This window comes from Macrotis lagotis, chromosome 2 (genome assembly GCF_037893015.1).
Source record: "Macrotis lagotis isolate mMagLag1 chromosome 2, bilby.v1.9.chrom.fasta, whole genome shotgun sequence".
Taxonomy (NCBI): Eukaryota; Metazoa; Chordata; class Mammalia; order Peramelemorphia; family Peramelidae; genus Macrotis; species Macrotis lagotis.
This window is the reverse complement of record NC_133659.1, coordinates 249,747,913-249,808,860: the sequence shown is the minus strand read 5'-3', so window position 1 is coordinate 249,808,860 and position 60,948 is coordinate 249,747,913. Positions and strand designations below refer to the sequence as shown.

The 60,948-nt window shown below is 37.6% G+C and overlaps 2 protein-coding genes across 3 annotated transcripts in view; one reads left to right on the top strand and one right to left on the bottom strand.

The window, feature by feature from the left end:
* Positions 1-449: 449 nt before the first annotated feature.
* KLHL42 (kelch like family member 42) lies at positions 450-40,903 on the bottom strand. Its single transcript, XM_074225699.1, has 3 exons — positions 39,894-40,903; positions 21,085-21,278; positions 450-11,995 (listed from the first exon to the last, which is right to left on the bottom strand). Exons 1-3 carry the CDS (start codon positions 40,730-40,732, stop codon positions 11,544-11,546), a joined length of 1,485 nt encoding a protein of 494 aa, XP_074081800.1. The 5' UTR covers positions 40,733-40,903; the 3' UTR covers positions 450-11,543.
* Positions 40,904-50,833: 9,930 nt separating this feature from the next.
* The window catches only part of MANSC4 (MANSC domain containing 4), an 11,950-nt gene continuing 1,835 nt past the window's right edge, over positions 50,834-60,948 (top strand). The window contains exons 1-4 of one of the 2 annotated variants that reach the window (XM_074225697.1): positions 50,834-51,296; positions 51,732-52,291; positions 55,067-55,201; positions 60,589-60,948. The exon at positions 60,589-60,948 is cut by the window's right edge and continues 1,832 nt beyond it. In XM_074225697.1, the coding sequence (XP_074081798.1) occupies positions 52,060-52,291; positions 55,067-55,201; positions 60,589-60,948 (727 nt within the window). In that variant the 5' untranslated portion in view covers positions 50,834-51,296; positions 51,732-52,059. The remainder of the gene's footprint in view (positions 51,297-51,731; positions 52,292-55,066; positions 55,202-60,588) is intronic. The other variant, XM_074225698.1, reaches the window with a different exon arrangement.

Sequence of the window (60,948 nt, the reverse complement as noted above, 5' to 3'; positions counted from 1 at the left end):
ATAAAGGTCACTTCCCAATAAATAAATGGTCAGAGAACATGAATAATTTTCAAAGGGAAAAATCCAAGCTACCAACAACCATGAAAAATGCTCTATGTCACTAAATAATTAGAGAAATTCAAATAAAAGAATTTTGATGTTCCATGTCATATACATCAGATGGTCAAATATGACAAAAGAGGAAAGCAGCAATTATTGGAGGGGGGAGTACCAATAAGTGTAACAGGTCCTCTTTGAATTGGGTTCAGCCAATTCTGAAATGCATAGTTCCCCTAAAAGTTGGAACTATCACCTAAAAATTATTAAAATGTTTATATCTTTAACTCAGCTATACCACTACTGGGACTATATTCCAAAAGAAATAAAAGAAAGAAGGAAAGGGCTTATATGTATAAAAATATTCAGAGCAACACTTTTAACAAAAGCCCAAAAATCTGAAACTGAGGGTGTCCTTTTATTGGGGAATGGCTAAACAAACTACAGTATGTGAATATAATGGAACAGAAATAATGCAGGGGGAAGTTTCAGAGGAAACTAAAAAGACTGCTATGAACAAAGCAAACTGAGCAGAACCAGGCAATCAATTTATGCAATAATATTATTATAGAGAAAATCAAATTTAAAAGACCTTGGAACTTTGAGCAATACAACAATAAATTGCAAGTTCAGAAGAATTAGGATAAAAATACCATTCATTTTCCACAAGAGAGTAAACAAGTCGATGACATTTATTAAGTATCAAAGTGAAAAAGACAAAAATAGTTCCTGTTCTTCCCAAGGAGCACACACAAATATGCACAAAGGAGATAAATACAGGATAAATTAGAGACAACCTCAGAGTGAAAGTGTTAATGTGAAGAAGGATCAAGAAAAGCTTCTTGCAGCAGGTAAATTTCAAATTTTTATAAATAAATGTATTTTTTAAGTTCATTTTTTTTTTAGATTTTTGCAAGGCAATGGGGTTAAATGACTTACCCAAGGTCACACAGCTGGGTAATTAGTAAATGCCTGAGGCCACATTTGAACTCAAGTCCTCCTGACTTCCACTGCTGGTGCTCTATTCACTGTGCCCCCTACTGCCCCTAAAGTTCATTTTTAAAAAAATGCTGGTTTCCAAATTCTCTACCTCCCTTCAATCCCTCCCTATTGGCAGCTATGTGGCATAGTATATAAGGCCTGTGAAAATGAAGTAGGGTGATGAAGTCTTGAGGCAAGTGATGAACTTAAAATGCAGAGACACACATACAATTTGGAACATGGTTAATGTGAGAATTTGTTCTGTATGACAATGAATGTATGTATTAAGGGCTTAATTTTTTGTTTGTTTTTAATGCTGAATAGAATTGAAGTTACTAAGAGGGATGGTTTAACAAAATAAAAAAATAAATGTTTTAGAGAGACAAATAGTGAGAGAGTGAGAGATAGGTAGAGAGTTTGTTTCCTTGCAAAATGTGAGAAATAAACTTTTTTACACAGGTATAATCAGACTCAGGTTTCCACTTACTTCCCTAATGACTTATACGAAGTATAAATTTTTAAAAACCAGTCGGATACAGAAAGAAGTGAACAGAACCAGTAGAAGAATTTATACAATTTAACAAACAACATTATTGTAAAGACACACAATTAAAGATCAACAAAATGAACAACCACAATTTTAGAAACATGCTGTTCACCTACTGAAAGATGGACTATATGAAGGTGAGATATGTTCATGGACAATATCAGAATTTGTTTTGCTTTACTATGCATATTTGTTACAAAAGTTTTGGGGTTTTTTGCATCTTCCATTTGGGGTGAGAATAAGTGAAGAGAAAATAGATTTCTGTTCATTGAAAAAAACAAAAATTTTTTTAAAAATGTTTTAATGCAATGAGAAAAAAATACCAGCTTGATCTTTGCATCCCATTCTTTAATAGAAGAACCAATCTGAGACTACTTTATCTAATCTTTTAATTGTAAAGATATCAATTATTCTGTCCACTTTTTCCAATGCTGCTTTTGCAATAATCCTTTATTTACCATGGCCAGTGAACTCATCAAGGACCAATAGGTATTCTCTGTATCCTTACTTATTTTGGGTAAAAACTCCCTATTAGCCATTTTTATAAAGTTTCTTTGGAAGAAAAAAAAAGAACCATAATTATTAGTTATGCAATGTGATGTTTTGTATTTCCTTTTCTTTTCTATCATTGTCCCATTTACTGTGAACAATAGTCCTTACCTTTTTTCTCATCTTTTTAGTACAAATTAAAAGGCCTTTTTGTTATTCTTAGCATTCTTCTTCATCAGCCCCAGCACTTTCTAAGCTTCAATACTCCTAAAACCATTTTTTCCCAAGGTTCTAACCAAATATTTCTTTTCATCCTTGTCCATTACATCTCCTGATTTCCATCTTCTGATATACATGCTCCTGTTGATTTCTTCCATTTCTTTAAGGATAAAATAATCATTAAGGCAAGCTAAAAAATTGTTAGCCAATCCACCAGAGAAAAACCTCCGACTGACATATACATAACTGAAGTCCCCCATAACTACTACATAATGGCACTAGGCCAGGAGTGTGATGTTTCCCAAACTCCTTCTTCGGTACATAAGGTGAACAAAAACAGCAACTTTGCCCTCAGATATATTGGTTTTTTTCCTCATAGAATTTATAGATTCGTTTTGTTGATATTATATAACCATTTAGTATGAAGTCTTAATGAGAGTCAGGAACATGATAAAAAAAACTGACTAAATTGGTTTATGAGATAAAATTAACTGATAGCCATATTTAAGTTTTTTTTAAAATATTTTACATGCATTATTTCATTTGATCCTTACAACCAACCTGTGGGTAAAAGGACATTACTATCCCCATTTTACAGATGAGAAAATTGAGAATCAAAGAGCTTATGTGACTATTATACCCAGCATCACATAGAAAGTGTATGAAGTGGGACAGCTAGGTGGCACAGTGAGTAGAGCACTGGCCCTGGAGTCAGGAGGACCTGAGTTCAAATTCGACCTCAGACATTTAATAATTACCTAGCTGTGTGACCTTGGGTAAATCACTTAACCCATTGCCGTAATTTTAAAAAAATGTATGAAGTGGATTCAAAACCAAGGACTTTCTGATTCCAACTCTATCCATATACCATACTACCTCAGGAAATACTATTACATATTACTGAGGAAATGCTATTTCAATGGGTACAATACTTAAGGGCAGCTTCTTCAATTCAACAATAATTTATTAAGTGCTTACTATGTGAAAATCACCTTCTAGACCCTATTAACACAAAAACAAAAATTAAAACTGTCCTTATCCTCAAAGGTCTGACATTATAGTGGCAGTAAACAAGGTATTAATAAATAAGTAAATATAACACTTGATAATTTGGGATCTTGAAGTTGAAGGGATCTTGAAGTTGAAGGGATCTTGAAGGAGGTGGCATTTGAGTCGAACCCTGAAGGAGGCCGAAATTTCAAGAACGGAAGATGAACAATTCTAAGTTATTAAGGACAGCATGAAAGTGTGAACTGAAATGTCCTCTATTGGGAACAGTAAATATTCAGTCAACTAGCTTTTATTAAGTACCTCCTATGTTTGACCATTAAGTAAACAATTTTGGAAAGAGAGACTAAATACAGATTTTGAAGGACTTTATATCCAAGCAGAGTAGTTTATAAGTGAGCCTAGAGAGGCAACAAAGAACCTCTGAAGTTTCTTTTACAATGGTATGATATGGCTTGACTTCTGCCTTAGGAGAATCATTTTGGCAACTGTGTAAATGATAAACTGGAGAGAACAGCTGGAGGAAGGGAATACAAATATACAAGCTTCCTGCAATTGTCCAAAGGAGAGAAGATCAGAGTCTATGCTAAATTAGTAACTATTGGAATGGAAAGATGCTATGCTACAGCAAGAGAGATTCCAAGAATCATTAGAGTTACTTCCCTAATTATCTGATTGGATACCTGGCATCTGGTTTCAGAATCGTTATCTAAGGAATGCTGCAAACTACAGGTGTTCAGGAGGAAAGAAACCTGTATTTCACTTAAAAGTCATAAATCACAGGTGTGACTACTCATGCAGAAAAGCACAATTCATCTACCCTGCTCCCCCAGCCACATGGAAAGCGTTAAACTTCACCACATTATTCAGGCAGGCCAAGTCAGAATAGGCCCCATTTAATGTAACAGAGCCCATTTAAATGAGCAACCCTGTATAGTAGGTTTATAAAGTTTCTAAAACAAGCTTCAGTACCCTCCCACCCCCATCCTTTCAGCGAACACTTTTCTTGGCTCCCAAAATAATTGCCTTTTAGAGTGTTAGGTAAAACAAGACAGGCAAACACACTGCCCCGTCTACCAGACAGATTTAAAAGGAAAAATACCTCTGACCACAAACCACCTGAGCTACAGTGCTTCTCTCTAGCCTCTAGTCCTTCCAACTAGCAGAACTTGGACCTGTGGAGGAGACTGGACACTAAGAGGTACCCACAGACATGTTGTTTGCAGACTCACAGACTGAGAACTGGAAGGGACCTCAGAGGCCCACACCTGAACAGAAATCCCTTATACAACATAGCTCCCAAATCATCATTCTGGCTCCTCTTTATTTCCCCCAAGTTATGATCCTGCCTTCCTTTCACAGTGCTCTATCAAGAACCCAAAAAGACTTAGAACATTTACTTTGGGGTATGTGGATAGCTTAAGAAAAGTGTATTCCCTTCCCCCAGTAAGCAGTAAAAATTTTTTACTCTGTACTTTGTTAAATAAGTTGACCCAGGACAAGGTTTTAACTCATCAGGCATCGACTTTAAATATTATTAGCAAGGGAAGCCCCAGAGTTCCAAAGTTATGATCTATGGATCCTTCCTCATTGACAGCTTCTCCTACATGTCACCCTTTCATCCAAAAGTTTTCCAAAAGAGTTTACCAGTATTCATTGTTCAAGTATCCCTACCTGTTGGGAACTGTTATGTATGGGAGCATTGTAAATTATCATCACCTGGTGCCTTTGAGCATCAGAACCTTGTTTTGCTAAGTGCCACGGGAGTGAAATGGATTAGGGTCTGGGGAGGATATTCTGGAGATCTTGATGGAGTACTTGTCTCCTTTGTCATCCTTGTCTCCTGCCCTTCCAATGTTTGCCTGGGGAGATTGAGGGAGTCCAGAAGTGAGACTCCCAACTACCAATGTAACTTCTTGTTGAAACTAAATAAGAGAGGGAGGAGAGAGCATGCATCTCTAAAAGCAAGTTATGGTTTAAATAATTGAAAGTAGCCTTGTAGAAACTCAGGTTATTGTTTCAACCCTTGGAACTCTACTCTCTTTACTGCTTAAGTCAAAGTTGGATCCTTTGTCTCTGAGGACTGAAAAAAGTCCACACAAGTACTTGAAAAATTCCATGCATGCAAGCCAGGGAAATGCCTCTAGATTTAAAAAAATATATTTCTATACTATTCTAAAAAAAATCACTGACAGACATGAACATTTCCATATTCAATGGAAGAAAAGGATGATTCTATGTAATCCACTTCCCACCACAGTGCCTGGTGAGTAGTAAATGTACTTGTTCCTACATTTAAAAAACAACCTTGTTGATTGGCTACAGTGGAGTATAGAAGACTTTTCCTTACACAAGGAAAACAGATAACTGGTTCCCCCCATAATCACCTACCCACTTCACCACATTCCCACCTTACTTCCCCCCCTTTCTATCTAGGCCTGCTAGGCAAATCGGCAAATCAGCAGTCCTTGTTATTCTGGAGTTTTTAAAATTTTAATGTTAAAATTAACATAATAGTATCACCATCCCTCTGCTTATCTGAGCTTCCTTCTGTTTTCTTGTACATATTTTACACATTTCATTGATGACTGCTTTGTAACATATTTTGAAATCTGGCACTCCTAGGCCCCTTCTTGTTGAGTCCCTTTCCTGGACTCTTACTGTTGAGTCCCACTTCTGGACTCCCTCAATCTTCCCCAGGCAAGCCTGGGGGGGGGGGGGGCTGGAAAAAGACAAGTACTCCATCAAGATCTCCAAGTGCTCCATTTATTCAACAGAATAAAAGTGCTTAAATATCCTTCCCAGACCCTAATCCACCCCCACTCCCCTGGCACTTAGCAAAACAAGGTTCTGACAAAGGCACCAAGTGATGATAATTTACAGTATTCTCACACACAACAGTTCCTAACACCTGACTTTTTTTCATTCTCTCCTTTGAAATTCTTGATATTTTGTTCTTTCAGATAAATTATCCTATAATTTTATCTAGTTTGACACTAAAATTTATAAATTAATTTAGGAAGTATTGTCTTTTTTATTATACTACCAAGCTTTAACCAAGAGTAATCATCTATCTTCCTTTTGTACAGGAAAAGACCACTACACATGCTGTGATCCCTTCACAGGGAAAATCCTTCTTTAATTGGATTATAAAGGGAATTGCTTCTTTGGCTAACCAAACAGTTTAATTAAACAAACTCAAGAGAACTCTAAATGGAAAAATTTTAATAGTTTTTCAGTTAAGCAGTGGGCCAATTTAAGAGTCAAAGATATATCATGTTCAAGCATACAAGCTAGAGTCCTAAGAAGGAATCACTTGTGGAAAAAAGGAACTGAAGTTTGTCTCTCAGACTGCGAAGGGGATTCTCTGATAAGTTATAATGATTCAAGTTCTTTTCCAAAATGAATATATAAATATATCACTTCTAAAAAATTAAATTTTGTGAATAATACTATGTTTCACACATACTAGAACTTTTTGTATAAAGGAACTATGCAGCAAAACCTTTTACATATTGAAAAAAATCTTTTGTAAACAATTCCCCTCATCTTCCCATGACTAATTTGTTTTGTGAATTTATAATGACAAGGGGTTTTTAATTTTTAAGTTTTGTTTTTATATTACCTAGCAAGTGAACCAACTGTTAAAGAAAAGATTTGGGAAAAAGGAAAAAATTTAACAAAACTAGTCAACAAAACAGCCAAGTCAACATTATATGAAATGTGACTCCCACCTCAGCAAAGAACACAGGAAGAGTTATTGTTACATCTCTTCTTTGGAACCAAAAATGGTCAATATAATCACACAAAATTCAGTTTTGAATTTTTGTTTCAATTTACATTGTTTATAGTTATTCTGTATTAGTTCCCTGATTGTATTTCAATTTGCACTATTTCATATTAGTTTTCCCATGCTTCTCCAGTCTTCATTTGTCACTTTTCCAATAAAATAATATTTTAATCGCATTTATTTATTTATTTAGTACCATGCTTAATAAACATGTATTGTCAATAAATGAACATTTATGGATTCTATTTGACTTAGCCATTACACTAATTAATAGGTATTTTCCTTATTTCCAACACTTTTCTATTTCTGACCTCTTTAAGCTATATATCAAGCAGTGGTATCTCTAGGTCAAAGAAAATGTAAGTTTTAGTAACTTACTCAGCATAACTTTCCAAAACTGCTTAACCAATTCAATACTCTACCAACAGTACATACTTGTCTTTCCACAAAGCTCAACACTGACTATTGTTATCTTCTATCATTTTTGCCAATTTTCTGGGTATGAAGTGAAACTTCAAAACTCTTAATTTGCATTTTCTTTTTAATTAGTGATTTGGTTGTTATAGTTTACAAATCTTCTGAAAATCATTCATTCACATCCTTTGTCCAATTATTCATAGGGAATAGTTTTTAGTCTTATGTATGTTTGTTCTCTATGTATCTTGTTTCTCAGATCCTTTTCAAGAGATGTCTGTTGTAAGGATTTTTCCCACTCATCCATTTCCCATCTTATTCTTATCATATTGATTCTGTTCACACAAAACCTTTTTCATTTCATGCACCAGAATAAGCTATTATTGTATTTTGTGAAGGCCTCTAGCTCTCTTCCCATTAAGATTTTTTTCCTAGACACTCCTGTGAAAGCTTTATGATCTAGTCTCTTCTAATTTACTTATTGGTGTCTTTTAATATACAGCTCATGTAACCATTTTGAACCTATTGAGGTATATCTTATAAACACTGGTTTAAAACTAATTTTTGTCATTTCTTCCAACTTTCAGCAGTTATCAATTCTTCCCCAATTTATATTCTCTGGTTTATCAAAAAATGAGTTGAGCTCAAATGTTTCTAATTCCCTTCTTAGTGCAGCTGTTCTATTGACCTACTTTTCTATTTTTTAACCAGTATCAGTTGTTTTTTTTAATTATTATTATTATTATTATTATTATTATTATTATTATTACTGCTACTTTATAGTGCAACTTTTGATTTGGTAGTGCTATTTCCCCTTCATTTTTACTTTTTTAAAAAATTTCCCTTGAATTCTAGACTTCATTCCTCAAAATGTTTATTTTCTTTATTCCTATCAAGTATCCTCTTGGTATTTTGATGGCTATAGCACTACATCTATAAAATGATTTAGACAGTTTGATCAAATACATTATATTGCCGTGGTCTAGCCAGGAACACTAAATATCTCTCCACTTACTTAAGTCATACTTTATTTCTTTAAAGATTAACTGTATCTGTACTTTGGTAGATAGACTGATTCTCAAATATTTTACAGATATAATTGAATTTTCTTAAAATAAGTCACAGCTGTTTTATCTGTGAAGGCAAGGGATAGTGGTTATCTATACAATCACTGTACTATTAATTTATTGCTTCCCTTACAAAGTGTCAAAGGACAATCTTACTCAAGGTCTTTAGTCAATCAAAATCCAGTTTACATAAAAAAAAACCACGCATATGTAGTCTAATTTTTGAGAATGTTGAGCTATCCTTGGCTGAAGTTTAAAATTATAATTGAATTCTCACAGAAAAAATAAATGTCTAGGAATCTGATTAAACTAAGTTATGTTCCATCTGAGATAACCAAGGCAAGAATTTAGCACCTTTCCTATTTCTGCAAACACCACTAGAGACTATTATTTTTATTCAACTGCTTCCTCTCTACTTTTCAAGGGTATATTTGTTTTACAGCTGTCCTCACTTTAGCCAACAAGAATAAAGAATCAATTAAGAGAAAAGGGTCAAATCATCAAGCTGCCTGAATTACACATCAGATTGCTAGGGGTTTTTTTTTAACTTTAAAATAAGATCAACCACACTAAAAAAAAGGATAAGATTTCAAGGCAAGTATTTTTTTTTAATTTGGAGTTTTCCCCCCCTTCTCTCATGTTTTTAAATATAAGGGCAAAGTTCAAACACATAAACCCTAATTTTATAAATTCACTTTTATTTTAAAATAAAAATCAACTTAGGATACAATTTTTCTGATAGGCAAGATTTTACAATTGTGAATGAAACCAAAAAAAAAAATACATTACTTTAAATAGAATTCATAGTTGTAAAAAAATAAACAAACAACAAAAAAGACCCAAAGAATAGAATGAAGAATTTTAGAAGCAGGCTGTTTATAGACTGGCTGTTTGAGGGACTATATGAATTTTTGTTGTGTTTTTTCAGTCAAGTCCTACTCTCTGCAACCCATTTGTGTTTTCTTTGCAAAGACACTGGAGTGGTTTGCCATTTCCTTCTCCAACTATATGAAAAAATCTTTCACTTAATGTGCTTGATGGCTGGGACAATTTCTTTTTTGCCTTTGTTTTCTGAAGTTAGCAAAGCCCCTGGTACAAATGAAGCAATCAATAATTTCTTATTGAATGGAATTATTTAAATAGGATGGTTAAAATGTCAAAATTGTTGTTATTCCTAGATATTAATATTTCAGAAACCGTAAGAAGAATTTAAATGTTATGTCATTTATGTTATTCATTGACTTTGGTCCTTAAGCAAAAAACATGCAGCTAGTCATTGTTTGTTAGCCCCATTCCTTAAAATATATTAGATGATAGAGATCATGTTTGGATAAAAAATACTTTCAGGAAATGTTCCACTGAAGTTTAAAATGGTGGTCTCTTTTTTTTTCCAAGTAATTACTTCAAATAAGCCTCCACTAAAGTATTACTCTGGGTTCTTAGAAATTATGTCAGAGAGGTTCAAAGTCTAGTAGTGGTAATGCCCCCAAAGTGTCTTCACATATGTAAATATGTGAAAAGTACCATCTTTATTTTCCTGATTATCACAAAGTCATATCATTGACTTCACTGTTTCAAAATTGGAACATACCCCCTTTCCATTTCCAAAAAAACAAATCCTACTAAGGTACGGTGATTTAATAATGATGTAAGCTAATTATTCCACTTTAAATACCTGAACTTTCATCTGTTAATAGTGATATTCTCTGAACGGCAAACTTGGTGATGGTAGACCAGCAATAGAAAACTATTATTGACCAAGAAGAATGATGCTCCCATGTTATCCTTTTTTTTTTTAGGTTTTTTTTTGCAAGGCAAATGGGGTTAAGTGGCTTGCCCAAGGCCACACAGCTAGGTAATTAGTAAGTGTCTGAGACCGGATTTGAACCCAGGTACTCCTGACTCCAAGGCCAGTGCTTTATCCACTATGCCACTATGCCACTACGCCACCCCCCCATGTTATCCTTTAATGAAGTCTGAATCTAAAGCTCTTCTTGGCATGTAATTGTGACTGATAGGGATGTTAGTCTCCCTTCAGGGGTCTCTGGTAATGCTGGAAAACCCTTTACTGGGGTAAATGACTCAAAAAAACTACCATTACAAGTATGTAATGTCTTTCAGTATGGATATGTTCAGGTTTATACCTAATTATACCCAATCTTGAATCAACTCTCTTTCCTCCTTCCTCTTAATAAAATTCACTTAAATGAAAGTTCTAGAATGAGGTCCTAGACCAGGGAATATCCAGTCCTCTATCGGACACTGCCATGGCAACCACAGGCAGGTACAAAGAAAGTCTCTGCCCTCAAGAAGTTCACTATCTAATTAGGATACTCTTTCACTTTTTGTATTATAACCCCACAGAATAAATGCTTAAAAAATGCTTGTTAAAGATTACCTAAGGGACAGCTAGGTGGTGCAGTGCATTGAGCACCAACTCTGGATTTGAGAGGACCTGAGTTCAAATGTGACCTCAGACACTTACTTAGCTTTGTGACCTTGGGCAAGTCGCTAAACCCCATTACCTTACAAAAACAAAAACCAAAAGACAGAACTCAAGAAATCTCCAATTCAATCAAAGGATTAACATCACTCAAAGGATTAACACAGCTTTGAATATCAGGTGTAGGTAGATATGGTGCATTGTCTAGCATTGTCTAGCATTCCATTTAAGTTCAGAGTTACTCACAGTTTGCCTTTTATGCTATTTAGAAGTTGGTGATAAATTTTTTGGCCAAAGCAACTAATGAAAACTTATTTACTAAGGTATGGATTATCAGTGTTGGTGGAGAGAATATCTGATACCATTAAAGTCACAAATCTTGCAAAGTAGTAAAATAAGTTCAAGGAGTGAGTTATTTATAAATGCTAAATATGTAACCTAATGTAGCTGGCATTATCTCCTTGGGCAAAGACCAAGTTTCTTTGTAAGGGGATCTAACTTTTTCTAATTAGGTTCTTTCAATATTCTAAAAGTCTAAATTAAATGCAGTCATATTTCTGTTTCACTGGGCAAATACAAAGAACAAATCAATAAGTTCTGTCCAAAAGTTGGAAAATGCCTAAATGGCTCCCAGCTCTCTGAAAAGATATTATACTTGAGATAAACCTTATGTTCCGAGCTAGTTGCTAGAGTAATGTCTCTGCTCATAATGTAGATTCCATCATTATGAAGTGTGCAAGTCAAGTTAAGACCTGATTTGGAGGAGTTCTCCTTGAGATAGAGCCATTCACGAGTAATTGTATTGTAAGATAGCACAGTTAACAGGTCCTCACTTTGACTGGTTCTTTTGTTGGGTCTAAGTTCATGTAAATAACCTCCCACCAAGTAGATGGTCTCTTCTACAGACAGCATCTGTTGTTTTCGAATGTGGACATCACATACTTCAAAAACAGTCCAAGCATCAGATGAGGGACAGTACTGCAAAATGTTCATGTTCCTGTCTAAAAATAAAAGAAAAAGTCAAATTGTAAATATTATAAATATTGCTTACCACACACATTCATTCCCATTTCTCTACGAAGCATTTTAAGTAACAGGGCAAACCTATTAAGTTTATTATTGAGTTTAAATATCTCCAGCTAGGGGCAGCTAGGTGGCACAGTGGATAAAGCACCAGCCTTGGAGTCAGGAGTACCTGGGTTCAAATCTAGTTTCAGACACTTAATAATTACCTAGCCGTGTGGCCTTGGGCAAGCCACTTAACCCCATTTGCCTTGCAAAAAAAAAAAAAACTAAAAAAAAAAACCTAAATATCTCCAGCTAAAAAGTATAAGGAAATGCTATTCCCCTCTCAGAACTAGACAAATCTTTAAGATAAAGGAAACTATAAAGTGGAAGAAGAATTGTTAAGAAAATTATACTGGGGCGGCTAGGTGGCACAGTGGATAGAGCCCAGGCAAAGCCAGCCTCAGACACTTAATAATTAGCTGTGTGGCTTTTGGAAATCCATTTAACCCCATTTGCCTTGCAAAAACCTAAAAAAGAAATTAAAAAAAAAAGAAAATTATATTTGACTAATATTTTATGGTAACTAATGAATAGAAACATTTTAAAATAATATATTTCTCAGAAACCCATAGTACCTTTACAAAAACTGATCATAATGTGGGCATAAAGGAATCAAAAGCAAAAGTAAAGAAGCATAAATAAAATATATTCTTTAGAAATAATGTAAATAATAATTAATAAAAGATACAGATCTAAATGAAGACTAAGGATGTTGATGTTTGTCCTATGGTCTGGAAAAAGACCTTGACATCAGGGGAAATGATGCTAGACAAGTACATGAACTGGATTTGAGTGGGAGAGGGCAGGGCAGTACTAAGTCACCAGTCTCAATTTCTAGTAGCCAGACATGAATCCTGACAACTGGAGATGGCCCTTTATGAAAGGAAATCAGGGTTAAGTGACTTGTCCAAGACCACACAGATAAATGTTAAGAGTCTGAGGCTGGATTCGAACTCTGATCCTCCTAGCACCAAGGCTTTATCTACTATATCTCCAAGTTGCTCCTGGGAGACTGAGGAATGACATCCTGAATAAAGAATAGGTGACAAAGAATAATAGTATAGTAAAGATTATGTTAATTATATGTATAATAAAGATTGTTAATTATATTTTCAAAACTAAATCAATCCTCAGAAGAAAATTTGTTTCTCCAAAAACTTAAATTTATAAAACTGAAGAAAGCATTAATTAATTCAGCATCTAATTTTAAAGACTAGAAAAATTAATTAGCAACCCAAAGATATTCACAAAGGAAAGAATGCTAAAAATCATAAAAATAGAGAAATTTGAAAAGTATTACAGAACCAACCAACAATTATATGATTAATTATAAAATAAATGAATTATTAATTAAATTAATTATGAAATAAAAAGGAGAAGAATAATAAATAAAATTATCAGAAAACTTTATATACAATTATACACAGCAAAACTCGGAATTCAAAGGTAATTGTTAAATATATAATATATATGCACATATATAGATAAAAATACCCAAAGTAACAAAACAAGAAATAGAAATCTTAACCCAAACTCAGCAAAAGAAATAAAGCAAGCCATTTATGAACTACCAAAGGCCAAAAACTCTGAATGAGATGGGTTTAAAAGTGGTTCAACATTAATTTGTAGGCATAATTCATGTTACAATCCATTAAAAATAACAAACATGATTATTTTAATAAATGCAAGAAAAGTTTTTGACAAAATATAATACTCATGTTAAAAGCTCTAACAAGCATAAACATAGAAGAGCCTTCTTCAATACAATCAAAAGCATATATATATTATGCCAATAGCTAATATTATTTGTAATGCAGAAACATTAAGTGCTTCCCTGGTAGAAACAGTGGCAAAGGACCACTCTATTCATCACTAGTATTGTACATAAATATAGAAATATTAAAGATCTAAACATTGCATAAAATTATTCCTACTTGCAGATAAAATGATATTGAGGGCACATTTTGAAAATAGCAATCAGGAAGAAACTAGGTTCAATAAAGCAGCTAAATATTAAATAATTCCATAAAGTTGACATTCTACAAACAAGAACTAGGAACAAACTAAGAAGCAGAACCTAACTGGGCCCATTAATGTTTCCTGGCACAGCAGATAGAGTGCTGGGACTGGAATCAGGAAAACTCATCTTCCTGCGTTCAAATTTGGTCTCAGACACTTAATAGAGAAGCGTGTCTCTAGGCAAGTCACTTTACCCTATTTGCTTCAGTTTTGAGCTGAAGAAAGAAATGGTAAATCACTCCAGTTTCTCTGCCAAGAAAACTCCAAATGGGGTCACAAAGATTTGGACACCACTAAAATAACTCAATAATAACACTGTTAAATGATTCTATTGTGTTGCTCAAAGATCTCTAAGAACAATTTCTCCTATTTTTGTTCAAGGTACAGACCCACATACTATCAATTTTAATTAGCTAATTGCAGCTTACTTAGCCTAGAATACAACATCAAAATCTCCTTAATGTTAGAAATCCCTCAACTCTGTAGCTTCATCATTTATTCTACTCCCTAAGGAACCTCAGGATCTTATTAGTATGGGAAGGGTATTCCCGCAATGGAGCCTCTGTGTTGCTCAATGTCAAGCTAAAAGGGGTTAAGGAACCCAGAAGTGGAGAACACCCTGAGGACAATAACATTGATATCCTAGAACCAGCAAAGACAGTTGGAGTCCAACCACTTACTTTCCAGCCACCTGGCTCTCCTTATTTATGAGAGTATTGACCTGCCTCAGATTGAAAATTAGTTTAAATAAACAATCTGGAACTTGATTGTCTGTACTTGTCAGAATGATCTGACTTTACAGCTATTGTTTGGTCTAGATATCCGAAAAACTGCCATGCCAAAGACAAATGTTACCATGAATTCCAGTTTTTCTCTTCATTATGAATACAATCAACACAAACATTCCAATATTTTATATATATAAAGAGGATTTTATTTGAAACAATGAGCTTCTGTCACATACTATTATTGCATTCTGTTTATAAAAACTATTTTAAAAGTAACAAAATTGCCATTTTGTTCCTGTGTTTTTTCCCCCTGTGCATTCTTTTCTTCTTTACTGACCCTCTTTTCTTTTTCTTCTTAATTCCAACTAAGTCACCAATCCCCATTGTCTTAAATAAGATGAGTCAAGCAAAAGAGATCAAAGCATTGGGAATACATGAAAATGGATGTCTCATTCTGCATCTCCAATCTATCACCTCTCTGTAAAGAGGCCTTCTGAAATCATGGTTGGTCACTGTATGGTTCAGAGTTCTGAACCTCAAAGATATATTTACATCATCTTGATCCTCCTCTAAACTGTTCTCCTAGTTCTTATTGTATTCTACATCAGTTCATATGTCTTTCTGACTTGCTTTTTTTCTTTTTTTAGAGGCAATCAGGTTAAGTGACTTGTACAAGGTCACACAACTGATAAATGTCTGAGGCCAAATTTGAACTTAGGTCTTCTAAACTCCAGGGTCAGTGCTCTATCCACTGTGCCCCCTAGCTGCCCCCACAACCCGCCCTTAATTTTTCATTTTTTTTTGTTTTTTATTTATTTGATTGAAAAGAGGAGAGCAAGCAAATGTAAAGAAGCATAAATAAAATATTAGATACAATAAAAATTGCAATTGATAAAGGAAATATTCTCCCACTGGTGAGTTTCACCAAGAATCTCCAATTTGAAAAAAAGGCCTAACCTTCTTCACTGCCTCACTATCCAGACTTGCTTCAGTTGTTTTCTCCACTTCATTCCTTTGATTTCTTTCTCAAAGTGGTGAGGTCCAGCTAGACCATCCATGACTCACTTTCCTGACTTGGCACCAACTTTTTAGTTCCTTCTTATGCACTATCTTCTTCTTTAGAATATAAGCTCCTTGAAGATGGGAAGTCTCACTCTTTTTGCTTATATTTGTATCCCCAGGCTTATTTAATCAGAGAAAGGAGTCATGGTTCTTAGGATGCAAATCTCTAAACAATGGCTATCTAAACAATGGCTGGTAGCAGGACCAGTAGTCTTGGATAGGGGTTAAGGGGAGGAGAGAGTACTATTTCCAGGGTTCTTGGGCTCAAGGCTGTCTACAATGGAATTTGAGGAGAAGCAGTGATGAAAGTGATAATGCTGTCAATAATTTTAGGTGAACCCCTTCTATCCTAGATTCTCTTCTCTCTTTTTTCTATAATGTCCCTGGGTGACTTCATCAATTTTCATGGTTTTAATGATCATCTCTATACAAATTACTCCCAAATTTATATGTATTCCTAGAATCTCTATAATGCCATATTCCATTTACCCTCCCTATTTCAATCATGGGCATCACCATTTTTCCAGTCATACAGACTCAGGGTATTCCTAAAATCTTCCCTATCTTTCAACTCATAATTAATCAGTTGCCTAGTCTTGTCAATTCTACAACCATAACATATCCTGCATCAGTCCCTTTCTCACTACTCACATAAATGACACTGGCTCCCTACTTTCCCTAAGAGTAAATGCAAATTGTGTTTTGGCACTAAAATCCCTTCATAACCTGGCTCCAACTTAATTTCCAGCTTTGTTATACTAATTAGTCCCCTTCATGCATTCATAGTCCAGCCAAACTGGTCTCTTCACTGATTGCACTGGATATCTCTCAAGTCTGGTGCATTTCTATCTCTTAGAATCATTTGCTTCCTTCAAAACTCAGATCAAGAATATTTACTGATGCACCTATACTAGTAATTAGTACCTTCTACACCCATCACAAAAATTAATTTGGATTTGGATTTATTTTGTATATTTTTATCTGTGTCTATATTATAAGCCCTGATCAAAAGTAAGGTTTCCGAGGCAGAAATTGTTTCTTCTTTCCTTTGTGGCCCTACCTCCTAGTATGTTGGCCTGGTAAATGACAGACATTTCACATATGCTTGTTGATTTAGTAGCCAACAATAAGTGTGAAATTATACTAAGGCAGCAATGCCCTTGCCCAGAAGACACATCTGTTAATATAGTAATGCCTCCAACTATTAGCAGAAAATGGTCCTTCCATATATTTGTCCCTCCTTAACTCTCTCAGAGCCCCCATCCAAGGAAAGCACATGCTAAAGTTATACGGGGAGAAATAAAAAGGAGATCAAGTCATAATAAGTACTTTGGTGATGTCAGGAGTTAGATAAAAGCCAATGGAGAAACTTCCCAGTTGTTCCAGGTTAAAAAAAAATTAAATTATAGTTCTTTCTGATCTCTTTATAAAATTAGTCACTAAATAATATAGTATAAGTTAGCTCTTTTGGGAGCTTTGAGAGGTATATTTACTGCTAATGTGCCCAAAAGATCTCCTTAATTAATAAGGTTGTTTCTCAGATGCAGGATTTCAAAGGAAGATTATACCTCTCAAATCTAGAATTTAGGGTAATCCGTGGTCCATTGAAAAGAACTGATCCAGCAAAAGGTGGAGTCTCCAAAAAGGTTTTATGAAAATTTATCATATATTGTAAAGAGACTTAATTTTTATTTACTGAAAAGTCTCATCTGGCTTAAGGTAGTAGGACATGATTTTCCAGATCTTGATTTTTTTCTCTTATATGAAGAACTATTTTAATAATTAATAATTCTTGGTTAAATGCATATAATTACAGAACTGCTAGGAAGAGCAACCAAGCAAAGGGGATTTCTGAAGGAGTATAAGAGAATACCCAACCCTGTCATCTTTATAAACTTGTATTTAAACCCCTACATATTTCTTCACAGCACCAAACCAGTCCACAATGGGTGTTCTAGCTTGGAATTTTCAAAACTGAAATCATAGTGGGTGGCCCAGGGGAAGCTAAAGGTACATTGGCAGAAGCAGTGTGAAGCTAGAAACACACTAGCAAGTGTTTTCCAGGTCAAATTTAAAGGACATTTGCTCAGCCAAAGCGGTGGGAAAAAAAAAAAGAAAGAAAAGAAATTTCTCAGTGGATCCCTTGCCTAATTTTAGTGTTGGCCTGTCATTTTATATTTTTATGGACATATTTAGCAAAAGGAAAGAAGAATATTTGACATCACTTTAGGAAAATGTAGATTAAGTGTCAATGTTTGCATTCTTCCAATTCACATATGATGCATTGCTGGCTGGTACCCAGCCTGAAAGGAATTAGAATTCTTGGAAACTCACTTACACAGATGATTCTGAGTATTCCCCTTCCCATGAAAACACATCTGCAGGAATCCTTTGGGAGTTATGGACTGTTTTTAGAATACAGAGATGACTACTGCAACCTTACCCCCTAACTAAGCTGGAGGTAAAATGAGTGAGTGCTGGGCATCGTATTTTAGAATTAAATCTAAAAGAAAAATTGAGAATCCTCTTCTCTATAGTACAAAGACACATTCGTTCTAATGCATCACACCAGAATAGCTTCATGAAAGGACAGGACCACACTGTTGATAAACTAGAAAAGAAACAATTTTACTGCTAATATACAGTCTTTGACACCCACCTCCCTAGAGTACACAAATACACACACACACACACACAGACACACACACACACAGACCACTATCCTCCCCAAGACACACAAAACATTTGCATAGTCACACAACTAAACCATTTTAAGCTTTTCCAGGAATCCTTACTTCAAAGGATTACTTCTCCATAACCAAGAAATGTCAATCCAACTCAGAAAGAAGCTCACAAAACAGTCCATTTTTTTCCCTCTTAAAAAAAGGCACCACAAAAAAAAACCCACTTTACTTTTTGAGGCAAGCAGTACAATGTCTCCCATCTATTTGGTGAAAACCCAAATACACAGAACAGGGTTTCACACACAGAAGGCTCTAATTGTGCTTGCTGACTACCCCTTGGGAGAACTGCGTGCTAACTAAAAGTCATTTCACTTCAGTGTTAGCACACACAACCAAATATACCATTAATATACCATTTGTCTTTTATCTACTCTCAATGAAATATTTAAGATGTTTTGTTCTTTCTTTTTGATTGTATCAAATGTAACCCAACCCTGTCCAGTTGTACATTTTCAATGAGTTTTAACAAAAAGAAATACTCCCTTTGTTAGAGAAGCAAGCAATTTCATGTTTTCCTTTTATCTCTATCTGGAGACCACCAATTTTATGTTTGTACCTAAGTTCCTAAGGAAGATATCCCCCAAGGCTCTACCCTGGACCCTCTTTTCTTCTTATTCTTTCTCTTCATCTATTTCCTTCTCTATTCATCTGCCTCCATGGGCTTAATTATCACCTAATGCTGATATTCCCAGGTCTCTCTCTCCTGAGCTCTAATACTATGTCAATAGTTGCTCATTGGTCATTTTGAAGTAGATAATCCAGAGACATTTCATATTTAATATATCTAAAACAAATCTTACCCCCAAATCTACTCTTCTTTGGAACTGTCCAATTTCTCTCAAGGATATCACCATTCTTTCAGTCACCCAGGTTCTCAACTCATAATTGTCTTTAACTCTTCATTCTTCCACAGCTCACATATTCAATCAGCTGCCAAGTCCTGTTCAATTCTATCTCTACAATATTTCCCAAGTCCATTCCCTTCTTTCTATTTACCCTAATTAAAGTCTTTGTGACCTCTTACCTGCATTACTGTAACAGCCTCCTAACTGGTTTCCCTAACTCTTCTTCTAATCCACTTTCCATAAAAGTTACCAAAATGATTTCCTAAAGCACAAGAATAGATATGTTAGAACAGCTAGGTAGCACAGTAGATAAGACTACCAGTCCTGACTAGAAGGACCTGAGTTCAAAACCGCCTCAGACATGTGACATTTACTAGCTGTGTGACCCTAGGGGAGTCACTTTACTCCAACTGCTTAGCCAAAAAAAAAAAAAGATACATCAGTCTCCTTTTCAAGAAACTCCACTATTTCCCCATTTCTACTAGGATCAAAAATAATTCCTCTGTTTAGCATTTAAAGTCCTTCACAACTTGACTCTAACCTAATTCAGCTTAAGGGCCTTTCCCAATTCTGCACAGCTGTTAGTTGTCTGTTTCTCAAATTACCTTGAATGTATTTTGTTTATATAATAAATATACATTATAACCACCAGGAGAATATGTTTCTTGGGCCTTCTTCAGGGCTGTATCCTTTTTGATCTTTGTCATTCCAGCACCTAGTATAATGTCTACAACAGAATAACTAAGTAATTAAGTGACAACAGAATATTTCCTTTTCAATCTCATTTTACAAATGAAGAAACTGAGGCAAACAAGGTGAAGTGAGCTGTCCAGGTTCATACAGGTGGTGTCTGAGGATGGATCTGAACTCATGTTTTCCTCTATTCACTGAACCACCTAGCTGCCTGTTAGGGACTGGTGTGTGTGTGTGTGTGTGTGTGTGTGTGTGTGTGTGTGTGTGTGTACTATAAATTATCATCACCTGATGTCCTCAAGCACCAGAGCCTTATTTTACTGGTTGATTGTAGAATGCCACAGGAGTGGGAGTGGATCAGAGACTAGGGAGGATATTTAAGCACTTGTATTTGGTTCAATAAATGGAGATCTGGGAGATCTTGGTGTACAAGGAAAACTTGTCTCTCTTGTCTCCTGCTCCCTTAACGTTCACCTGGAGAAAGGATAAGCGAGTGAAGAAAGGGACTCGACAGCTGCCCAGTTATATTATTCTATCATGTGTACATTGGACCAAAGGCCACATTTTACATAATTATAACTTGGACTGGTGCAACTTCAAACACAGGATTTATTATTTACACTAATAGAAACCTATCTGATTGTATTAAGTTTCCAGAGGCAGACCCAGCTAGTTCTATAGAATTGTTGACCTTATTTATGAAGGTCCCATCACCACCTTGCCCTACAGACAAACAGTATTTCAGTCTTTTCATTCTCATGATCTAAAACTGTGACTAGCACACAGTAGGTCCATAATGAATACTTTTTGACTGATTGCTTCTACTTTGGCAAGTACATCTGCACTCAAATTGCTGGCATCCTTTGCCCCACTCTAAGCCGCAGGTTCTTAGACATAACTTTTTTTAAACCACCTGGCTCATTTGACTTACCTCTGGTAGTGTATCCTCCAATGACATAGATATTTCCCTTACACTCACAGGCAGAGAATTCAGCCAAAGGATTTGGTAATGGAGCCACAAAACTCCACCAGTCCTGCTCAGGACTGTAACATTCAACATTAGAAACAGACTGCCCACCAATGGCATACAGTTTTCCACTCACAGCCAGAAGCTTGAAGTTGGACCTGAAAGAGAGAGATCAAAACCTGTGACACAGAAAAACATATGGATAACTAAGACAGAGTCTGGAATTCCCCTTGGGATTTGGGATTTTTTAAGAAAATGATTTTTTTTCTGTGATGAATTGAGAACAATACTAATCCAAAAGAGAAGGGAAACTGGATGTTTTCTTTAAGTTTCTTTCCTGTCCTAAATTTCTATATGAAAATAATGTTTCTAAAAACATTTAATGAAAAATAGTTTAATGAAGGCATCAATTCAACAAGTATTTATCAGTGACATTTTTATATCTCCAGCACCATGCTAGAATTACAGGGCCATAATTCCATAGATTTAGAAATGGAAGTAACCTTGAAGATCATCTATTCTATCACTGACATTTTATGAAGAATAATAATAGCCAACATTTATATGTATACATAAAGAGGAGAGAGTAAGGAAAAGAGAGAAAGAGAGTAAAAGAGATTTACAAAGTGCTCATTTGATCTTGTAAGAACCTGTATGATGGGAACTATTATACCCATTTTACAGATGAGGATACTGAGGCAGATAGAGGTTAGTAACTTGCCCAGGGTCATTACACAGCTAATAAGTATTCAAGGCAGTATGTGACCACCAGTCTCCCTGACTTCAAATCCCACACTAGATGTCACCTACATTACACCAAGTAATTGCCTTTCTCAAAGATACACATCATAGATAAAGAGACAAAATCTAAACAAGAGTCTTCTGATTCTAAATTCAGCATTCTTCCTGATCCATTGAAGGCATATTCTCATCAACACTTCGAACATCCTAAGCTAAGTTCTCCCCATTCACACTCATGAGTGTGTTCGACAAGAGAGAATTTCCAGGGTGGCTAGGTGGCGCAGTGGATAAAGCACCGGCCCTGGAGTCAGGAGTACCTGGGTTCAAATCCAGTCTCAGACACTTAACAATTACCTAGCTGTGTGGCCTTGAACAAGCCACTTAACCCCATTTGCCTTGTAAAAACCTTAAAAAAAAAAGAGAGAGAGAGAATTTCCAAGGTGGGGCTAGGTGGCACAGTGGATAAAGCACCGGCCCTGGAGTCAGGAGTACCTGGGTTCAAATCCGGTCTCAGACACTTAACAATTACCTAGCTGTGTGGCCTTGGGCAAGCCACTTAACCCCATTTGCCCCTGAAAAAAAAAACACCTAAAAAAAAGAGAGAAAGAATTTCCTTCCTATCTACTTCAAAATGAATCTCTTCATTCAGACCAGTTTAAATACAGATCCATATATAAATATATTTATAAATATAATGTATATGTATCATATATGTAAATGTTTGTACATACATATACATATCCATAACAGATTAACCAAGCATGTGGGTAAAACTGGTACTGTTGAAAATTATAAAGACTTAGGGGGGGCAGAGCCAAGATGGCGACAAGAAGGGATCAAGTCTTAGGAGCTCTCTGATAAAACTCATAAGCTAAGGACTCTAACTAAACTTTCCAGAGACAGAACCCACAAAGGGACCCAGTGAGGCAGTTCTACTCAAGGTAACCTGGAAAAAGAGCAGAAAGTCTCTGCTCCCCAGGGTTGGAGGGGCATCCCACCAGAGTGAAAGAACTTCAGCCTCCCAGAGGCAGCCCCAGGGCACTGGGAGCCCTGGCTCACAGCAGCGGGGGAGTCTCCTGAGCTGCACCCCAGGGAGCACCAGGCACAAAGTGGGGGAACAGCGGGGACCTCTGCCAGAGCGAGCATGTGGAGCCCAGCCCTCAGGGCACACAGAGAGCAGCTTGGTCTTTCAGCAGCCCAGAACTGGAAATAGAAGCAGAAGTAAGCAGGAGCCCCCAGGGCATGAGCCCATTGAGCTGAGTGAAGAGAGAGAGACTGCTGAGCTCTGTCCTCTGCCCCTGGAACAGGACTCTGGGGCTCTGACCACATTCAGATCCTGATCCCAGTCTAGGCCCCACCATGGAACAACAGGGCCCCCCCACCTCGGCCCTGTGGCAGAGGGGGGGCGCTTATGGTCGTTCACAGACCAGGAGGGAGGACAGAGCCTCACACACTGAGACCCTTGTGGGAGTGTCCTAAAAGCTCAGGAAGGACCCCAAAACCAGGCCCAGGCTGGGAAAATGAGCAAGCAGAGAAATAAGAGGAAGATCATTGAGAAATATTTTGCATATGAGCCCAAGAAAGATCAAAACACTCAGTCTGAAGATGAGGAAGCACAAGCTCCTGCATCTAAAGACTCCAAGAAAAAACAGAAATTGGGCTCAGGCTATGACAGAGCTCAAAAAAGACTTTGAAAATCAAATGAGGGAGTTGGAAGAAAAACTGGGAAAAGAAAGGAGAGAGATGCAGGAAAAACATGAAAATGAAGTCAGCAGCCTAGTCAAGGAAATCCAAAAAAATGCTGAAGAAAATAGCCTGCTAAAAACCAGCTTAGGTCAAATGGATAAAACAGTTCAAAAAGTTATTGAGGAGAAGAATGCTTTAAAAAGCAAAACTGGCCAGATGGAAAAAGAGATAAGAAAACTCTCTGAGGAGAACAAATCCTTCAGACAAAGAATAGAATTTAGGGAGATGGTTGAATTTAACAGAAATCAGGAATCAATACTTCAAAACCAAAAAAATGAAAAATTAGAAGAAAATGTGAAATATCTCATTGAAAAAACAACTGATATGGAAAACAGACTTAGGAAAGATAATTTAAAAATTATTGGAATACCTGAAAGTCATGATCAGAAAAAAAGCCTTGACATCATTTTCAAAGAATTACTACAGGAAAATTGCCCTGATATTCTAGAAGCAGAGGGCAAAAGAGAAATGGAGAGAATCCACCGATCCCCCCCGAGAAAGAGATCCCAAAAAACCAATCCCTAGGAATATTATAGCCAAGTTCCAGAACTCCCAAGTCAAAGAGAAAATATTACAAGCAGCCAGAAGGACACAGTTCAAATATCATGGAGCTGCAGTCAGGATCACACAGGACTTAGCAGCAACTACATTGAAAGCTCCTAGGGCTTGGAATACAATATACCGGAAGGCAAAAGAGCTTAGAATGCAGCCAAGAATGAACTACCCAGCAAGGCTGAATGTCCTCTTCCAGGGAAAAAGATGGACTTTCAATGAACCAGGGGAATTTCAAATGTTCCTTTTGGAATGGCCAGAGCTGAACAGAAGGTTTGATCTTCAGATACAGGACTCAGGTGAAGCATGGAGATTGGAGGAGAGGGGGGAAATATGAGGGACTTAAAATTAAATGAACTGCATGTATAGAAAAATGATACTGATAATATTTATATGAACCTTCTCAGTTAATAGAGCAGGTAGAGGGAGCTTTTATAGTTGAAGCACAGGAGAAAGCTGAATTCGAAGATAAAATATGGTGTAAAAATGGAGTCAATAGAAAAAAGGGAAATGGAATGGGAGAAAGAAAAAGGAGAGGGGGAATAGTCCAAGATATTTCACGTAATGAGATTTTTTTTAATTACAATGAGCTATTGCAATGATATGGAAGTGGGGAGGCAAGGGGGAATGAGGGAACCTTTGCTCTCATCAGAGATGGCTAGGAGAGGAAACAGCAAATATACTCAATGGGGTATAGACATCTGGAGTAAGAAGGAGGGGGGAGCAGGGGGAAGGGGTGGGGATGTGAATAAAGGAGGAGAGGATGGACCATGGGGGGAGAGTGGTCAGATATAACACATGTTCTTTTTTACTTCTTGCAAGGGGCTGGGATTGGAAGGCCTGCCCAGGACCACAGGGCCAGGTGGATTCTGGGCCTAAGGGGTGGTATGGGGGCTCAGGGCTTCTTGGCCCCAGGACCAGGGATCTGTCTGCTGTGCCACTCAGTGACCCTACAGCAGAGTCATAGAGAAAGGAGAGAGAAAATAGAGTACATGGTAGTGGAGAAATAAGAAAGGAGGGAGTTGCAATCAGCAATGGCAACATCGGAAAAATATGGAAATAACTTTTGTGATGGACTTACCATAAAGAATGAGATCCACCCATGACAGAGTTGTTGGTGTTGGAACAAAGACTCAAGCACATTTTTGGTTATGATTATTTAGGGGAGGGTGCAGGGCAAGTGGGGTTGGGTGGTCTGCCTGGGGCCACATAGCAGGGTGATCTTTGGGTGTCTGGGGCCAGATTTGGACCCGGGTGCTCCTGGCTCAAGGGCCAATGCTCTGTCTGCCACCCAGCCACCCCTACCATTATTACTATTTTATTTTATTTTGGGTCTTTTTTTTTCTTCTTTTTGGTTTTTGCAGGGCAGTGGGGATCGGGTGGCTTGCATGTCACATGGCTGGGTGATTGTTGGGTTTACGAGGCTGGATATGGACTCGGGTGCTCGTGGCTCCAGGGCTGGTGCTTCATCCATTGCGCCACCTGGCCATACCTACAATTATTACTATTATTTTTTTTAATTTTAATTTTTTTTCTCTCCCCTTTACTTTTTTTGCCCAAGCAAGTCTATCTGTATTCATGGGGGGAGGGGTATTTTGTTTACTTGTAAACAAGAATATTTTATTAATGTAAAAAAAAGATTTGTACAAAATGAGAATAAAAAATAAATTTAAAAAAATTAAAAAAAGTAGACTTAGGAACAGTTAATATTGAAATGTAAATAGGTTTAAATTTCCTAGAAATCAATGAAGAGAACGTTCTCTTCATTTGGACCAGCATATTGTGCTTTAGACCCTGAGAACAATTTTTTATGTCATTAGACTTCACCTGGGTGGTTGACTTAGTAGGGGGTCCCTTGGCATCATTTTGGTCATATTTCTTCTGATGCCAATGATTCATAAAACCTGATCATGATGTCATTTTTCTCCATGAAAAATAGGGAACTGAAAGAATTAAGGCAGTCTTGTAAATAAGTTTTAAGATTTTACCAGCCCACAATTTGTTTTTACTCTGTACTCCCCAAAAGTACATTGGCAGTAAAATAAATAAAATTAACAGACATTTTATTACTCATCCAGCAGAATCACTTGCCCTGGGCAAATAAGTGAATAGTTATTTTCAAAGCTGAATTAAAAGGCAGTCAAAAAGTAAACAATCCTTCTACCTAGCCCCTAAAATGTTCAAGTGCACTTTGGCCTCTTATGAAATGCTTTTTCAAGTTGTCAAATTTGATTTAAGATGAACTTCACCATATGAAAATAGTCCATGTAATTAAGCAGTAATTCTTTAATGGGGAGAGTTAAAAGTAATACCACTGCTTGGTGTATGCTAAAGTTAGTTTATTGAGCTCTGACCTTAATGCCAAGCCCATTATAGAGCTGAATAATGGGAAAAACTTGAGATTCAAAAAGAATTTGCAGTCCCTTGGGGTGTTAAGACAATAAGGCAAGTACTAAACTGTGTACTTTAATTTTTCCAGTACAATATTATAGAAAAGACACCTAACAAATGTTTTTAGCAATATTAGTGTTGGTGATAACTGGTGAGGTCAATGACCCCAGGAATAAAGAGCTAAGAAGCAGTGTTCGGGGACAGCTAGGTGGCACAGTAGAATCAAATCTGACCTCAGGCACTTAATTACCTAGCTGTGTGACCTTGGGCAAGCCACTTAACCCCATTGCCTTGCAAAAAACCTTAAAAAGGGGGGGGGGGGAAGTATTGTGGATGATTTCCTGATTCGCTGCCCTGATAATTTCCGAGATGATTTCAGAGAACTAAATATCACATTCTGATATAGACTCACTGAGACACATTTTGGGGCATCAACAATGTGGAAATTTATTTGTAGATTTATTTAAGGGATTTCATTTTTATTTCTTTAGTGGGGAGGGGGAGGAAGAGGGAGAGAAAATAAAGACTTTTCTCATTGAAAAATGTAAAATTTAATCTTAAAAAAAGTAGTGAGTTCTGTTTACTGGGAAAACTTGATCAGGACAGTAAGAAGGATAGTGACCAGGTCTTTCAAATAACTAGGGAGGTTTAAATCCGGAGAAAACTTAAATGACACACAATAGCTGCTTTCCATTACGTGAAGGGCCAACCTGTGGAAAGGCATCCAATTTGACCCCAGGGAGGGGAGCCTGTTAGAGAGAGATAGATTTTAGTTGGATGGAACATTTAAGGCTAGCTCAGGAAATAGTGAGGTCTCCCTCAATAGACATGCTCAAGCTGGGGCTAGATGATCCCTGGTTGGTAGCCTGGCAGAGGGATTCCAGGTCAAGTGTCCATTAGGATAAGATGATGGATGGAGGGAGGGGGTTTCCAGCTCTGAGATTCTGTGACTGAGTGAAAGCTTATCCAATGTGGAAACAATACCAGCTGTGAATGGTTATTTCCAATTAAAGCAATAAGGAGGAAAGTGAATGACTGAGGTCAGATCCACATTCAGGCCACGAGGCGGCGCTGCCTACCTGTTATCTTCCTGCTGGAGCAGAGAAATTTGTTCTTTTCAAAGGAAAGAATACACTTAAAATACTAATGATTTTGAGCTGGATTTGTGCTATACAAAGATCTTTAGTCATTTCTAGTTACATGACACATTTGTGTTGATGATCTTTTTTTTCTTCTTTCACATCACTGCCACTTCCCAATAGCTGGCCACCTCACTCTCTGACATGGAGACCTTCCTCAGAACAAATTAAACACAAGCAATCAAAACAAATCAAAACATTGGTCATGCCTGGAAAAGTATGTTTCATAGCACCTTTTTTTTCCCAGGGTGAAAAGGGTTTGATGAAAGCCACCTTATTTTATGTCCAAACCAACCTAGTAGAAACATACTGCCTTGTTATTTTAAGATTACTAGGATTTCTGCAATTTGTTCAATCCCTGGGGGGAAATCAGCTACTTTGAGTTCAATAACCCTATTGTCAGATGAAAGGGCAAAACACCCAAAGAGAGCACATTCCCTCTAGACCAAGATAGTTTACTATAAAGCACCATGTGATTTCTTGCTTATTTAAATTATAGACTCTCTTTGATTGCAGCATCATAATCACTCAAGGTTCCAAGTTCTATTCAATATATAACATATGGAACTTAATTATCAAGAAAATACCTTGTGACCCATTAGTTTTGCTGAAGGTGTGTGGCTAACTTGTGGTTGTACAACTCTAGACTCAAAACATCTGAAACTATTAATACTTTTTTTATTGTTCAACTGAGGTATTAGCGTTAGCATCTGAGTTTAAAGAGAACTCTTCAAAGAGCCTAATTTGTAGTTTAACAGAATGAAACCAGGTGTTTTCCAACTAGGATCTGCCCAACAGCACTTAGAATACAAAGGACTACTGGTCTCCCCACTCCTGCTACTCTCACACCCCCAGCTTCCAGGTAAGGAACAATGGCAATACCCATGGTGGAGAACAGGAATCACAGAGGAAGGGTATCGGTGACAAATGTCTCTGATGACTTGAATTCGTTCATGTTAGAGTATGAGCCAATCCTGAAGCCAGCCTTTTTTTTCTGTTTTGTTTTATTTTATTTTTTTAATTCTCATTTTGTACAAATGTTTTTTTTACATTAATAAAATATTCTTGTTTAAGAGTAAACAAAATACCCCCCCCCCCCATGAATATAGACTTGCTTGGGCGATAAAGTAAAGGGGAAAGAAAAAAAAATTAAAATTAAAAAAAATAGTAGTAATAATTGTAGGTATGGCCAGGTGGAGCAATGGACGAAACACCAGCCCTGGGGCCACGAGCACCGGAGCCCACATTCAGCCCCATAGACCCAACAATCACCCAGCCATGTGACATGCAAGCCACCCAATCCCCACTGCCCTGCAAAAACCAAAAAGAAGAAAAAAAAAGACCCAAAATAAAATAAAATAGTAATCATAGTAGGGGTGGCTGAGTGGCAGACAGAGTATTGGCCCTTGAGCCAGGAGCACCTGGGTCCAAATCCGGCCTCAGACACCCAAAGATCACCCTGCTATGTGGCCCCAGGCAGGCCACCCAGCCCCATTTGCCCTGCACCCTCCCCCAAATAATAATAACAAAAAATGTGCTCCAGTCTGTGTTCCAACACCACCAACTACATCACGGGTGGATCCCATTCTTTATGTTAAGTCCATTGCAAAAGTTACTTCCATATTTTTCCAACATGGCCATTGCTGATCGCAACTCCTTCCTTTCTTATTTCTCCACTAACATGTACTCTATTTTCTCTCTCCTTTCACTCTGACTCTGCTGTAGCGTCACTGAGTGGTGCAGCAGACAGATCCCTGGTCCTGGGGCCAAGAAGCCTTGAGCCCCCATACCACCCCTTAGGTGCAGAATCCACCTGGCCCTGTGGTCCTGGGCAGGCCTTCCAATCCCAGCCCCTTGCAAGAAGTAAAAAAGAACATGTGTTATATCTGACCACTCTCCCCCCATGGTCCATCCTCTCCTCCTTTATTCACATCCCCACCCCTTCCCCCTGCTCCCCCCTCCTTCTTACTCCAGATGTCTATACCCCATTGAGTATATTTGCTGTTTCCTCTCCTAGCCATCTCTGATGAGAGCAAAGGTTCCCTCATTCCCCCTTGCCTCCCCACTTCCATATCATTGCAATAGCTCATTGTAATTAAAAAAAAATCTCATTACGTGAAATATCTTGGACTATTCCCCCTCTCCTTTTTCTTTCTCCCATTCCATTTCCCTTTTTTCTATTGACTCCATTTTTACACCATATTTTATCTTCAAATTCAGCTTTCTCCTGTGCTTCAACTATAAAAGCTCCCTCTACCTGCTCTATTAACTGAGAAGGTTCATATAAATATTATCAGTATCATTTTTCTATACATGCAGTTCATTTAATTTTAAGTCCCTCATATTCCCCCCTCTCCTCCAATCTCCATGCTTCACCTGAGTCCTGTATCTGAAGATCAAACCTTCTGTTCAGCTCTGGCCATTCCAAAAGGAACATTTGAAATTCCCCTGGTTCATTGAAAGTCCATCTTTTTCCCTGGAAGAGGACATTCAGCCTTGCTGGGTAGTTCATTCTTGGCTGCATTCTAAGCTCTTTTGCCTTCCGGTATATTGTATTCCAAGCCCTAGGAGCTTTCAATGTAGTTGCTGCTAAGTCCTGTGTGATCCTGACTGCAGCTCCATGATATTTGAACTGTGTCCTTCTGGCTGCTTGTAATATTTTCTCTTTGACTTGGGAGTTCTGGAACTTGGCTATAATATTCCTAGGGATTGGTTTTTTGGGATCTCTTTCTCGGGGGGGGGGGGATCGGTGGATTCTCTCCATTTCTCTTTTGCCCTCTGCTTCTAGAATATCAGGGCAATTTTCCTGTAGTAATTCTTTGAAAATGACGTCAAGGCTCTTTTCCTGATCATGACTTTCAGGTATTCCAATAATTTTTAAATTATCTTTCCTAAGTCTATTTTCCATATCAGTTGTTTTTTCAATGAGATATTTCACATTTTCTTCTAATTTTTCATTTTTTTTTGGTTTTGAAGTATTGATTCCCGATTTTTGTTAAATTCAACCATCTTCCTAAATTCTATTCTTTGTGTGAAGGGTTTGTTCTCCTCAGAGAGTTTTCTTATCTCTTTTTCCATCTGGCCCATTTTGCTTTTTAAGGCATTCTTCTCTTTTAGGTTTTTTTTTTTTGCAAGGCAAATGGGGTTAAGTGGCTTGCCCAAGGCCACACAGCTAGGTAATTATTAAGTGTCTGAGACCGGATTTGAACCCAGGTACTCCTGACTCCAAGGCCGGTGCTTTATCCACTATGCCACCTAGCCGCCCCTAAGGCATTCTTTTCAATAACTTTTTGAACTGTTTTATCTATTTGACCTAAGCTGGTTTTTAGCATGCTATTTTCTTCAGCATTTTTTTGGATTTCCTTGACTAGACTGCTGACTTCATTTTCATGTTTTTCCTGCATCTCTCTCCTTTCTTTTCCCAGTTTTTCTTCCAACTCCCTCATTTGATTTTCAAAGTCTTTTTTGAGCTCTGTCATAGCCTGAGCCCAATTTCTGTTTTTTCTTGGAGTCTTTAGATGCAGGAGCTTGTACTTCCTCAGCTTCAGACTGAGTGTTTTGATCCTTCTTGGGCTCATATGCAAAATATTTCTCAATGGTCTTCCTCTTATTTCTCTGCTTGCTCATTTTCCCAGCCTGGGGCTGGTTTTGGGGTGCTTCCAGAGCTTTTGGGACACTCCCACAAGGGTCTCAGTGTGTGAGGCTCTGTCCTCCCTCCTGGTCAGTGAATGACCATATGCGCCCCCCTCTGCCCCGGGGCTGAGGTGGGGGGGGGGGACTGCTGTTCTATGGGGGGGGGGGCGAGACTGCTATCAGGATCTGAATGTGCTCGGAGCCCCAGAGTCCTGTTCCAGAGGCAGAGGACAGAGCTCTGCAGGCTCTCTTCACTCCCCTCCCTCAGCTCAATGGGCTCATGCCCTGGAGGCTCCTGCTTACTGGCTCCGCCAGCTTCTGTTTCCAGATCTGGGCTTGCTGAAAGACCAAGCTGCTTGCTGTATGCCCTGAGGGCTGGGCTCCACGTGCTTGCTCTGGCAGAGGTCACCCCCACCTTGTTCCCCCACTTTGTGCCAGGTGCTCCCCAAGGTGCAGCTCAGGAGACTCCCCCGCTGCTGGGAGCCAGGCTCCCAGCGCCCTGGTGCTGCCTCCGGGAGGCTGAAGTTCTTTCACTCTGGCGGGCCACCCCTCTGGCGGCCGCCCCTCCCACCCTGGGGAGCAGAGCCTTTCTGCTCTTTTCCAGGTTACCTTGAGTAGGAGAACTGCCTCACTGGGTCCCTTTGTGAGTTCTGTCTCTCGAAAGTTTAGTTAGAGTCCTTAGTTTCAAGTTTTATCAGAGAGCACCTAAGACTGGATCCCTTCTTGTCGCCACCTTGGCTCCCTTTTTTTTTTTAATCATTTACTGCACTCTCTTTCTCTATCAATTTCATGTACCAGTCACTTCTTTCTATTCCTTTATTTCTATTTTTCCTTCTTTGCTTTTCTTGGGGCAGAGACCTAGTTTGGTGAACTTTAAACTACCCAGAATCAGAAGTGAAGATACTTTGTAATCCAGTCTCCAAGGTACCACTATCAGAGGGAAGGGAATCAGAAAGTATGGAAATAGAAAACTAGGAACTTTGCAACTAGGAAAAATCAAGGAAAAAATAGAATGAAATTACAAAGATCTCAGAAAGAAGAAAACGCAAAGGCGTTAAAAATATAAAAAAAAAGCAGAAGGAAAAACATTAACAACAGAAGAAAATATGGTCTCCAGCTTTAGTAAGTAACCTAGAGATCTACTAAATAAATATTGCAACACAAAGGAAAATGATCCAACACTTGAAGAGACAATGACCCTGAGAAACTTGAGGAGAACATGGAACCATAACAGAAATGAGAATTATGAAAACAGAATGTATGACCCACAGAGTAAAAATCACTGGCAAAATAGAAAAACTTGAATCTCTAATGGAGTCTCACCAAAAAAATAAAGAAAACAAAATTTATTGGAAATCCAAATATTCAGAAGGGGAAAACAATCTAAAAGAAGAGAAGGAAGATAATAATATTTAAAAATATGCTCATTATGCAAGTCAAACATACTGATCTCAAAGACAGGATGAAAAAGAACATGGCAGGACAAAAACGTTAATACTTTAATTCAGTAAATAATAAGTTCTGTGTTCAGAACTTCTGAACACAGAAAATAAAATATCAGTTCAAAGAATCATCTACTATCTCCAGAAAAAAAAAAACAAGCCTACAAATTCCAGGACATACAGAGTTAAATTTAACAATTCAATTCAGAAACACCAAATTCTGCAAGAAGACCCTTCAGTATAGAAGAACAGACATTCAAATGATGCAAAACTACTTAATCTAGATCCACCTAGAGTGGACCTAGTGGAATAATGGGTTTTTGAAGAGCAAAGGAACCAAGAGTGACCTACCCTGAAATAAGTATGTTTTTTTTAGATTTTTTTTTCAAGGCAATGGGTTTAAGTGGCTTGCCCAAGTCCACATGCTAGGTAATTATTGAGTGTCTGAGGTCGAATTTGAACCCAGGTACTCCTGACTCCAAGGCCAGTGCTCTATTCACTGCACCACCTAGCTGCCCCTGAAATTAAGTATTTTAAACATGCTGGGAAAGAAAACCAGTCCTGAAGACATTATTTACTTCTCAAAGACCCCAGACCAAGTCACTAATGTAGCAGCCAAGGACAGCAACAGAGCAACAACAGAGAGCCAAGTGACTTCTTTCTAAATATAAACATGGAGATATGAGTGAAAAGACAGGTGGAGTTAGTGGAGAGGCAATATATACAGAATCTAGTGACAGGTGAGCCAGTGTTTTTTTTTTGGTGGGGCTACATTATAAATGGGACTGTGCATGAAAGGGAGAGAGGAGCAAGGAAATGCCTGGGACAATTCAAGGGTTAACAGAAAGGGGAAGATTACTACCAAGGATCTCAGGAAGAGAAGAGTCTTCAACAAAGTAGGTAAGAAAAGGAAGGATTAAAAAAAGGGAGGGGAGGATAAAAAAGGTCTTGTTTTGGTGGTGGTGGAAGATTCTACTGATGAATGATCCTTTGGATGAAGAGAGGTGTTCTTGACCAAGAAAGATGAGGACTTTGTGCAGTGTGCTGCCTAGTTTTGGTACTTGAAAAAAATAACCTGTCCTATGTCAGATGGTAGGAAGGGGAAGGAAGGGAAAGTTGGAACTCCTGGGGGCAATAGCACCTTGGGGAATGGGAGGGCTGGGGGGGGGGGGCAAAGAGAAGATTTTGAGGCAAATGTAGAAAGAAGGTACAAAAAAATAAAGAAAATACAGAGACCAGATAAGGGGGTGTTGAAGCAGAAAATGAGGTTCTAGAGGTGACAGAAGATGGATCATGAAAAAAGTGAGGGAAATCTCCTTGGAAAGAGGTATGAAAAATGAAATTGGGGAAAAAACTAATGAACAAGATGAGTTGAAGGGGAAGAGAAGGGGAATCTATGTGACAGAAGCAAAAAGGGGGATAAAAAAAGGAAGCCACGTTATATTGATAGTAATTACAAACAACAAACTAATATCAGTAATAAATGTATATGCTGCAACACCTTAGTATCTAAATTCAAATAAGAAACATTAACTGAACAAGACATTAAAACAGTAACAATAGTGATAGGAGACTTCAGCACACCTCTCTCAATTTTGGAGACCTAACAGAAAGATAAACAAAAAGGGCCAAGATGGAAATGAACAAGTAGCTAGAGAAACTAAAGTCAAAAGACTTAAGATACTTTCTTAAAAGGACTACAAAAGAATATAATATGTTTTCAGAAGTTCTTGGAACTTTTACCAAAACTGACACTGTATTAGGGTATTATATTAGAGATATTAGAAACAAATGTAAAAAGGCAGAATTGGTAAATGCATCCTTTATAGACCATAAAAAAATGAAAATAGTCACAGGTTCAGAGATCACAAATAGATCCATAGGAAGACAAGTGGATCAAAGAACAAATCATAGGAAAAATTCAAAAATCATGTAATAGAAAAGAATGATGAAACAATACACCAAAATTTCTGGGACACATACAAAGCAATCCTTACAGAGAAAATTACATAACCAAATAGAAAAAAAGAGATAAGATTAATGAATCGAATATACATTTTTAATTAGAAAGCCAACAAACAGGGCAGCTAGGTGGTGCAGTGGATAGAGCACCGGCCCTGGAGTCAGGAGTACCTGAGTTCAAATCCGACCTCAAACACTTAATAATCACCTAGCTGTGTGGCCTTGGGCAAGCCACTTAACCCCATCTGCCTTGCAAAAACTAAAAAAAAAAAAAAAAAAAAAAAACATTAGAAAAGAAATAAATTATTTTTTAAAACAGAAATGGTAAACAAAACTATAAGCTGGTTCTTTAAAAGATTAATGAAATTGATAAATCTTTAATGGATTAAAAAGAGGATAGGAAATTAAATAAACAGCAAATAAGCAAGGTGAAATCACAACAAAACCAGAAGAAATAAAAAGAAACAATATATTATGTACAATTACATGCTAACATAACTGAAAACACAAAAGAAATAGAGAAATAGCATCAAAACTATAAAATATTCAATAACATAGAGAGCTTTTAAATAACTCAATTATTAAAAAAGGAAATAGATCTTCTCATAAAGGAACTACTAAAGAAATAAACTTCCAAGAGATTCACAGAATGCTATCAGACTTTTAAAGAACAATTAGAACCCACACCACAAATTATTCCCAAAAACTGAAAAAGAAAGCACCTTATATGAATCCTATTATAATGCAAAAAGTCATCTCAGTAACTAAACCATGGAAAGATAAAAACAAAAGGAAAACTAATACAATTAAAGAATACTGAATCAAAAAAACTAAACTCACAGTTTTTTGATTCAAAGTAATTTTTCCAGGAAGTCAGTTCATTATGAGTAAATGGGCTTTATACCATGGAAGCAAGTAGGATTCACCTTAATTAATCATATTAAAAACCAAAACTCCCAAAACCACATCAACAGGTACAGAAAAAGTTGCTAACAAAATACAACAGCCATTTATGCTTAAGGAAAAATGAGTACAAAATATAGCTATAGATACTACCTTTTTATATCATAAAAACATCTTTATAAAACCAAAAGTAAACATCCTATGCAATAAAGAAATACTGTATAACTATGGGAATAAACTAAGGATGCCGACTCTCCCTACTACTGTCTGATATAGTTTTGAAAATGCTAGCAACAGTCACAAGATAAGAGAGAAATAAAGAGAAAGTAAATATGATAACTTGAAAAATCCTGAAGAATCATCAAAGAGGGGCAGCTAGGTGGCACAGTGGATAGAGCACCAGCCCTGGAATCAGGAGGACCTGAGTTCAAATCTAGCCTCAGACACTTAATAATTACCTAGCTGCTGTGTGACCTTGGGCAAGTCACTTAACCCCACTGCCTTACAAAGACCAAGAAGAAAAGAATCATCAAAGAGAGGCAACTAGGTGGTACAGTGGATAGAGCAATGGTCTGAGAGTCAGGAGGACAGGAGTTCGAATCCAGCCTGAGACATCTAATAGCAATGTGACTTTGGGCAAGTCATTTAACCCTGATTGCCTCATATCCAGAATCATCTCCAGTTGTCCTGATTCATATCTGGTTATTGGACCCAGATGCTCCAGAGGACCAAATCCAATTCATGTGCTTGTCATGGCATCACCTCCCTGATGTCATGGTCTTCTTCAAGAAGGAAGGACAGGGGGTGGCTAGGTGGTACAGTGGATAGAGCACCGGCCCTGGAGTCAGGAGTACCTGAGTTCAAATGTGGCCTCAGACACTTAATAATTACCTAGCTATGTGGCCTTGGGCAAGCCACTTGACCCCACTGTCTTGCAAAAAAAAAAAACCTTTAAAAAAAAAAAGGAAGGACAGCCATGTCCAATAAAGTGGTAAACAAACTACCTACAAAAAAATTTCCTTATGTGATAAAAATTTCTGAAAAAACTGGAAAACATTCTAGCAAAAATTAGGGTTAGACCAACAACACTTTTACAATATATTATACACTCTAAGTTGGTGAAAGATCAGACCATAAAGAAAAAAAAAACAAATTAGAAGAGAAGCAGATCATATCATATACCTACCATAACTATAGGCTGGGGATGTATTCTGAATCAAAAAAGAAACAGAAGCAATTACAAAAGGAAAAAATAGAAAACTTTGAATCACATTAAAGTGAAAAGCTTCGGGGCAGCTAGGTGGTATAGTGGATAAAACACCGGCCTTGGAGTCAGGAGCACCTGGGTTCAAATCCGGTCTCAGACACTTAATAATTACTTAGCTGTGTGGCCTTGGGTAAGTCACTTAACACCATTGCCTTGCAAAAAACAAAAAACAAAAAACTGAAAAGCTTCTGCACAAACAAAATGAATGTACCAATATTAGGAAAGAAAAAAGTTGACAAGGATTTGGTATTCAAGATACCTAAACAATAAATATATGAGCTTATTAGCCATTCCAAACAGTTGTCAAAAAAATTGCAATTAGGGAATGATTGAAGAAATTATGGTATATGAATGTGATGGAGTACTATAAGAAATCATAAGGAGCTGGATTTCAGAAAAGCCTGGAAAGAGTTTCATGAACTGATGCTGAGTGAAGTGAGCAGAACTAGAAGGACATTGTACATTCTATCAGCAACATTGTATGATGATCAACTATGATGGACTTGCTCATTTCAGCACTGCAATAATCAAAGATAATTCTAAAGGACTTGTGATTCAGCACTGCAATAATCAAAGATAATTCTAAAGGACTTGTGATGGAATCAATATACCATCCGCATCTAGAGAAAGAACTATGGAGTCTGAATGAAGACCAGAGTTTACTATTTTCAATTTTAAAACTTTGTTTTATGTTTTATGGGTTTTTTCCTTTTGATCTGATTCTGCTTTTATAACATGATTAATATGGAAATATGTTTAACATAGTTATACATGTATAACTAACATTAGACTGCTTTTATCAGGGGGAGAAGGGAAGGGAGGGAGGAAGAAAAATGTGAAACTCAAAAAACATTGAAAACTATCTTTGTATGTAGTTGGAAATTTTAATAAATTTAAAAATAAAAAATAATATATCTATTGTTGTTTGTCCTTCATTCTTGAAAAGGATCAAGGCATCAGAGATGTAAGAACATGACATGCAAGTAAATTGAAGAGGGGAAAGACTGAAAAATCACCAGTCTTACTTTTCTCCTCCTGCATCATCTGGGTCCAGTGGTCAGATATAGATCAAGAGGACTGGAAATGGCCCTCAAATGTTGGAAGAGCTTAGCTTTTGAAGCTAAGGTCTTTAACAGTTAAAATAACAATATCCTCTGAACCAGAGTCTCCATTACTGTGTTTATTTCAAGAAAATCATTAATAAAAAGAATATCTACACATATACCTAAATATTTATAAAAGCAACTTTTTATAATAGCAAAGAGTTAGAAACAGAGCAAATTCTCATTGAGGAAAGGCTAAATAAATTGTGGGTCACGAATGTAATGGAATTATTACTATACTTTAAGAAATTATATATGGGATGAATACAATAAAGTATTCATCAATAACTTTTGATGATCATACAGTACTTTTCTATGAATTGATATTCATACAATAAATAAAGATCTAATGCAGAGTGAAGAATAGCCAAGAAAACATGCATAATGACAACAATATAAATAAAAAGAACCATGCACACAAAAATGACAGTGAAATATAACAAAATTATAAACATTAAGCATGATACAAATCAAGAAATATAAAAGACCATCCCCAACCCACCCTTGGTGGAGGTAGGAGGTCTACACATGTGGTTGTTTGCATGTTTTGGGGCTTTATCAATATGTTGATCAATTTTGCTTATTTTTTTGTTATTCTTTTTTTTCTCCATCTTTTTGTCTCTAAAATAATTGGAGATGGTCCTGGATATGAGGCAAATCTTTGGCCTAAGGTCACACAGCTAGTAAGTGTCAAATGTCCTCCTGACTAAGGTACTATCTACTGTGCCTCCTATAAAAACTTAATTTTTTAAAGGAAACTATGAGTAACAGCAGTACAATTCTAATGTATTTCCTAGGAAAGCATTGTTATATATGGGCTTCTGGACTTGAAAGTCAGGAACACATTTTCCTAATTTCAAATCCAGCCTCAGACACTGTGTGACCTTGGGCAAGTCATTTAACTGTTTGCCTCAGTTTCCTCATCTGTCAAATGAGCTGGAGAAGGAAATGGCTAACCACTGCAGTATCTTTGCCAAGAAAACTCCAACTGGAATCATGAAGAGTCTTGCACAATTGAAACAATGTGGTATATAATAGAGTTGGGTGACCTGAATTTGAATCCCCAGTGCCACCCATGACCATACCTGTATGACTGACCTTAGAAAAATCACAACTTCTCTAGGACCTAGTTGTCTCATCTGGAAAATTAGACTAGATCATTTTACTTTTCTAGTTCTTTGTATCCTCTGGAGGATAACTGTACCCTGAGGCTTACCTGTCTAACTGATGAGTCTCAGACAGGAAATGTCTAATCATGGGAAACTTCAGCCCTGCTACTCAATTAACTTCTTGTTCCACCTCCTTTTCCTTCTCTCCCTCCCTCCCCTCTAATGCTCTTTGCTCCCCATCTTTGGGCAGCTCCCCTTCTTTGTTTTGCCTTTTTCTATTAGCTTGTAAATTCTTGAGGTTAAGGATCATGCTCTCATTACAGTGTATGTTCGATTTATTTACCTAGCATCTAAATCTATGAGCCTACGACTTGTATGTTCAGATCCTAAGAGGTCCTGCAATGATGGAAGAAGTAGTCCCTTAGAAATTTTGGCTAAAAATGATCAGTTTAAGCTGGTCATATGTGGCTGCAGGACTACAGATCAAAAGAAAAACTCCACTTTTCTCATGAAATGTCTCTCTTGTAAGGTGTGACTACTAGATGTCTTAGTGCATTCATAGAAAAAGCCAACAACAAGAGTCTACTGTAGACCTGGTTTTGCTCATACGTCCCTAGCTTGTTCTTCCTAAAATTAAGGGAATAATCCTAATCTTCAAAGCCACAGAAGTGAATGAGTTGATGCAATGACCCAGGGGTGGCATCTCCAGATTATCACCACTCTTTGCAATGCCACTCACTAAGGGCTGAGGAAGGTTTTTGTGGGAACAATTGGATCTGGCTTACCTCTTTTGGTTCATCGAAGCCACCTGACTCCACTCGTTTTTGCAAGGGTTATAGCAGTGGGCTGCAGAGATCTCCTGGCTGGTGATCCTATAACCTCCCACTATGAAAAGGTAATTGTCCAGGACGGCAGACCCGTAACCCCTGACGTTGAACAGATCAGGAGGCAGCTGGTTGGCCAAAGGCAACCACCGCAGGGCCGCCTCGTCATATTTAAGCATGGACCTCGGCTCTCCCTGCTGGGGCTGCGGGGCCAGGGGCCTCGCTAAAAAGTCTCCCAGGGCTACCAGCACAGCCTTGCCTTTCATTCTGCCCTCCCTCAGCTTCTGCTTGAGGCCGGCCTCCCCCGGAGCCTGTGGAGGGCTGGCCAGGAGGTGGAAGTGGGGGCTGCGAAGCACCTGGTGGTAGTGGGCGACCATGAAACGGAGGCAGGCGCCCTGGAGGTCTGGCAGGCCGTACACCTGCGCCAGGCGGTGCAGCTCCAGGCAGTTGTCCAGCCGCACCTGGGACAGCAGCAGCTGTAGCAAGGGGGTGACCTGCAGGAAGGAGGCCGCCTCCACCAGCTCCTCCAGCAGGCTGCCCTCCTCCCCTGCCCGCGGGCCCAGAAACCAGTCCGCCCCGCTTCCTCCGGTGTTGATGAAGTCCAGCACAAGCTGCAGGCCCGGGGCGCTGAGCCCCCGCAGCTGCTGCACCTCGGGGCCCCCGGGCTGGGCTCCTCCTGCTTCCCGCATGCCCGAGCGGTACAGAGCACGAAAGTAATCGCTCTGCTCGATGAGCTTCTTCTTGCTCACGGGGTAGCGGCGGCCCTCCAGCAAGATCTGCACCACCTCCTCCGCGGACATGGCCGAGGCGCCCCCCAACAGGGTGGGGGCCCCCCAGCCCGGGACCGGGGTCAGCGCGGAGCTCCCCGGCTCCGCCCCGGAGGGGGGAGGGGAGGAGGTGCAGCTCCTGGCCTGGGGTCCGGCGGGAGAGTCCGCCACAGCCCCCCCTTTCTCGCTTCCTCCTCCAGCTGCGGCTCCTCCCCTTCCCCTCCCCCTGGCCCCGGCCCTACTCTTCCTCCTCCTCCTCCTCCTGCTGGGCCTCCTTGCTTCTGGCTAGCTCGCTCTGCGCCCCTAGGGCTTGCTTCTTCTCTCCCCCCCCCTAGAAAGTACGAAACCCCCAGTTCCTGAACATCCTTCCTCCGCTTCCTCCTCCTCGCTCCCCCTGGACCCTGGCCGAGAAAAGCCCCGCAAGCTCTGGACCTGTCCACGGGGACAGGCCTCCCTAGGACAGGGAGGCAGGCCGGGCGGCCGAGCCTCCACTCCCCGAAGCTGCAACCCGGAGCTCTATGAGCTGGTGACCCGCAGAAACCCATAGCAGCACTCAAGCGGCATCTGCAGCGGCATCTGCAGCTTGTCTTCTGGCTGGCTTTGGTCCCGATGGTGACCACGCTCTGCCCACCAAGGCCCCTAGGACTTCTGAGATAACAGAGGGAAAGGCGGTTTGTGCAATAGGGTGGGTGGGGCAAACCTCCTTCCTAAAGGAGGAAAAAGGAGAAGGGGGCAGAAATGTAATAGAGGAAATATTAGGGGGGAAAATATTATCCTTAATATTTCCTTCTCTTCTGGTCTTGCATATTCTGTGTGTGTCGGATTTCCATTCCATTGTTAGCTAGAATAGAACCCATTATTGGGTGACCTGGAATCTATAAAAGGAAAACTAATTTACTAGAGAAGGAGATCGGTGTGCCCTTCCATTATATTTTGATACTCTGATTAGATACTTCCCTAAACTCAGCCCCAAAGGTTATCTCATCAAAAAGTGATATCAAGATTTAACTCCCCAAAACTGTAACAATATAGAAAATATCTATTCTTTTTTTCTTAAAAGAATTGACATTTCTTCTTAGTTTTACTAGTTTTCCTTAAGAGAGCTAACCCTAATAAGAGCTTAAATAACTTCCTGATACTTTTAAACAACAACAATATGTAATAAACTTTCATGTCTCAGTCAAAAGTCTGTGTGGGGAATTCATTCCCGACTTTCCAAAGATTCAGGCCCTCTTTCTCTCCTTCATCAATATGAAGAAAAGTGGTACAGTAATAGTAAACCCATGTCAGATAAGAAGCTATGGAAGCTCCACCTTGGGCCCTTGAACAAGATATTCAGAGGTGTCCATATAGTTCAATCTGTGCCAACATGCAGCCTTTGCTAAGTATCTCTAGTGAAGTGGAACCCATTTCCTCCAGAGGCAGTCAGTTCCATTTTAGGATAACTCTACAGTAAAAATATTTTTCCATAGATGGGACTGAAATCTCCCTTTGGTACTTGTTTACTTAGCTAGCTTCAGATCCAGCAGATAAAATCTGATCCCTCTTCTGTAAAACAATACCTCAAACACTTTAAAAACTACTGCCCCAGGCTTTTTCTCCTTCTGGTAATGCTTAAGCACCTTCAAAGTCCTAGTTGTCCCCTTTGCCTGTCAATGTCCTTATATCACCCAAAACTGTCCACAAAAGATGTGACCAAAAGAGGCAGAACACAATAGAACTAAAGGATTCTCACTTTCCTATTCCTTGTTATTAGGACTAAGAGAGGGGGCAAAGTCTTTCAAAATGCAAAGTAATTATCACCTTAGATTATTCTGACTGTTGTTGTTTGAGCTGTAGCACTGTTTATATTGCACAAATTTGACAAGTCCTTTATATGTAACATTGCTTTCTGGGAGACCAGGTAGTAAAGTCTGTGGTATTCAAACAGACATTTCAAAATCATGGAAATAGGAATGTTTGACCTTGGCACTGTGAACTCCTTTTACCCCCAATCAATAAGCATTTTCCTATAACAATATTAATTTAAAAAATACAGAACTCACTATTCCTTTTATATGTAATAGTCATGCAAATTTCTTTACTTTTTCTTCACTCCCCTCATAACTACCACTAGACACAAATATGTACATTTATGTAAAATCATTCTATACTGATGCAGACAGCACCTTCCTTCATGTCCTTTGTAATTAATTTGGGTATTTATAATAGTCAAAATGACTTAATCACTCAAAGTTGTTCATAAAATTGTATTGTTCTGCTCATTTCCCTCTTCATTATTTCCAACAAGTCTACCCATGTTAATCTAACATCATCAAGCTCATCATTTCTTATGGCACAACTTAGGACACACCGAACTCTGAGTAGGAGACATGCCAGAGAGAAGCTCGCTTGATGAGCCTTACCAGTAACTAACAAGAAGTATAGAGCTGGGGTAAAGTGTTCACACAGAACAAGGTACTCTTCCCCTGACTCTGTGTCTCCTGTGCATCACAACTTGTGGATTTCTACTGCATATGATAGTAATTATTAATAATAGCTAGCATTTAGGGTTTGCAAAGTGCTATACATATATTATTTCATTTGACCCTCACAACAACACTGTGAGGTAGGTATCTTATTAACCCTATTTTTCAGTTAATAAAAAGGAGACAGACACAAATTAAGTGACTTGTCATGAGGCTAGATCTGAAAGCAGATTTTCTTGACTCCTGTTCTCTGAGTCTATCCACTAGTTATCTAGGTGTCAATCACCCGACTGGAAGATTAGGAGTGACAACCCTCTCTCAACCCCCAACATATAGGAATACTTAGATGACACTCCAACCCATCCTTACCTCTTTACTTGCTAAAAGCTTATTGTTTTCCGTTGTTCTCAAAGAAGATCTTCAGGGAGGTGATGCCATGACAAGCACATGAACTGAATTTGAGTGAGGTAGACTTATGCTAGGACACCAGTCTCACTTTCTCCTCCAGAGCCAGATATGGATCAGGACACCTAGAGATGGTTCTGAATGCAGTGGGAGACCTTGGCTTTTTAAAGCTAGGTCTTCCCTAGGTCACAGACCCTGTATCCTAAGGCAGTGAGAGCACAGGGTTATTAGAAAACTACATCAGAAATTAGCAGAAGCAACAAGGTGTAGGAGTAATGCCTAGACTGAGACAGACCAGATCCTTGTCAGATCAAGTCAGTTAACATTTATTAAGCATCTACTAAGTATTATGCTAGGTCATGGAGTGATAAGTTCCCTAGTACCCTGTCCTAAGACTACATAAAGGACCCTGAAGATTTGGCTTTATGAACCCAAAAATTCCAAGGTGGGTAAGGTGAGGTGGGTAGAGTGACTAATCCTAGAAGATAGAGGCCAAAGAAGGAAAACAGGGAATTCAGGTCAACAAAGCCTTATTTCATGAACTAAAGCTAAAGAGAAGAATAAACAGGAAGACAAAAGCCATTATAATTTTATTAGGTCCAGAGATACCTAAAACTCTAACCTTGAAGGAGAGAACAACTCCATCATGTATCCTAGAGACAACAGTCATTGAAGCTTCTTGAGTAGGGACATGATATGATTAGATCTGTAGTAAAAATTTTAATCATGAGCATCCTCAAAGATTTAAATAAAGAGAGGCATATGGGTGTATTCATTACCATGGTATAATTCCTGGTTTACCCTTTAGGACTAGGTACTTCAACTTCTCCCAGATAAAAAGTATTAGTTAACAAAGTTTAAATGGGGACATCAGAAAGTAGTAAACTCTTTGTTCCTTTAGAATCTCTCATTAATGGAAGCTTTTGTTCCCTGACTATCATAGATACATCCCAGACTGGTATTTTCTGGCTGTTTTAAATGGACCAAGAGTCACAATGAATAAACTTGTGTTAGAAAAGTAGTTACCTAGGATTATCTGAGCAGGATCAACCTGGACCAGGGTGCTTGTGCAACAATAAGTATCATTGGCACTTCATGCTTTTTGTCATTTGACATAATGATAATATCATTTAGGAATGGAAAGCTCTTAAGCAATCAGATTGTTTATAAAACTCTTACAATAGGTTTTCTGTTGAGGTAGGATTGTGAAGTCTAAACAGACAGAAACACTCTTCTTTATCCTCAGCTGGCCTATTTACCAAAAGACCTAATATTCATGATAATTTTATCTGGATATTTCTATAGGAATTATCTAAAACAGGGACTTAAATCATTCTTAGTTTAAAGATCTTACAAAAGCAGAGCCCCAAGGGGTGGCTAGGTGGTGCAATGAATAAAGCACCTGCCCTGGAGTCAGGAGTACCTGGGTTCAAATCCAGTCTCAGGCACTTAATAATTACCTAGCTGTGTGGCCTTGGGCAAGCCACTTAACTCCATTTGTCTTGCAAAAACCTAAAAAAAAAAAAAAAAAGCAGTGCCCCAAACTGGATTTGACCCTTATGTTAAATTCAATAGTCAAGTTCACATGTAAAGGATATTCAAATCCAATTCACTGGTTTGACTTTGTCTTCTTCCAAAAAGGACAAACAACTATGTCCCAGGCATCCTCACAACTATTATTCTAGGTCCATACTATTATTATTCCCATTTTAAGTTGAAGAAACTGAGGTTAATCGATTTGCCCAAGGCCAGATAGTATTTGAGTTCACATTTGAACTCAGGTCCTCCTGACTTAAAGGCCCAGCAACCAACTGAAGCACCCCGCTTTGTATCCTAGCAGCCATCACAGTGTCTGGCATATTTGTGGGGGTTTAATGAATACTTAATGATCTGACATACTTTCCTGCAAGACTTAAAAAATATCAATATAGAAACCAATTGTTAGGATTATTGAATAGACATTTTATTTTACCTTGGTTCTGAATTGTACAAACAATTCCTCTTAAGTCAATATTCTCTGGCAAGCCTGGCTACACTACACCACTATCAATAGACCCAGGAATTCTGGACCTCTTAAATTCAAAAAGTTGCCTCCTAGGCTAACACTTTCATCTTAGAGATCAGGAAGGAAATAAAACTGAGGAAGAAGGCAGGGTCCTATGACCCAGACTGGTATGTACTTCTATTGCTACATTTCTTTCAAGAAGAGGAGAAAGGCACCAGCCCTTCTAGGACTATAATAAAATATTCCCAAGACTATTTGCAGAGTTCTGGGAAGAGAATAAAGAGATCAAGTGCAGGTCAGTGCCTTTTAAATAACCACTGGATCAGGAATTGTTACTATTCAGTGGACCAGAAGGCGATTGTTTCACTACCTCTAAGTATAAACCCTTCAGCATTCAGTCCCCCAGATCCTGAAAGTAGTCAGAGTTGTTTTATGACAGGCTTGCTGGAGACATTCAGGTCTTCCCAAAAGCATGATCTACAAAACTTCCAGACCATAGAGGGAAAGAAAATTAAAGTACAATTAAGTGTGCAACAGGTATTAACTAATCATGATCCAAAACTAGTGGTTTTAATTTATGATTCTCCAAGAGCAAGAACAAATATGATGTTGTAACTGATAAACTAGGCTAAAAAACAGCCAAGGTGGCAAGATGAATCAATGAAATAGTTTCTGTAGTACTTGTTTATTTCCAGAATGTTCTGATTACATCTTGATCAATGGACCCTGTTCACTAAATCATCATCCGTATCTTGATTTTGCACTTCCCTCTCCCTCATTGTTCTACCCATGCCTTACTTGGGGGAGGATGTCTTTTCAAAGAACTATAAAACAAAACATTACATTACAATATATGAGGGGCATGAATTGCTTTCATAGTAGAAAACATTGCCACCTGGGGAATCAGAATTCCTAAAGTAGATGGGTATTGTGTAGGGCTTTAAAGGACAGATAGGAATTCAGCAGACAGAGAAGGAAATCATCTGAGCAAATTAAATGGTATAAAGACTAGTCCAGTATTGTTGGAAGATAGAGTACATATATGGAACAACATGAAATGAGACTGAAAATATTCTGATGTTCCCAAGGTATCCTATATGATATGCTTGTTGTTCATTCTTTGTTTTCGAAAAGGACCAGTGATGTCATGGGATGATATCCTGACTGGTGGGTGAATTGAATTTAAGTGAAAAAGCTATATAGTAAGTCACTTAGCCTCATAATCTCTTACAAAGACATCTAAGTCCAGTCGCAAAACAAAATTCAGGAGACTAGTAATGGTCCAGGATGCTGGAAATGCCTTTGGCACTTCCAATATCTAACCGAGCTCTAAGTACTACACAGGGCTTGCTTCAGTTGCCTTCATGGCCACTGCAACAAATTGTTCTCAACCTGACCATTCCACCAGAGAAAGTCCCACATGACTGCCCTTAGATGCCCCCTAAGACATCAATGGCCTATTGGTTATCCCCAATCTAGTTTAGTGCATCTGAGATGGTTTTAGGAGGCTGTAATGCAGCCTTTTGAAGTACCAAATGTGGTGGCATCTAGCCCCCTGAAAAGAACTAGGCAAACCCTCACAGTAGAGGAGCTAATCCTCCCTTAATATCTCATATATCTTAACGCTAAATTTGTTTTCTCATCTCTAAAATGGGAATAATAAAACCCACCTCCCAGGGCTGCTGTGAGGTTCAAATGAGATCATATGCAAAAAGCTCTATGTAATGACTAGCTTTCTTTACTTCCAATGTTTTCCCCCTTTCTTTTTTTTTACTCTTTGTGTGGGAAAGGGAAACGGAAAGGGATACATTTGGAAAGAAAGGTGATGTGTAATTTCCCAAAGACATGCATAAGAGGGGAACCAGGGAGGTATGAAGCTTGAATGAATAAGAAAATAAGGCAGAGCTGCATATGAATAATCACTCCTTACTGCCTGTGTGATTCTGGCTTTCTCCCAGCCTGATTCCCCCCTCACCACTCCAGAATGAGGAACTGGACAGGAATTCTAACTCTGTGGTCCCTGGAAGTTCTAAGTCCCATGATCACTGGTAGATCTAGAGATAGAAGGACCTCAGCAGAACCAAGATCTACTCCTTGGAGCAAGTTGGCACCTGGCTTCAGTCAGGAGGGTAGCCCCTTCACCAAGTCTGGGACTACTAGTTGTATTGGGAAGTCCTTTCTGCCATCCAGCCTCACTCTGTCTCTTTGCTGGCTCCTAGTTCAGTCCATTTCTGTGGCCAAGCAGAGCTCCACAGACAAGTGGGTCAGTCACAAAATGTGTATCCTTCAAAGACTTCAAATCCTCCCAGTCACCAACTCTTTAAAATATTCTTTCTCAAGTCAGAGAGTTCCCAACTCTATCTGGGACAACTCAAACTGGATGTCCAATAGATCTTTCATATCTGACATGTTCAAAAACAGAACTCATCATCTTCCCCCTTAAATACTACTCCCCTCCTATTTTCTCTATTACTATGGAAACCAACACCATCCTTCTAGGGGTTATTCTCATCTCTTCACTCTCTCTCTCATCTCCTTCTCCCCCCCACCTCATTCAATATGGTGATAAGGTCTGTCAATCCCCCCCCCCCACCCTGCAAAATTGCTGGTGGATTTCAAGGAGACAGGAATACTATAACCAGAGACATGCAGAAAGAAGACTAGTGAGGCAGTTGTGAAGAACTGATTGGATAAGAGAGATATTGGAGGCAAGAAAATTTATTAGGAGGTGATTGAAGGTAAGACAGTGTAGTAGTTAGAGCCCTGGGCCTGGAGTCAGAAAGACTGAAGCTCAAATCTAGCCTCAGACACTAAGAAGCTGTGTGACCCTGGTAAGTCACTTAACCTCCACTTGCCTTAGTTTTCTCAACTATAAAATGGGAAAAATAATAGCACCTACCTCCTAGGATTGTTGTGAAGATCAAATGAGATAGTAGTTGTGAAGCACTTAGTACAATGTCTGGCATGGAGGCACTGAATAATTGCTTGTTTCCTTTCTCCCTCCCTCCCTCCCTTCCTTCTTTCCTTTCTTCTTTTCTTCCTTCCTTCCCTTCTTTCATTCTTTCTTCCTTCCAAGAACCTGTATTAATATTAGGCAGAAGGACTAAAGAGATGTATGCAAAAGCTGTCTCAAAGGTTAAGTTGAGAGGACTTTTAACACTGAAAATGAGGGATGAGGGAAATAGAAGAGTTAAAGAGAAAAGCAAGGTTTTGAACACAGGAGGCAAATGGTGTCCTTGAATAAAGTAGTGAATGCAGGAGGAGGAGGAAAGGTTTGGGAAAAAGATAAACTCTTGAATCTCTGAACTTTTAATAGGACAGTTATCCAGAATGTCTAAATTAGAATAGTAAAAAATTCCAGGGGAAAATAGGATTTTTGAACACTGTGTTAAAGAGAGCATCTTCATATTACACATTTCAAACATTTTGCCAAAAATTATAGTTCTATGTTTTGTCCTTTGAAAAGGAATTTTATGGCAACTTTATTTCTGAGTTTGTTTTTAAACATAAAAATTACTTAGTTTCATGCTATTAAAGTATATCATATGGGACTGCTTAAAGTCAATTACATTTAGCACTCAGTCTTACATTTTTCCATTTTGGCTTGTTTATAGACTTCACCCAGGCAAAACTCCCATTGACTTTAGTCATCTGGATGTTTAATTTCATTTATGCCAGCATCTGCAACTCAAACTACGTGGATTACAAAATTGAGTCTCCTAAATTAAGATTTCTCACAGAGGTTCAGTCTAATGGATACTATTTTGGATTGTATATTTAACTATGGAGACCTTGGGTTTTTAGCCCAAATCTACCATTCAGTTTCTAAGAGACCTTGAAGAGAGTGCTCAACTGCAAAAATCAGGCTAATTACAACCTGCACTTTTCCCAGAGGAAAACTGTGATAATTAGTGAGGCAATAGTCCTCTAAACTTTGAATTGCTCCCAAGAAAGTTCTATATAAATATAAGGAATTATTATTATAGCAATATAACAAATAGTAATTTCTGGCTCAAATATTTTTGTAAGGATTCATGCAGTGTGAAAGAGAGGCAGTATGGTAAGGAAGAATTTCAGATTTGGAGTCAGGGAACATGGGCTCATATTCTGACTCAGTCATTTACTATTCTACCTGTATGGCCTTCACCTCTCCAAGTCTCAGTTCCTCATCTGTAAAATGAAGGGTTTGGACTAGATTCTTTCAAAGTCTCCTTTCAGCTCTACTTCTATGACCCTGTAAACCAATAGCTGCATATAACCATTTGTGAACAGTTGCATGTTTCCTGGTTTCTTCATTTCATTACATATGATCACTAAGTATTATGTATTGTGTAATACTTAAGCATTATATATGATCACTAAATTAACATTATTTTCTTTGACCATTTTTCATGAGATTTGATATGCCCATTATACCTGAAATCTCTATGAAATCTCTATTCCCTGGGCCAGTTGCATTCCTTCCTTAGGTGGTCATAAGGAGAGAGAAATGTGCTTTTGGCTAATAGTGTTGACTATATTTTTAATCATGGTTCTGGACTTTGGAACTTACATATTCCATCAAAAATAGCTTTCTCTTCTTTGTTTTTTACCCTTGTTAGACATTGAAGGGGTTAATAACTGAGAGTCCTCTACTTTAGGAAGGTTTCGGATTATTCCTTTGTCCTTTCAGGGAAGCTGAGAACTTTGAAGAATGATTTCTCATCATAATAGAAACTGTATCTTTTTTTTTATAAAGAGAAAAGCTATTTTTAGTATAAATATTTTTAGTTTTGGTAAATCATGTTAGATATAGGAGTTATAAGAAAACTGAAAGCCTGTTCTAATAGAGAACAATGAACAATGGAGAGGCAATTTTTGAATGTCAGCTTTTTTCCTTTCCCTTTAGAAAATGCCATTTTTCTCTTCCCTTTGAACAGGTTGGAAAAAAGTCTGATTTATGCAGGTAAAACAGGATTATTTAAAGTGAACATGGGAATAAAAAGGCTATCTTACCATTTTGATCTAGCTATATGAGTCCTATAAAGTTAGGTGATAGCACATGATATTTGCAGGAAAGTATAATGGTTTCTTTTTTTGTTTTTGCAATTTTAACAAAAATCACAGGAAACTTTTAAAAACAGGAATCTGTTTAACTTCATTTCTCCTTTTTATATTCATTTTGAATCATGCTACATGATGTTAACTTTATTGTTAGTAAACTGCAGGAAGGAGATTCTGTAAGGAATAATTTCTAAAAACTGCTTGTTGTATTCTGAATAAATGAATCAGTAGATAGGAGATTAGTGAAAGAATACTATATATATATACTGTCATTTTAAAAAGCAACTGCTGATATTAATGAGATAATACATGTAAAATCTTTATAAATTTTAAAGCAATAACAAAATAATCTATTACTCCAATTGTAATCATTATTAGACATACTGAAAACTAACAAAGTAATACTTTTAGTATTTTAGAGTTCATCAGCAGTGGTGACCATGGGATGAGAGGCCATTCTCAATGTAACTGGTGCCAAGATATTTAAATAATAATTTGACTCTCCTGCCACTTTTGGCCTCCCATTCTTCAAATATGAGCACACACTAAAGAAAGGAGTACTGTTCTCTTGTGTCCAGCATCCAGCAGACACAGAAATCAGACAGGCATTACAAAAATGCAGTCCGATGCATTTGAGTGAGCATTAAGCAATCTGCTGTTCCCTTCACTTCTTAAGGTAAGTAACAATTCCTCTTTGTAGAATTGTAGACATCTCAGCAGGTTACATGAGGCTGAAGCACCATTTGTCATCTCTGGAAAGAGTGAAGTTCATAGTAAGCTTTTTCATTCTTGTTTTGTATTTGTTTAAATAAATGAGATAGCAATGCTTTTTTTGGAGCAGAAAACAAACCCAAGCACTGTAAGGGCAAACACTCATGTGGACAGAGAAAGTAACAAATTCAAGGAAAGAAATAAGGCTAATTAGTCTGCCAAAAGAAAAAAATCTTGAGACAAATAACAGTTCATCTGTTTCGTTTGAAGTGAAATCTCACCAAGATCATTCTGTTATCTGAAGCTCAAGTCATCGAAATACGTGAGAGAAGCTTTCCTCTGTTCCCCATCTGCCCTTATATTTCCATAGTAAAGGTTTTCTGTGGCTGTTCAATTTCAGGGAAAGAAGAATTCACAGGTGAGGCTCTATTTCTCTGGGACTAAGTTAAAAGCAAGATATACAGAGAACACTGAAGTGAAAAAGTATCCAGAAAGAGACAGCAGGAAATCCACTATTCTCTTGGGAGTTCATTTTGGAGAAAAAGAAAGAAAACAAAATGCAGCTTCTCAAACTGACCTAACTCACTGGCAGCCACACATCAAGAAAAGTCTGAGAGAAATTTTCCCTTTCTTAGCAGTGGCACCACCACACAAAAAAAAATTCATTCTTAAACAAAGACATCATATGCTGGAAAAAAAACTTGCCTTGAACTTTTCATATTGAGGAAATGTGTGGGTTGGTGGAGGCAGCAGCAGAGGTGCTGTTGGTCCTGAGTGTGGTATGGTATTCAGATGCCCTCTGTTCACCAGCTGTGTTTTACAAAGATTGCTGGATCCGACGTTTTCCAGGTTTCCTAATTGACCTCGAGGAATCTCAGAAGTTTGGAGCCCGGTTCCTAAAGTATTACTCAGAAAGCACAGGCCAGAAGTGCGGGAGGAACTGTTGTCTTACAAAGGATGGTAAGTGTGGGTATTAGGTATGAAAATACATAGTTGTTATATGGCTTTTGAGGATTTTTAAAATTCTGTATTATTTTTTAGATGAATATCAAGATGCCAATTTCTGAAATCAAAAATAGATAGAATCATGTCTCCAGTTTTCATTCCCCAGTACTCCTAATGATAACACACTTACCTAGGAGATTATGGAAGGAGGGAAAAGGCAGATTGCATCTTTGCCACATCAAAGGGGGAATACTCATCAAATCACCATCCATGCACAGGTAGCAATGAATCAATAAATAAGCATTTATTAAGACTTAGGAACTGTTCTAGGAACTGGATGAGATGCTGGGAATACAAAAACAGAAAACAGTCCACAACTCTCAGAGAATGTATATTCTATTAGGAAGATAATATATACATAAATAAGTTCAAAGGTAATTACTAGCACTTGGGGAATCAGGAAAAACTTCATGTAAAAGATAGTTATTTAGCTAAGTCTTGAAAGAAATAAGGGATTCTTCAAGACAAGGAGGGTAAGGAGAGAATACTTCCCATGTGGAATTTTGTCACTGCAAAAGTTCAGACAGGAAATGGACTGTCAAGTGGCAGGGATACCAAGAAGGCAAATTTAGCTAGCCTATAAAACAGAGGATGTTAAAACTATTTGGTTGTGGTACCCCTTTACACTTTTAAAAATTACTGAGCATTGCAATGAGCTTTTGTTTATAATGGTTATATCTAACAATATTTACCATATTTGAAATGAAAACAGATAACTTTTAAAACTAATTTAAATTAACAATAATGAGCTCTTTATATTGCTTCTTCATTGGATCTGTTGCAATGCTATTTCAGTGAAGAATATGAAGAAAATCTTTCTTCACAAAGATATGAAGTTGGGAAAATCAAGAATATTTTTATAAGGAAACAGTATCTTAGTATTATTATAAAAAAAATTTTGACCTTGCCAATCCCTGTGGATCAGATTTGAGCACTGCTACTATAGTGATTGGAAAGTAAGGTAAAATAAAGTTGGAAAAGTAGTTAGGAACCAGGTAGTAATGGGCTTTAAAAGTTAAACAGAAGAGTGTATATTGATTCTATTAGCAAAGACCCACCAAAGTTTATTGGGTAAAGGAGGGACAGAATCATATCTGTGCTTAAAGAAAATCATCTTGGCAGCCATGTGGAGGATGAATTAGTTAAGAGAGAGAAGAGGCATGGAGACCAGAGAAGATTTTATTGCAAAATTGTAGATGAGAAACGGTAGAAAGAAAGTGAATATGAAAGGGGACTATACGCAAGAAATATAGAGGAGGGAATATTCACAAGGTAAGAGAATTAATTGAACAGCTGGGGGAAAGTGAGGCATAAAGAATAAAATTGAAATTATAAACCTGGGAGACTAGTTTCTTTGAAAGAAATATGGGAGTTCTAAAGAAGAGTTCAGGGAAATGATGGTGAAGTTCTGTTTTGGTCATATTGAAATCAAGATGTCTATGGAGCAGTGGCTAGGTGGTGCAGTGGATAGAGCATGGACCCTGGAGTCAGAAGGACCTGAATTCAAATCCGACCTCAGACACTTAATAATTACCCAGCCATGTGGCCTTGGGCAAGCCATTTAACGCCACTGCCTTGCAAAGACGTAAAAAAAAATGTGTATGGATTTTTTTTCTATAAAAGGTGTAAAAGACAGTTGGTGATATAACTGGAATCCAAGAAAAAAGGACTGAAAATGAATATATAGATCTGGGGGATCATCTGCAAAGAACTAATAAATTTAACTAGTTTTAAGTTACTAAATCATCAAGTTAGAGAGTGCAGAGAGAGAAGATCCAGAATGGAACCTTAGGGAATACCCACAGTTTGGGGTATATGATATATTTGATGAACCAACAAAGGAAATTAATAAGGCTGATGAGATGATTAGGTTAAAAAAAATCACTAGTACCTTTAGAGAGCCATTCAAGTTGAATGATAAATTTGTTCATCAGATTGCAAAGGGTTAAGAACTGACAGGAAAGGAACTGGAGAGGATGATTTTTTTTTCAAAGAATTTGTCTGAGAAGAATAAGACATAAGTTGATAGCTTGGAGTGGTACAAAATCAAGCACAAAGAGTGAATTCATATTCAGGATAGAGATAAAAACATATAAATATATTAAAAAAATAAAACATATAAATAATGAATGCAAAATGAATAAATATAAATCACTTAAATATAATTTTAGAACAAGAATGATTAGCAGTTGGGGAAATCAGGAAAAGCTTCTTACAGAAGATGGTGGATGAACTTGTATCTTAAAGGAAGAGTTAAGTGCCTTGGGGCATGGCAGCTGTAGAAACACAGAGAAAGGGAGTTTCCCAAGTGAGGAACAGACAAGAGGAGGCCACTTTGGCTAGATGCAGAAAAAGGAAGAGATAATAATGTCCAATGAAAGTGGAAATGGCTGGAGACAGATTGTATAGAACTTTAAGGGCTAAAAATTTTGTTAGAGATAATGGTTCAGATTTTGGTTGTAGAAAAGATCCTGGGAAAAAATAAAGTCCAACCCTCTCATTTTCCAGAAAAGAAAACTAAAGCTCAGGAGGTGAAGCAGCTTGACTATTTTTAGGTATATAGAAATATGGCTACGAAAAGAATCAAGTTCATAATTTCATTCAGAACTGAGCTGTGCTATATAAATAAGCCTATCCTTTGATCTTCAAAGCAGCACAAATAAGGCTGAAGTAAAAATTTTATTGGTAATAAAAGTAAAGTGTCAAATATTCAATCTTTTTTTTTAACAGTTCCCTGCAATCTAGCTATTTTCTTCCATGATCCCATTCATGACAATGTCAATTGCCTCCATGTTCACTGCCCGACCCTGGAGAGTTGCATCTTACAGCCTAGGCATAGTGCCATCCTGTACAACATCACAGCAGGTAAAGATTTAGAGGGTATTTCTTGATTTTAAAAGACCATTGGTAAGACCTTAGTAATAACTCACTGTGACTATTGGTAGAATGTCCATAAAACAATTGTTCAAAAAACTACTTTCCATAAAGCAAACATTGACTATGAGGTATCCAGAGAGAAAAATTAATGAATAAAGACTGCAAATAATTAAACACCTAAAAGTTCCCTTTTGTTTGATAAATAAAATGATAAAAAGTTCAAGCCAGATTCCATTCAAATATATCTGTCCTCCAAAGAGTACAAAGCACTTTAACATAATATCCTCCTCCAATTATGCTAAATGAACTGAACAGAATCCAAAGCTGATATTTTTACTACAAGAGATAAATATTTTATTAACACCTCAAATTAGAAACTAATTTAAGTGAAATTAAGTAAATCAGTTAAGCCATCATTAAATTAAATTATTAAATGAGGTTACAGGAATTAAAGCTGAAAAACTGGACATTCTGAAGGATTGTTAACTATAATTCTGGAAAAGTAGAATGCGTGGGCATAGGGAATTCTATATCAGCTTTTTCCAAAATGTGCCCTGCCCCTCATTTTGATATAATGAAAACAATGGTTCTATGAAAAAATCTCAGTGCTAAATTTGATACTGGTATAGGAAGTACATATTGGGTAGCTATCTAAAGCACACCTAGGCAGCTAGATATGCCTGCAAAGATCTTTGTGGCATTCCACTGGAAACCTTCTGTCAAACTAACATTCTTGACCAATCTAAGTCCATACATTCAACCACTGTGAATCTATTTAATTATATTATGATACAGCTTATAAATCAATAAAGAGGAGTCCAGAAAATTTTGGAGGAAATTTGCCTATGTTCATTGAATACATTTCTGCATGTAACTATTTTAAGAAATCATTTCATATTCAATATTTATAAGCAAGAATGTAATTGAATCATAGATTTAGAACTGAAAGGGATCTTAGGGAATTTATAATCTAACCTTCTTGTTTTCTTGATTGTTGCGGTCCACTCTGGGCAGCCGGGTCTCAGTTTATTTCACACAACTCTTCAGGGAGCTCCGCTGGACATGTCCCGCATGTTCAATAATGAAAGTCAGCCAGTGAGAGATAAGCAAGGAGTTTATTGCAGGTATATGCTACATCTCTGACTTACATAGTTGAAATAAGGGTATATATAAGCCTAGTCCCCTTGTATCAGCATCCCTCATCTCCAGGCCTGTGGAAGTATAAGGGGCATGCCACAAAAGGTCTGTATCCTGGAAAAATGTGGAATCTTTAACAAGATAAAGATGAAAGGTAGAGAGATAAGTACCAGAACTCCTTCCTGGGACAGTTGAACAATATGAGGATGAAAGGCAGAGGGATAAGGACAAAAGGGCCTTCCTGAGAATATTCAACAAGATAAGGATGAAAGGCAGGAGAACAAAGAGAGAGAAGGGCCAGAGCTCCTTCCTGAGTTCAGAGCACTCTGGTATGGACATTCCTGTTGTCCCAGGTCTCAATGACTCTCAGGATGAACTCCTCATGGCCACATACTCTATCTATTATCCCCTTACACTTGATGAAGAAACTCTGGTCCAGAAAACATAAATAACTTTAATTCTTTCTTTGATTCACTCATTCAAGTTGGTAGGTGACAAGAGTAAGTTTTTGAACTCAGGTCCTTTAACTATAAATCTGGCACTATTTACCCTTTATCATGCTTCTTCTCCATAGGCCTTGTTTTACACATTAAGAGAAATAGAGAGCATCCATCATAGGCAATCACAAATCATTTGTGAATTAAAGATGGGAAATCTAATCTTTTTTACTTGCAGACTTTTTCATTTATTTATTCAGATTTATTTCTGAACTCCTCTGGAATATGCACTCCAGAAATATTATTAGAAAAGGTATCCACAGGGGCGGCTAGGTGGCGCAGTGGATAAAGCACCAGCCCTGGAGTCAGGAGTACCTGGGTTCAAATCCGGTCTCAGACACTTAATAATTACCTAGCTGTTTGGCCTTGGGCAAGCCACTTAACCTCATTGCCTTGCAAAAACTTAAAAAAAAAGGTATCCACGGCTAAGGATGACATTTTCATCAATAGTAGTTCAAAAATGGCATAATATGAAGATAATTTTCTTATTTAGTAATTTAAAAAGTACTCTTCCTCATCTGTTAAATTGAAAGAGTTAAAAGAAATGATTTCCAAGGCCTTTTCTAGCTCTTCATCCTAGGTTTCTATTGAGATACTACTCTATCTTAAGAAGGCAGATCATTTCATCTGTTAAAAGGAAAGTATTTCACTTAAGGTCCCTTCTAGCTTTAAAATTTAAAATTTCCAGTCCAGATGACTAAGAGAATGGTAGAGATGATGGTATCATTGACCTTAAAAAGGAAAGTTTGTAGAGGAAATAATCTTGGGTATGGTGCAGTTAAGGGACAGTACAGATGAAGAATCTGATTTTGTATGCATTCTATATGAGGAGGTGCGGTGAATAGGGAACTTGATTCAGGTTTAGGAAGATCTGAATTCAAATGCTCTTATAAACTGTGTGATCCTGCACAAGATACTTAACTTCATTCAGCCTGTTTCCTCAACTGTGAAAAAAAAGAGGTAGACTTGATGAAGTCTAATGATTCTGAGATCCTCAGATCTCACATGCTGTTTGAGCCATGTCTTCTCTTATCCAGGCTAAGCATTCTAGATGTTCCCTCTAGTGTGGTATGGTCCCTAGTCCTCTCACTGATTGCTCTAGTTGGTGGATGTCAGAACCCAACACATTACTTCACTGTCAGGCAGGGACAGAATACACCAGAATGGTGACCTTCCTCATGTTGAGTATTATATCTCTCTGAATGCAATATTTTTTTTGGGGGGGGGCTGCTATGTTTTTGGGCTACTCACATTAGTTCATAGTTCACTAAGGTAACTTTATTATAGTGAAGTTAATAGACCAGGAGGTAGAACATTAGATTTGGAATAAGAGAGTCTAAGTTTAAATCTTGCCTACTTTTTGATCCTGTACAAGTCACTCCAAAGTCTATTTACTTAGCTGTATATGGGGTTCATGATTTCTGCATCACTCATTTCAATGGATTATTATAAGGAAACCACTTTTGAGCCCATACTGGTACTTGTAATTACACTTTTCTTTTTTCAAATGCTCAAATCTTTAGAGTGCACTAAAAATGGGAGACATATTATTAAACTGACCTGAATGCTTATCACATTCCCTCCCTAAATTGTGCTTGTACAATCATCTATTTTTCCTCCTGTTTATATTTTATCTTAATATATTTGCCTTAATAGTCTAAGCTGTTGAGATGATTTTGGTTCCTTACTGTATTCTCCAAGATACTAGGAATCTGTCATTGTGCCAATCTGCTGATTTCAGATTGTATGCTATCTGTGCCTTTTTTTCCCCCACAATTATCAGTAAAAATATTGAACAATTTAGAAACAAAGACAGATGAATGAGGCATTCCCTTCCATTAATTCAGTGTTTCCAGCTACTCAACTACCTCAAATCTACCTAACTGTACTATAATCCTATCCAGACCTTTCCATCTTGATCAAAAACATATCTTGAGGGAATTTTCTCATGCTTCAATTTAGCTAAATCACTGTATTAAAATACACTTATAAGTCATTCTTTAAATGATAAATGGTCAGAAGATATGAACAGGTAGTTTTTAGATGAGGAAATCAAACTCTATAGTCATATGAAGAAATGTTCTAAGTCACTATTAATTAGAGAAATACAAAATACCTCACACTTGGGCGGCTAGGTGGCGTAGTGGATAAAGAACTGGCCTTGGAGTCAGGAATACCTGGGTTCAAATCCAGTCTCAGACACTTAATAATTACCTAGCTGTGTGGCCTTGGGCAAGCCACTTAACCCCATTTGCCTTGCAAAGAAAACCTAAAAAAAAAATACCTCACACTTATCAGATTAGTTAGTATGACAAAAAAGGAAAATGAAAATTGTTGGAGGGAATGGGAAAATTGGTACAGTAATCCATTGTTGGTGGAGTTGTAAACTGATCCAACCACCCTAGAGAACAATGTGGAACTGTGTCCAAAGGGCTATAGAATCATGCATACCCTTTGATTCAACAATACCACTGTAGTATCCCATAAAGATTATAAATAAAAGATGGGTAAAGTACCTCTATGTACAAAAATATTTATAGCAACTTTTTTTGTGCTGATTAAAAACTGGAAATCAAGGGGATGTCCATCAATTGAGGAATGGCTGAATGTGTTGTGGTATATTATTGTAAGGGAATATTATTGTACTATAAGAAATGACAATCAGGATGATTTCAGAAAAACATGGGAAGACTTATATGAAGTGATGCAAAGTGAAGTGGGCAGAACAAGAACAAAGTTGTACACAGTAACAGCAATATTGTATGATGAAGAATTGTGAATGACTTAGTTGTTCTCAGTAATGCAATAATCCAAGACATTCTCAATGGACTCATAAAGAAGCATGCTGTCTGCCTCAAGAGAAAGAGTTGGCATTGTCTGAATACAGACTAAAACATATTATTTGTCTCTTTTTTCTGGTCATCTTATACAAAATTAATATGGAAATAGTTTATATAATTGCAATATATTTAGTCTATATCAGATTGCTTACCATCTAGAGGGAGGGAAAGAGGAGGGAAGGATAGAATTGGAAACTCAGATCTTTAAAAAATGGACAAGTGTTTTAAAATGTTTTAACATATAATTGGAGAAAAATATTATTTTTAAAAATTAAAATACATTTTCCTGACTATAGCTTTGCTCTGGTCTACCAGTAACCCTATTATAAAATATCAAGTTAATATGGCATCATTTTTAAATGAACCCACGCTGGGACTCAGTAATTAGATTTTTGGTCCTAAATGTACAAAAACAACCCCTATTTTAATAATGAATTCCTAGATTTTTCCAGGAATCAGTTAAACTCATCAATTTGTATTTTGTAGAATCTACTTTTTCCATATATCTCCAGTCTTGTCTCACTTCTCTAAGATTTTTTTTTTAAAGATCATCAGTAGTGACCAAGCAATATATTCATCAATCTTTCAGTACTCTGGGATATGGTTCACCCAGATCTGGCAACTTGAACTCATTAGAGGCATTTAGATGATCTGTTGAGTAAAATATTGATGGACACAAATCATTTTGTTATATTCAATCAGATTTTTCAGTCAATGTGGGAATCATTCCGTAAGTTACAATAGATTTAAATTTCATCAATGTGCCTTTTAGAATTTAAATTGCAACTGGAAAATAGCTGTAGTCACAGTAGTGAATTCTAAGAAACTTCCTAAAATTTTGAACTTCTACAATTCTTCCTTTGAGTCAAAAAGATAATCAATAATTTTATTTACTATGCAGGTATTGATCCAGATTTGCTTGTTTTCCAAAAATCTTCTACCAAAGATCTAAATACACGTTCTTCATTTCATAGACGTAACAGACTAAACAATGTTAAGACTGCTAATTTAGAGAAACACCAAACTATCATGGTAAGCTCAATGTTACTGTCGGTAGAGGCTCCAATTTCAACCACATATCAAGATCTAGTTGTAAATTCCAGCAATATCAATTTTTCCAATGGCATAACCACAGATTCTTGGACAACATCCAATGACTTAGTTACTGCACAGATAAATGCTTCACTCAGTCTGGATCTCCTCAATACTCCAACTAACAGGACAATTTCTCCTGCATTTAAGCCAATAGAAACAAAAGTAC

What these genes read in the sequence shown, in the direction of transcription:
- KLHL42 (XM_074225699.1), bottom strand. Translation starts at nt 40,732, where the DNA reads ATGTCCGCGGAGGAGGTGGTGCAGATCTTGCTGGAGGGCCGCCGCTAC. An exon ending in GCTTCGATGAACCAAAAGAG is followed by an intron (nt 21,279 to 39,893) that starts GTAAGCCAGATC and finishes TCTCTCTTTCAG; the next exon opens with GTCCAACTTCAAGCTTCTGG. An exon ending in TGGAGGATACACTACCAGAG is followed by an intron (nt 11,996 to 21,084) that starts GTAAGTCAAATG and finishes TTTTATTTTTAG; the next exon opens with ACAGGAACATGAACATTTTG.